This window comes from Triticum urartu, chromosome 5 (genome assembly GCF_003073215.2).
Source record: "Triticum urartu cultivar G1812 chromosome 5, Tu2.1, whole genome shotgun sequence".
In the NCBI taxonomy this organism is placed as follows: Eukaryota; Viridiplantae; Streptophyta; class Magnoliopsida; order Poales; family Poaceae; genus Triticum; species Triticum urartu.
The window spans coordinates 437,138,435-437,210,523 of record NC_053026.1 but is presented as its reverse complement, the minus strand read 5'-3'; the positions used below and the strand labels follow the sequence as shown (position 1 = coordinate 437,210,523).

The 72,089-nt window shown below is 46.9% G+C and overlaps 1 protein-coding gene across 1 annotated transcript; it reads left to right on the top strand.

Annotated features, from left to right (window-relative positions):
- The first annotated feature begins 27,517 nt into the window (after positions 1–27,517).
- Positions 27,518–39,317, top strand: LOC125509604 (isoamylase 3, chloroplastic). The gene is made up of 24 exons (XM_048674610.1): positions 27,518–27,954; positions 28,071–28,128; positions 28,227–28,301; positions 28,572–28,729; positions 29,106–29,199; positions 30,262–30,498; positions 30,581–30,685; positions 30,893–30,997; positions 31,095–31,229; positions 31,323–31,409; positions 31,754–31,811; positions 32,406–32,469; positions 33,720–33,819; positions 34,351–34,451; positions 34,852–34,903; positions 35,462–35,524; positions 36,109–36,198; positions 36,297–36,369; positions 37,368–37,447; positions 37,537–37,641; positions 37,735–37,833; positions 38,084–38,145; positions 38,275–38,386; positions 38,702–39,317. Exons 1-24 carry the CDS (start codon positions 27,854–27,856, stop codon positions 38,813–38,815), a joined length of 2,328 nt encoding a protein of 775 aa, XP_048530567.1. The 5' UTR covers positions 27,518–27,853; the 3' UTR covers positions 38,816–39,317.
- The last annotated feature ends 32,772 nt before the right edge of the window (positions 39,318–72,089 follow it).

Below are 72,089 nucleotides of genomic sequence, written 5' to 3'. Positions count from 1 at the left end.
TCAGTCATGTCAAATTTAGGAAATTGTTTTCTAAATCAATGCAAATTAATACAATCCACATGGTAAAAAATTGCCAACTCTGGATAAGATAATTAAGTATGGCTAACACACATGTAAATTTCCCACTAATCAAAACAATGGCCAGGAGCTATCATTTTCACCACTACTGAAACTGGAGTTGAAAATGGTCCAATATCTATATTTGCCAAAAAAGTTAAATGTTGAGTTGAAGTGACATTCAAAATAAGAAAACCTAATAAGACCTGGCACCTACGATGATGTATTAAACATAATTTGTTGGGTGAATAAACCATCTTTTTAGAAGGAAGGAATCAAAATTTATGATTATCTTTGATCGGGTTTCAGATGTAGAAGTAGCTTATTTCCCCGGATATCCTAGGCTTGTCGAGCCCACGGGAAGTGATGCTTAGTAAGAAGATTTACACAAGAACTTGTTATCTCAAAGAGTTCCAGTTTTTTGAACCAAATTGTATAGGCAACTAAAAGACAATAATAAAATAAATAGGCTAGGGCTAAAGGCTTTACCTGTAACTGTACTTGTGCTCAGACCTTATCTGAATAAACAACATGACACTAGTCAAGTTGTAACATATAGCTTGTCAATGAATTATTGTGAGAAATGCCTTCAAATAAGCCAATGACCGACCAGCGCCGGATCAAGGTTATATTTTCCAACCAAGGCCCTTTTGACTGACGGGATTACCTCAGTTATATTAAGGAATAAATTGGACCAATACGTTGGGCATTTAATGATTGCACATTATCTATCCCAAAGACTCGTTTCCATCTACTATATTAATCTTTCTGTCACCGATGTTCCTCATAGAAGTCACTCTTCTCTGTCCTTAATATCTCCCTGTCCAATCTTCCATATGTTGCATACATGCAAGTCTTATGATCAAGGAAATGAGGCAAAAGTTGTGTAACACATAGGAAATCTGTTACCATATCAAAGTAAACCAATGATCCCTTGATGCACATACATGAGATGCCTCAACCCTTAGACCAAGGGGACTAGTCACACATCGCGAATAATTCATAAGCAATAGACATTGTAAAGATTGATACTTAAACATGAATGATTATAAGTCTTACATTGGTCATGATGCACTATCGACTATAAGTATTATGGCTAATGGAGATGGTGACATTTGTTGTAGGTGGGAATGGTGATGATGACAGCCTGGCTGTTCTTGGCTTGATGAATGACTTCCTCTTGGCGAAAGGGTTTCCTCTACTTTATATAGTGCAAACGGGCGCAATAGGGTTTTGGGGCACCTCCGATGCAAATCAACACAGACCCCCTTCATGGGAAGTTGTCAAGCATGGCGTCAGGGAGTCGCTACCTCTCATACACGAGTTTTGGCTCCGGCAATAGCACCTGTGTCTTGCTAGCGTACGCGGGTGGCTCTATCATTGCTACCTCTTGAGCATGCGTTGGTTTTCCCTTGAAGAGGAAAGGGTGATGCAGCAAAGCAGCGTAAGTATTTCCGTCAGGTTTTGAGAACCAAGGCATCAATCCAGTAGGAGACCACGCACGAGTCACCTCGTACCTACACAAACAAATAAAAACCTCGCAACCAACGCGATAAAGGGGTTGTCAATCCCTTCACGGCCACTTGCAAGAGTGAGATCTGATAGAGATAATAATAATAATAATAATAATAATAATAAGATAAATACTTTTGGTATTTTTATGATATAAATTGAAAGTAAAGATTGCAAAATAAAATAGATTGGAAACTTGTATGATGCAAAATATACCCGGGGGCCATAGGTTTTACTAGTGGCTTCTCTCAAGATAGCATAAGTATTGCGGTGGGTGAACAAATTACTGTCGAGCAATTGATAGAATTGAGCATAGTTATGAAAATATCTAGGTATGATCATGTATATAGGCATCACATCCGTGACAAGTAGACCGACTCCTGCCTGGATATACTACTATTACTCCACACATCGACCGCTATCCAGCATGCATCTAGAGTATTAAGTTCATAAGAACGGAGTAACGCTTTAAGCAAGATGACATGATGTAGAGGGATAAACTCATGTAATATGATATAAACCTCATCTTTTTATCCTCGATGGCAACAATACAATACGTGTCGTTTCCCTTACTATCACTGGGATCGAGCACCGCAAGATTGAACCCAAAGCTAAGCACTTCTCCCATTGCAAGAAAGATCAATCTAGTAGGCCAAACCAAACTGAAAATTTGAAGAGACTTGCAAAGATAACCAATCATACATACAAGAATTCAGATAAGATTCAAATATTGTTCATAGATAATCTCGATCATAAACCCACAATTCATCGGATCTCGACAAACACACCGCAAAAGAAGATTACATCGAATAGATCTTCAAGAGAATCAAGGAGAACTTTGTATTGAGATCCAAAGAGAGAGAAGAAGCCATCTAGCTAATAACTATGGACCCGAAGGTCTGAGGTAAACTAATCACACATCATCGGAGAGGCTATGGTGTTGATGTAGAAGCCCTCCGTGATCAATGCCCCCTCCAGCGGAGCGCCGGAAAAGGCCCCAAGATGGGATCTCATGGGTACAGAAGGTTGCGGCGGTGGAATTAGGTTTTCGTGGTCCCCGATGTTTTCAGGGTACATAGGTATATATAGGAGGAAGAAGTAGGTCGGTGGAGCCACGAGGGGCCCACGAGGGTGGAGGGTGCGCCCAGGGGGTAGGCACGCCCCCTGCCTCATGGCTTCCTCGTTGGTTGCTTGACGTCCACTCCAAGTCCTCTGGATCACGTTTGTTCCAAAAATCACACTCCCGAAGGTTTCATTCCGTTTGGACTCCGTTTGATAATATTTTTCTGCGAAACACTGAAATACGCAAAAAACAGCAATTTGGGTTGGGCCTCCGGTTAATAGGTTAGTCCCAAAAATAATATAAAAGTGTATAAATAAGCCCATTAAACATCCAAAACAGAATATATAATAGCACGGAACAATCAGAAATTATAGATACGTTGGAGACGTATCAAGCATCCCCAAGCTTAATTCCTGCTCGTCCTCGAGTAGGTAAATGATAAAAACAGAATTTTTGATGTGGAATGCTTCCTAAAATATTTCTCAATGTAATTTTCTTTATTGTGGCATGAATGTTCAGACCCGAAAGATTCAAGATAAAAGTTTAATATTGACATAAAAATAATAATACTTCAAGCATACTAACTAAGCAATCATGTCTTCTCAAAATAACATGTCCAAAGAAAGTTCATCCCTACAAAACCATATAGTTTGGTCATACTCCATTTTCGTCACACAAGAATGCTCTCATCATGCACAACCCTGATGACAAGCCAAGCAATTGTTTCATACTTTAGTAATCTCAAAAGTTTTTCAACTTTCACGCAATACATTAGCGTGAGCCATGGATATAGCACTATGGGTGGAATAGAATATAATGAAGGGTGTTATGTGGAGAAGACAAAAAGGAGAAAGTCTCACATTGACGCGGCTAATCAATGGGCTAGGGATATGCCCATCAATTTATGTCAATGCAAGGAGTAGGGATTGCCATGCAACGGATGCACTAGAGATATAAATGTATGAAAGCTCAACAAAATAAACTAAGTGGGTGTGCATCCAACTTGCTTGCTCACGAAGACCTAGGGCACTTGAGGAGGCCCATTGTTGGAATATACAAGCCAAGTTCTATAATGAAAAATTCCCACTAGTATATGAAAATGACAAAACAAGAGACTCTCTATCATAAAGATCGTGGTGCTACTTTGAAGCACAAGTGTGGAAAAAAAGATAGTAGCATTGCCCCTTTTTTGGGGGCCTTCCTTTTTTTATTTGGCCTTTCTCCCCCTTTTTTTGGGACAATACTCTATTAATGATGATCATCACACTTCTATTTATTTACAACTCAATGATTACAACTCGATTCTAGAACAAGATATGACTCTATATGAATGCCTTTGGCGGTGTACCGGGATGTGCAATGACTCATGAGTGACATGTATGAAAGAATTATGAACGGTGGCTTTGCCACAAATACGATGTCAACCACATGATCATGCAAAGCAATATGACAATGATGATGCGTGTCATAATAAACGGAACGGTGGAAAGTTGCATGGCAATATATCTCGGAATGGCTATGGAAATGCTATAATAGGTAGGTATGGTGGCTGTTCTGAGGAAGATATAAGGAGGTTTATGTGTGATAGAGCGTATCGTATCACGGGGTTTGGATGCACCGGCGAAGTTTGCACCAACTCTCAAGGTGAGAAAGGGCAATGCACGATACCGAAGAGGCTAGCAATGATGGAAGGGTGAGAGTGCGTATAATCCATGGACACAACATTAGTCATAAAGAACTCACAGACTTATTGCAAAAATCTACAAGTCATCAAAAACCAAGTATTATGCGCATGCTCCTAGGGGGATAGATTGGTAGGAAAAGACCATCGCTCGTCCCCGACCGCCACTCATAAGGAAGACAATCAAATAACAGCTCATGTTTCAAATTTGTTACACAAAGTTTAGCATACGTGCATGCTACGGGACATGCAAACTTCAACACAAGTATTTCTCAAATTCACAACTACTCAACTAGCACAACTTTAATATCACTATCTCCATATCTCAAAACAATCATCAAGTATCAAACTTCTCTTAGTATTCAATGCACTTATATGAAAGTTTTTTTATAATATCAAAAGCAAATTACCATGCCGTTCTAAAGGACTCTCAAAATAATATAAATGAAGCATGAGAGATCAATTATTTCTATAAAATGAAACCACCACCGTGCTCTAAAAGATATGAGTGAAGCACTAGAGCAAAAACTATATAGCTCAAAAGATATAAATGAAGCACATAGAGTATTCTAATAAATTCTGATTCATGTGTGTCTCTCTCAAAAGGTGTGTACAACAAGTATGATTGTGTTAAACTAAATAGAAAAGACTCAAATCATACAAGACGCTCCAAGCAAAACACATATCATGTGGTGAATAAAAATATAGCCCCAAGTAAAGTTACCGATGAACGAAGACAGAAGAGGGGATGCCTTCCGGGGCATCCCCAAGCTTAGGCTTTTTGGTGTCCTTGGGTTTTACCTTGGGGTGCCTTGGGCATCCCCAAGCTTAGGCTCTTGCCACTCCTTGTTCCATAATCCATCAAATCTTTACCCAAAACTTGAAAACTTCACAACACAAAACTTAACAGAAAATCTCATGAGCTCCGTTAGCGAAAGAAAACAAAACACCACTTCAAGGTATTGTAATGAACTCATTCTTTATTTATATTGGTGTTAAACCTACTGTATTCCAACTTCTCTATGGTTTATAAACTCCATTATTAGCCATAGATTCATCAAAATAAGCAAACAACACATGAAAAACAGAATCGGTCAAAAACATAACAGTCTGTAGTAATCTGTAACTAACGCAAACTTCTGGAATCCCAAAAATTCTAAAATAAATTGATGGACGTGAGGAATTTATCTATTAATCATCTTCAAAAAGAATTAACTAAATATCACTCTCCAATAAAAAAATGGCAGCAATTCTCGCGAGCGCTAAAGTTTCTGTTTTTAACAGCAAGATCAAAAAGACTTTCCCCAAGTCTTCCCAACGGTTCTACTTGGCACAAACACTAATTAAACACAAAAAACACAACCAAAACAGAGGCTAGATAAATTATTTATTGAATAACAGCAAGGAAAAATATTGGGTTGCCTCCCAACAAGCGCTTTTCTTTAAAGCCTTATAGCTAGGCATAAGATTTCAACGATGCTCACATGAAAGACAAGAATTGAAGCACAAAGAGAGCATCATAAGATACGTGACAAACACATCTAAGTCTAACATACTCCCTACGCATAGGCATCATATAGGCAAACAAATTATCAAGGCAAGCATAAACTAGCATATGCAAGGAAGCGGAAAGAAACAATAGCAATCTCAACATAACGATAGGTAATTTAGTAACATGAAAATTTCTACCACCATATTTTCCTCTCTCATAATAATTGCATGTGGAATCATAAGCAAATTCAACAAAATAGCTATCACATAAAATATTTCCAACACGATCCACATGCATGCAAAGTTGACACTCTTCCAAAATAGTGGGATTAACATTAACTAAAGTCATGACCTCTCCAAACCCACTTTTATCAAAAATTTCATAAGATTGAACATTCTCCAAATATGTGGGATCTAAAGTTGACAATCTTCCAAACCCACTTTCAATAATATTGCAAACACTATTATCAATCTCATATTCATCATGGGGCTTAAATAAATTTTCAAGATCAAAAGAAGAATATCATGATCATTGCAACAAGTAGTAGACATAACAAAACTAGCATCCCCAAGCTTAGGGTTTTGCATATTATAAGCACAATTGACATTAATAGAATTTATACTATCATCATTGCAATCATGCTTTCTATTCAAACATCCATCGTGAATCACTCCATAAAGTACTTCATCACAATTTTCAGATTCACGAATTTCAAGCAAAACTTCATAAAGATAATCTAGTGCACAAAACTCACTGGCAATTGGTTCATCATAATTGGATCTCTTAAAAAGATTAGAAAGAGGATGAGGATCCGTAGATCTTAGGTTCTCTGTTTAGCAATAAATAAACAACTATTCCAACCAAACGAGCAAACAAGCCAAGTAAGACATCAAAGCAAATGGAAAGACGAACAGAAGAAGGGCGAATAAAACGGCAAGGGTGAAGTGGGGAGAGAAAAACGAGAGGCAAATGACAAATAATGTAATGCGAAGGATAAGAGTTGTGATGGGTACTTGGTATGTCTTGACTTGACGTAGATCTCCCCGGCAACGGTGCCAGAAATCCTTCTTGCTACCTCTTGAGCATGCGTTGGTTTTCCCTTGAAGAGGAAAGGGTGGTGCAGCAAAGCAGCGTAAGTATTTCCCTCAGTTTTTGAGAACCAAGGTATCAATCCAGTAGGAGACCACGCGCGAGTCACCTCGTACCTACACAAACAAATAAAAACCTCGCAACCAACGCGATAAAGGGGTTGTCAATCCCTTCACGGCCACTTGCAAGAGTGAGATCTGATAGAGATAATAATAATAATAAGATAAATATTTTTGGTATTTTTATGATATAAATTGGAAGTAAAGATTGCAAAATAAAATAGATTGGAAACTTGTATGATGGAAAATAGACCCAGGGGCCATAGGTTTCACTAGTGGCTTCTCTCAAGATAGCATAAGTATTACGGTGGGTGGACAAATTATTGTCGAGCAATTGATAGAATTGAGCATAGATATGAGAATATCTAGGTATGATCATGTATATAGGCATCACGTCTGTGACAAGTAGACCGACTCCTGCCTGCATCTACTACTATTACTCCACACATCGACCGCTATCCAGCATGCATCTAGAGTACTAAATTTATAAGAGCGGAGTAACGCTTTAAGCAAGATGACATGATGTAGAGGGATAAACTCATGCAATATGATATAAACCCCATCATTCTCGATGGCAACAATACAATACGTGTCGTTTCCCTTACTGTCACTGGGATCGAGCACCGCAAGATTGAACCCAAAGGTAAGCACTTCTCCCATTGCAAGAAAGATCAATCTAGTAGGCCAAACCAAACTGAAAAATTCGAAGAGACTTGCAAAGATAACCAATCATACATAAAAGAATTCAGAGAAGATTCAAATATTGTTCATAGATAATCTCGATCATAAACCCACAATTCATCGGATCTCGACAAACACACCACAAAAGAAGATTACATCGAATAGATCTCCAAGAGAATCGAGGAGAACTTTGTATTGAGATCCAAAGAGAGAGAAGAAGCCATCTAGATAATAACTATGGACCCGAAGGTCTGAGGTAAACTACTCACACATCATCGGAGAGGCTATGGTGTTGATGTAGAAGCCCTCCGTGATCAATGCCCCCTCCGGCGGAGTGCCGGAAAAGGCCCCAAGATGGGATCTCACGGGTACATAAGGTTGCGGCGGTGGAATTAGGTTTTCGTGGTTGAGGAAGTCCTGGATTAGGGGGTGTTCGGATAGCCGGACTATACCTTCAGCCGGACTCCTGGACTATGAAGATACAAGATTGAAGACTTCGTCCCGTGTCCGGAAGGGACTTTCCTTGGCGCGGAAGGCAAGCTTGGCGATACGGATATACAGATCTCCTACCATTGTAACCGACTTTGTGTAACCCTAACCCTCTCCTTGTCTATATAAATTGGAGGGTTTTAGTCCGTAGGACAACATACACAACAACAATCATACCATAGGCTAGCTTCTAGGGTTTAGCCTCTCTGATCTCGTGGTAGATCTACTCTTGTACTACCCATATCATCAATATTAATCAAGAAGGACGTAGGGTTTTACCTCCATCGAGAGGGCCTGAACCTGGGTAAAACTTCGTGTCCCTTGCCTCCTGTTACCATCCGGCTTAGACGCACGGTTCGGGACCCCCTACCCGAGATCCGCCGGTTTTGACATCGACATTGGTGCTTTCATTGAGAGTTCCTCTATGTCGTCGCCGTCGGGCTCAATGGCTCCTATGATCATCAATAGCGATGCAGTCCAGGGTGAGACCTTCCTCCCCGGACAGACCTTCGTCTTCGGCGGCTTCGCACTACGGGCCAAGTCACTTGGCCATCTGGAGCAGATCGAAAGCTATGCCCCTGGCCGTCAGGTCAGATTTGGAAGTTTAAACTACACGGCTGACATCCGCGAGGACTTGATCTTCGACGGATTCGAGCCACTGCCGAGCGCGCCGCACCGTCACGACGAGCATGATCTAGCTCTATCGCCGAACAGTGCCCTGGAGGCCGCACCCGCATCGGCTTCGACCCTTAATTCGGAGCCTGATGCGCCGGTCGAGGATGGGTGGTTGGACACCGCCTCGGGGGCTGCGATCCCAACGGCGATCGAGCCGAACACCAGCCCCGCACTCTTTGAGACTCATGACTCCGAGGAGCCGGACTCCTCTCCGGACTCCGAACCCTCCGCGCCCCTGCCGATCGAATCCGATCAGGCGCCAATCATGGAGTTTACTGTCGCGGACATCTTTCAGCACTCGCCTTTCGGCGATATTCTGAAGACACTAAAGTCTCTCTCTTTATCAGGAGAGCCCTGGCCAGACTATGGTCAGCAAGGTTGGGATACGGACGATGAAGAAATTCAAAGCCCGCCCACCACCCACTTTGTAGCCACTGTCGACGATCTAACCGACATGCTCGACTTCGACTTCGAAGACATCGACGGTATGGACGCCGATGCAGCAGACGATGAAGAACCAGCGCCTATCGGGCCCTGGAAAGCCACCTCATCATACGACATATACATGGTGGACACCCCAAAAGAAGGAGATGGCGATGGAACAGCGGAGGATGACCCCTCCAAGAAACAGCCTAAGTGCTGGCGTCAGCGGCGCCGCTCAAAATCCCGCCAAAACAAATACGGTGACTCCAGCATGGGAGATAATAATACTCCGGAGAGTGCCGAAGATGGAGGATGGAGAAGCACAGGAGGATGGAGAAGTCAGCCCTCATGAGAGAGCGGCAGACAGAGAGGTCGAGGACGATAATTATATGCCTCCCTCCGAAGACGAGGCAAGCCTCGACGACGACAAATTTGTCGTGCCATAGGATCCCGTCGAGCAAGAGCGTTTTCAACGCAGGCTTATGGCCACGGCAAGAAGCCTTAAGAAAAAATAGCAACAGCTTAGAGCTGATCAAGATTTGCTAGTCGACAGATGGACTGAAGTCCTTGCGGCCGAAGAGCATAAACTCAAACGCCCCTCCAAGAGCTACCCAAAGCGCAGGTTGCTACCCCGATTAGAGGAGGAAGCACTTGATGCGGCCGACCGGCCACCTCGTGGCCGTGACAGAGAGGCCTCTCGGCCCTCCACTCAAGCCGCACCCTGTACCAAGGCACGGGAATATGCGCTAGACTTATGAGATATGTTGGAGGACAAGGCAAGGCAAACAAGATCGATCTACGGATCGCGTGGGTGCCCCACGGCTCGAGAGGATAACCGTCACGCCGGCCACAAATTCGGCAGGGCCGAACACAGTAGACAAAGCTCATTGGAGCTACATCGTGATATAGCCCAGTACAAAGGCGCCGCACACCCACTATGCTTCACAGACGAAATAATGGATCATCAAATCCTGAGGGTTTCAAACCCGTAAACATCGAATCATATGATGGCACAACAGATCCTGCGGTATGGATCGAGGATTATCTCCTTCATATCCACATGGCCCGCGGTGATGATTTCCACGCCATCAAATACCTCCCACTCAAGCTTAAAGGACCAGCTCGACATTGGCTTAACAGCTTGCCAACAGGATCAATTAGTTGTTGGGAGGACCTGGAAGCTGCATTCCTCGACAATTTCCAGGGCACTTATGTGCGACCCCCAGACGCCGATGACCTAAGTCACGTAATTCAGCAGCCATAGGAATCGGCCAGGCAATTCTGGACACGGTTCTTCACAAAGAAAAATCAAATAGTCGAATGTCCGGACGCTGAGGCCCTAGCAGCCTTCAAGCACAATATCCGTGACGAGTGGCTTGCCCGGCACCTTGGACAGGAAAAGCCGAAATCTATGGCAGCACTCACGACACTCATGACCCGCTTTTGCGTGGGAGAAGACAGCTGGCTCGCTCGTAGCAACAATATGACCAAGAACCCTGGTAATTCAGATACCAGGGACAGCAGTGGCAGGTCGCGTCGCAACAAGCAGAAGCGCCGCATTAACGGCGACAACGCTGAGGATACGGCAGTTAATGCCGGATTCAGAGGCTATAAATCCGGTCAGCGGAAAAAGCCATTTAAAAGAAATCCTAAGGGCCCATCCAATTTGGACCGAATACTCGATCGCTTGTGCCAGATATATGGCACCCCCGAAAAGCCAGCCAATCACACCAACAGGGATTGTTGGGTGTTCAAGCAGGCAGGCAAGTTAAATGCCGAAAATACAGACAAGGGGCTACATAGCGATGACGACGAAGAGCCCCGGCCGCCGAACAACAGTGGACAGAAGAGTTTTCCCCCACAAGTGCGGACGGTGAACATGATATATGCAACCCACATCCCCAAGAGGGAGCGGAAGCGCGCGTTAAGGGACGCATACGCGATAGAGCCAGTCGCCCCAAAGTTCAACCCATGGTCCTCCTGCCCGATCACCTTTGATCGAAGGGACCATCCCACTAGCACCCGTCATGGCGGATTCGCCGCATTGGTTCTAGACCTAATTATTGACGGATTTCATCTCACTAGAGTCCTTATGGACGGCGGCAGCAGCCTGAACCTGCTTTACCAGGATACAGTGCGGACAATGGGCATCGATCCCTCGAGGATTAAGCCCACCAAAACGACCTTTAAAGGCGTAATACCAGGTGTAGAGGCCAACTGTATAGGCTCAGTCACACTTGAAGTGGTCTTCGGATCTCCACATAATTTCTGAAGCGAGGAGTTAATCTTCGACATAGTCCCATTCCGCAGTGGCTATCATGCACTGCTCGGACGAACCGCATTCGCCAAGTTCAACGCGGTACCGCACTACGCATACCTTAAGCTCAAGATGCCAGGCCCTCGAGGAGTAATTACGGTCAACAGAAACACCGAACGCTCCCTCTGAACGGAGGAGCACACGGCAGCCCTTGCAGCAGAAGTACAAAGCAGCCTCTCCAGGTAGTTCTCCAGTCCGGCCATTAAACGACCGGACACCGTCAAGCACGCCCGGAGTAACCCACAAAAAGACCGCCTGGCACGATCCGAGCAGGCGTAGCAATGCGGCCCCAACCCCAGCCCTCGCAAAAAGGCGACGCCAGTGCTTTGCGTACATAACTACGCTCTAGAAATACCATGGGTACAGGGGAGGGGCACCATCACGGCACGCCCGAAACACGGCTTAAACCGCACCAGGGGCTGCCGATTTTTTAATTTTCTCTTACTTTCAGGACTCCATTCTTCGAAAGGCCTGTTCGGCAGTTCAATTGCCGCACAAACGATGCAAGAACCAGGGAAGCAGACAAGCCACGCCGCATTACGGAACCCCAGGTGGTCTCTATCACGAGCAATATACCTGTTTCGCATACCTTTCCGCAGCCTGCCCCTGGAACGGACATGTTAAATAGTCCAACCTTTTGCTTACCACATTATTTGTATCGTTCTGCTTTGATTGCAGCCCTTTTTAATAAACAATGCATAGCTTTTGTCTATTTTTGCATTACTCTTTTTCTATAAATATATGTTCCTTAACGACATGTTGCACACGTACACTTTGGTACCGCCAAAATACGCCAGGGGCTTTATTACCCCTCAATATGGTGTGAGAACTCCGAACACTTTAAAAGTGCGGCACCCCAAACTTATAGCATTATATGCATCGGCTTCGAATCATGTCTTGGGTCAATAGTTGGGTTTGCCCGGCTCCTATGTTTTGGTGCCTTACGTTCCGCTATATCGGCTAAGGTAGCACTAGGAGAACCACTGCGATTGTGCCCCAGTTGAGCTGGGTCGAGCACCTCAGTGGAGAAAGCTAAAACTGACTGTCATGATGAAGCGAGAGCTGGTCGCTGTTCGAGAGGTTTTTTGAGTCCCTAAAGACTTATGCCGCTTAGAGCGAGGAGTCGGCTCTGTCCGGCCAAGGCGTGAATAGCGCTCCGAACTCGGTCTTCCGAATACTAGGGGCTTCACCGAAATTTAAAATTATAGAATTCTATGGCTAAGTGAGAGTGTTCACGCATTATAGTCCAATTGCCTTGTTCGTTGGGCTGAGCGCCTCCCTCGAAGGACCCAAACATGGGAAAAAGAGCGCCCAGGTTTATCCCCGAACACCCCAGCACTAGCGGCATGGGGGCAGAAGCGACGACTCGCCATCTCTCAGTATTGATAAATAGCCGCACAGAAGGTAATATTTTAAATTCCAACAGCATTGCTTAGCGCATATGAACAAGTTTTCAGCGCATAGGACAAAACGAGCAAGTTTCACTCAAAAATTACATCCCTAGAACATTCATCCGCCACAAGGCAGGCACCCTTCAGAACATCCTTATAATAATTCTCGGGCTTGCGATGCTCTTTCCCCGACGGCGGCCCGTCCTTTACAAGCTTCTCAACGTCCAGCTTGCCCCAGTGCACTTTAGCACGGGCAAGGGCCCTATGGGCACCTTCAATACAGACGGAGCGCTTGATGACTTCGAGCCTTGGACAGGCCTCCACCAGCCGCCGCACCAACCCGAAATAGCTCCCAGGCAGAGCCTCTCCAGGCCACAGCCGAACTATGAGGCCCTTCATGGCCTATTCGGCCGCCTTGTGGAGCTCGACCAGTTGCTTCATCTGGTCGCTCAGGGGCATGGGGTGTCCGGCCTCAGCATACTGAGACCAGAACACCTTCTCTGTCGAGCTTCCCTCCTCAGCTCGATAGAATGCGGCGGCATCGGACACACTCCAGGGAAGATCTGCAAATGCTCCTGGAGAGCTCCGGATTCGGGTAAGTAACAAGTAACTCGCGTTTATATGCTTGCTTTGCATATAGAATGCCTTACCCGCCGCTATCTTCTTCACCTCATCCAACTCCTGCAGGGTCTTCTGGGATTCGGCCTTGGCAGACTCGGCATTTTTAATAGCCGCCGCGAGCTCGGATGCTTTCTTTGAGTCACGCTCCAAACTCTCATGTTTTTTCATGAGAACCTGGAGCTCTTGATGTACCTTGCCAGTCTGGGCCTCGTACTTCTCCCGCTCGGAGCGCTCCGTGGTCGCCCTCTTCTCGGCCTCGACCAGCGCTTGCTTAAGGGTCGCCACCTCAGACGTGGCCCCTACAATAGCCACGATAATCCTGTCATTTTTTGCAATTGCACCTTTATATATATATTTACAAAGGTATTTCTTACCTTCATTGTCCTCGAGCTGCTTCTTGGCACGCCCGAGCTCTTGCTCGGATTGCTCGAGGCTCTGCTTTAGCGTGTCCACTTCCGCAGTCAGTGCGGCGGACGCAAGCAGAGAAGCCTACATACGCATATTGACTCCTTTTTGTTAGACTCCTGCGAATTTTATTTGATCCTCTATTCGGCTTTTCTTCCCGAACGCCAAACAGAGCATCAAGGGCTACTGTCTATGCGGTAATATTATTTACACATTCTTTACTTACCTCAAAGCCTGTTAAAAAGCTAGTACAAGCTTCAGTCAGTCCGCTCTTGGCGGACTGAACCTTCTGGATCACCGCACTCATAATGGTGCGGTGCCCCTCGTCGATGGAGGCGCCTTGGAGCGCCTCCAATAGATTGTCCGGCGCCTCCGGTTGGACGGGGGTCACAGGTACAGTGGGCTTGCTCCTCTTAGAAGGAGGTCGCCCGCCGGACTCGGGAACCTTTGAAGGTTCCGGAGCAGTGTCCGGCCTTGAGCCAGACTTGGAGCCCTGGGGGGTTTTATTCCCTTTACTCCTGGAGTCCGGGAGGTCGCCTTGCGACGCCTCCAGGACCACCTCCTCCCGGCTTGGAACCTGTTGAGACAACACTTCGGCGTCGTCCGCAGGGCGGGGGGAAGACGTCGGAAGCGAATTCACATCCGACGAGTCCAGTGAACCGCTCGACGATGCGTCGAGCCGGTCTTTGGGTGGGCTGCATAATCATATTCGACATAAGGGAAAGCTATGCAATAAAGGAATACTATGAATTACTCTGGTATCCGGATACTTACGATTTCGCCAGGGGCTTGGCCCTGAGCAGCCACTCCTCTCCGCTGTCATCGGCATCGATGGAGTAGTCCGGAGGAAGGGTTTTTCCCTTCTTGGACCCTCCGGCCTCCCCAGAGAGGGCGGCCTTCCTTTTATCTCCTACTGCTGGAGGGGGAGAGGTCTCTTCTTCTTCCTCCTCGTCTTCACAGGAGGAATGCACCTCGGAGCCGTCGGGTGATGAATCCGACACCTCCGGGCGCTGGGCACTCTTTCGAGTCCCCGTGGCCTTCTTCTCCGGCACCACATAGGGTGCCGGAACCAGCAGCTTCGCCAAGCGGGCATCGGCTGGGTCTTCGGGCAGAGGAGCCGGACAGTTGATCTGTCCGGACTGCACCTGCCAAGCCTGTCAAAGGTAAGGGAGCTTAGATCCCGCATAGAGTCAAACTATGAAAAACTAATACCCTGTAAGAGGAACAAACAACTTACCGCGCTAGCATGACGCTGCATGCTGAATCCACGATCCTCGGTAGCGGATGCGGGAGCCTCGGCGCCCTTGAAGAGCACCTTCCAGGCATCTTCGTACATCGTGTCGAAGAGCCTGTTCAGAGTTTGGTGCTGCGCCGGATTGAACTCCCACAGATTGAAGGCCCGTTGTTGACACGGGAGGATCAGGCGGATGAGCATAACCTGGACTACGTTGACAAGCTTGAGCTACTTGTCCACCAGGGATTGGAGGCATGTTTGCAGTCCAGTCACCTCTCCTTTTCTGCCCCACGACAGGCCCGTCTCTTTCCAGGACGTGAGCCGCGTTGGGGGTCCAGACCGAAACTCGGGGGCTGCGACCCACTCAGGGTCGCGTGGCTCAGTGATGTAAAACCACCTCGATTGCCACCCCTTCAGGGTCTCCACAAAGGAGCCCTCGAGCCATAAGACGTTGGGCATCTTGCCCACCATGGCGCCTCCGCACTCCGCCTGGTTGCCGCGCACCACCTTCGGCTTGACGTTGAAAGTCTTGAGCCATAGGCCGAAATGGGGGCGGATGCAGAGGAAAGCCTCGCACACGACGATAAACGCCAAGATGTTGAGGACAAAGTTCGAGGCCAGATCGTGCAAATCCAGGCCATAGTAGAACATGAGCCCCCGGACAAATGGATGAAGAGGGAAGCCCAGTCCGCGGAGGAAATGGGGGAGGAACACCACCGTCTCATGGGGCCCCGGGGTGGGGATGAGCTGCCCCTTTTCGGGAAGCCGGTACGCGATGTCGTTAGACAAGTATCCGGCCTTCCTCATTCTTTTTATGTGTCCCTCCGTAACGGAGGAGACCATCCACTTGCCTCCCGCTCCGGACATGGCTGGAGAAGGTTGAGGTGGGGAGTGCGGACTTGGGCACTGGAGCTCGAGTGCGCAAGAATGGATAGGCAAAGGAGGAAGAAGGCGTAGGTGAAAAGGTGGATCCTTATCCTCTTATATGGGTGGACACAACTACGTGTCCCCACCAGCCTGGTAAAACTCGCTTATCTCCAAGCGTCGTAATCAATGGTGCGGTTGGGTTACCCACGCCCGTATTGATGAGAATCCCGGAACAAGGGGACACGATCTCTGCTTTGACAAGACGTGCCAAGGAAACCGCCTCGCATGACGCGCTGAGGTGGGATAATAAAATGACTTGGATAAAGGCTTGGTCGTGGTGTGTCGCACTACGGAATACGTCAGCAGATTAGATTTGTGTAAATATTATTCTCTCTATGGCAATATGTGGAAACTTATTTTGCAGAGCTGGACACTATCTTTGTGTTCAAAATCTTCTATGAAGTACTTGGAGGAGGAACCCGCCTTGCAATGCCGAAGACAATCTGCGCATCGGACTCGTCGTCATTGAAGCCTGGTTCAGGGGCTACTGAGAGAGTCCTGGATTAGGGGGTGTTCGGATAGCCGGACTATACCTTCAGACGTTGTCCTGGACTATGAAGATACAAGATTGAAGACTTCGTCTTGTGTCCAGAAGGGACTTTCCTTGGCGCGGAAGGCAAGCTTGGCGATACAGATATACAGATCTCCTACCATTGTAACCGACTTTGTGTAACCCTAACCCTCTCCGGTGTCTATATAAACCGGAGGGTTTTAGTCCGTAGGACAACATACACAACAACAATCATACCATAGGCTAGCTTCTAGGGTTTAGCCTCTCTGATCTCGTGGTAGATCTACTCTTGTACTGCCCATATCATCAATATTAATCAAGCAGGACGTAGGGTTTTACCTCCATCGAGAGGGCCCGAACCTGGGTAAAACTTCGTGTCCCTTGCCTCCTGTTACCATCCGGCCTAGACGCATAGTTCGGGACCCCCTACCCGAGATCCGCCGGTTTTGACACCGACAGTGGTGCTCCCCGATGTTTTTAGGGTATGTAGGTATATATATAGGAGGAAGAAGTAGGTCGATGGAGCCACGAGGGGCCCACGAGGGTGGAGGGTGCACCCAAGGGGTAGGCGCGCCCCCCTGCCTCGTGGCTTACTCGTTGGTTGCTTGACGTCCACTCCAAGTCCTCTGGATCACGTTTGTTCCAATAATCACGCCCCCGAAGGTTTCATTCCATTTGGACTCCGTTTGATATTCTTTTTCTGCGAAACACTGAAATAGGCAAAAAAACAACAATTTAGGCTGGGCCTTCGGTTAATAGGTTAGTCCCAAAAATAATATAATAGTGTATAAATAAGCCCATTAAACATCCAAAACAGAATATATAATAGCATGGAATAATCAAAATTTATAGATACGTTGGAGACGTATAAATCATTTGGCCGTATGTGAGCTCTTCATGTGCCTCCCATGGCGCACACGCCTCCGCCTGACAGGGCCAGGGCACGCGCGTTGCCGGCTAGCCTCTCGGTGCATCCTTCCGATCTCTTTGACACTGACATCACGACTCACGGCGTGTCTCCTCCCGGGAGCATTCGGCCCTCGATCCTTGGGGGACATGCGCCGCCGGCACCGGACAGGGCCGGGCCACATGTGTGTTGCCGGGTGAGTGCACTGCCGCCTTGGGCGCATCCTCTCCTTTGCGTACCATGTTCTTCCCCCCCCCTCGTGTGTTGCTTTGGGTTCCTCAACGACGGGCTCCTCGCTCGTCCTGAAGGCGGTGTTTCGCTTGCATTGGCGGGTGGCTTCCATGCTCTTGGGAATTTTCTCTCTTTTGGATGGAGGTTTCATATGAGAATTGATTAGGCGCTAATTAATGGATATAGGTTAACTGGTGGCAGTTCGGATTGCGTGCGTCGCGTGATTGTAGGAGTTGCCGATGCGGGGTGTGAGATTACCCATAGTGGGGAGTAACTTAGACTAGTAACAGCATATGTTACTAGTCTATGTTACTACCCCTATAGTGGGGAATAACATATGTGTGATGTCATGTAACTTTCGGATTTCGGGTTCCGGCAGACCCTTAAGGTTCGAACTTTGGGGTGCGCACGGAGATCTTTCCCCTACCGACTCGTGCTTCTATGCTCGCAAGAAATCTAGGCTGGAAAGAAGAACACACAAAGGACACGAGGTTTATATTGGTTCGGGTCACCGATGTGGTGTAATACCCTACTCCAGTGTGTGGTGTGGTGGATTGCCTCAGAGGCTGATGATGAACAATACAGGGGGAAGAACGGCCTCGCAAGAGGTGTTCTTGAGCTGGTGTGGTGTGTTCTACTCGGTCTTAATTCCCCCACCTCTTATGGTGGCTAGTCCTACTTATAGAGGCCCTGGTCCTCTTCCCAAAATGTGAGCGGGAAGGGCGCCAACAATTATCCATTTTAAAGGGGAACATCTAGTACAAGTTATCCTGACCAAAGGTGGTCTTCGGCTGCCGAAAGCGCTGGTGATGACGCCGTCTTGGTCTCCACGATGACCTCCGTCCTGCCGCTCTGCTGGTCTTGGTCTCGTTGCACCGGAATGGTAACCTTTGCCCGATGCCTTTGACTGTGCTTGTTCCCTTTGCACCGAAGGAGAAACAAGGACACTGCACAGGCTAGTGCCCGCCTAGAGCCCGCCTGATCTCGATCGTCATGGCTTGCGTCATGGGCTCCTCGCGAGGTGCCCCTGCCTTGATCTCTCCGCCTCCTCGCGAGCCTGCCTGATGAGGCTGCTCCTAAGGAAGCTTCCTGTCATCCGCCCCGCAGGCTTGGCCCCTCGCGAGGGTCTTGAGTTTGAGCTGATGAAGCTGGGCCGCACTAGGCCCCCACTCGAGCCACGCTGCAGACCGCAAGCAGGCAAGTCTGGGGACCCCCGTTCCCAGAACGCCGACAGTAGCCCCCGGGCCCGAGGCACGCCCGGGCTAGGCCTAGCAGAGAAGCGAAGGGGCAAGCATGAAGCGCCGCGGGCCCCAATAGCCTGCGGCCTTGGGTGCCGCGTGGCGACAGATTGGACGTGGGCGCATGCGGTTTCCCATGACGCCTCGGCAACCGCACGACTTGACAAGTCCCTGCATGCAGAGAAATGGGTCATGATTACCTGCGATCATGGTGGTCGGCGGTTGGCCTTCTCCAGCTATAAGTACGGGACTGTGCGAGCCTCGTTAGTGTATCCCTTCCTGCTACTCCTTTTCTTCTTCTTGGCTACTCGCCATTCCTATGGCTCCGCCGAAGAGATTCTCGGCCGCGGAGAAAGGAAAAGCTCGTCCGGCAGGGCCAGGCTCCCCACCGACCAAGCGCGGCCGGGGCCGCCCTCGCAAGCACCACGCGGTCCCCGTAGTGGCTTCCCGTGGCCATGGGGGTCGTGCCCTGTGCGGTGGTGAGCGCCCGGTTGCCGATGGGAGGCACGCCGTGGCCGCGAGGCCCCCCAGGCCGCGCTTTCGCTCGGCAGAGGTGCTGCCGGAGTTCGTTGTGTGGTCGGCGGACCTGACCAGCACCTGGCTCCAGCTTCCCCGTTTCTTCGTAGGTGAACTGCCGGCCGGCGCTCGGGGCGGCCTCTGGCTTCAGGCAGATGGTTGCTGCAGTAGGGCCTCCTGGGCTTCGCTGGAGGTCTCCGCTTCTGGGAATGCGGTCCTGACCCGCGGCTGGCAAACGTTTGCCCATGCGCACGGCCTGAGCCGGCGGTGCACCCTGCACTTTAAATTTGATGGCGACGCCACCCTCTACATGAGGGTGTTCGGGGAAGACGGTCGCCACGCTGGGTGTTGCCCCGAAGACGATGACCGCGGCCGCCTGCCTAGCCCCGGTGCTGACCAGGATGAAGACGGTGGCAGGCGTGTAGGCGGCGACGCTCGTGGCTCGCCAAGCTTCGGCGACTCTTTCTCAGGCAGCAGCTCCTCCAGCGGTGGCCGCGACCAGCCTCCGCGCCGTCGCGCCCGCCTGGGTGAAGATAGCGGGTCAGCCCGCCGTCGCGCCCTGGTGAAGCGAGAGGAGGGATCCGCCTGAGCCCCCAGAGGCAGCTCGAGCTTTCACCGCAAGTTGGTGTCGAGCAAGTCATACCCATTTTGTTTTTCTTCTTTCCCTGCGCAGAAAAAGAAGGTAGTATAGGGCCCTACGGGGGCGTGTTAGAACTGTTGCTGTTAATCATCGTGCTGCTTCCTCTATTTCTGCGCTATGTTTCCGCACCGCGTGCCCATGTGCGGGAATTATTTAGCTCAGTGGGGCTTGACGCGGTCCTCGCCTCCCGAGGCTGAGGCCTCGCCGCGCGCTTCATGTCCTGCAAGGATTGGCAGGAGGAGTAGCCTTCGATCTGGTTGTGGGGGCAATCGGCCCAGGTCCTGCGCTCGTGTCGCGATGCCCGTGGGGCACGGACTGGGAGGGGTGCTCCCGCAACGGACCCGGACAGGAAAGCTTCAAACAATCGGGCAGAAAACACTCGCGAGGGCGCCCGCAAACCTCCCTCACGAGATTTGCAAGAGAAAACGAGGCAAGTGAGTGAAAAAGATAAAGAGTCACAAGCCTGGGATGGCAACAGCTCCAGTAAAACTTCAAACAGGAACGAACAAGCCAACTGCATAAAGCAAATGAAAAAGCCGCGTCCGGCACCTATTCTAGTCTTCAACGTCTTCTCACCAGCGGGGAGCTAAGTGCTGCCACTGGGCGTGGGCGGGAGCCCCCGAGGCCCGAGGGCGGCACTCCGAAGACTCCGGGGCGTGTACAGCCCCATTCATTATTACGTGAGAGTGTCACGGGCGGCGAGCTTCATAGACATTGGCCTTCTTCACAGGCACCGGGCCTTTCCCGAAATGCGGCGGCTTCACAGGCATTGGCCTTCTTCACAGGCACCGGGCCTTTCCCAAAATGCGGCGGCTTCACAGGCATTGGCCTTCTTCACAGGCACCAGGCCTTTCCCAAAATGCGGCGGCTTCACATGCATTGGCCTTCTTCACAGGCATCGGGCCTTTCCCAAAATGCGGCAGCTTCACAGGCATTGGCCTTCTTCACAGGCACCGGGCCTTTCCATAGGCGCTAGGCCTCGCTCGGGGATAGAACCTCCAGAGATGTTGAATGTTCCACGCATTCTGGACGGGTACCCCCTCTGGGGTCTCCAAGCGCGCGGAGCCAGGCCTAGAAACATGAACAACCTTGAATGGGCCCTCCCACATGGGAGAGAGCTTGTGCAGCCCCTCCCCGGAGAGAACCCGTCTGAGCACGAGGTCCCCTACCTCAAGAGTTCTGGGGCGGATCTTGCAGCAGTGGTATCGCCGCAACGCCTGTTGATACCTTTCCGCTTGTAGCGCGGCTTCTCGACGGCGTTCCTCCCCCAACACGAGATTCGTCCCCCGCATGGCGTCCTGCTGCGTCTCGTCGAACGCCAGGACCCGCGCGGAGCGACGCCTGACCTCGTGAGGGAGGACAGCCTCTACTCCATAGACGAGGAAGAACGGGGTCTCGCCAGCCGGCCTGGCTGCGGTTGTGCGGATAGACCACAGCACGGACTGGAGCTCGTCGTACCAGCCCCCGTCGCAAGCCTCCAGCTTCTTCTTGAAGGTCCTGACTTTCAGGCCCCTCAAGACCTCCGCGTTGGCTCGCTCGGCCTGGTCGTTGCTCCGGGGGTGTGCCACCGGGGCGTAGCATATCTGCGTTCCAAGGTTAGCACAGTATGTTTTGAAGAGATTACTGGTGAATTGCGAACCATTGTCGGTGATGATGTGGTTAGGCACCCCAAACCGGCTCACGAGACCCTTGATGAACTTGACTACGGAGCCTACTGGGATGGTGCGGACGGCTTCAACCTCAGCCCACTTGGTGAACTTGTCCACAACGACGTAGAGGTAGCGATAGCCTCTTGGCGCCCGAGGGAACGGGCCTAGAATGTCTAGCCCCAAAACTGCGAATAGCCACGAGAGGGGTATAGTCTGTAGACCCCCCGCCGACTAATGGATCTGCCTGGCGTGGAACTGGCAGGCCTCGCAAGCCATCACCAGCTCAACGGTGTCGCTGAGTGCTGTGGGCCAGTAGAATCCACTGCGGAACGCCTTGCCGACGAGGGTTCGCGACGATGAGTGGTGCCCACAGTCTCCGTCATGTATGTCCGCCAGCAGCTCCTTCCCTTGCTCTCTGGAGATGCAACGTAGGGACACGTCATTCGGTCGCTTCCGGTAGAGCTCCCCATCCTTGATGCAGTAAGCTGTGGCCTGCCACGCTACATGCTCTGCCTCCTCCTCGCTCTCCGGCAGGGTCCCTTGCATCAAGTAGTTCTTGAGCTCTACGATCCAACACCCTTCCTGAGGCTCTAACACCAGGAGCAGGCGTGCCCCTGAAGCCGGGCCGCAGGCCGGAGCTCCCGAGGTAGGCGGCTGAGGGAGCTCCTCCCTTGGTTGCGCCGTGCTCGATAGTGACAGTGTCGCCGAGGGTTTGAAGAACCGCTCCTCGAAGACGCCAGGCTCCTGAGGCAGCCGCCTGGATGCCCTCTTGGCAATGTCATCAACCTCTTGATTGGTGCCACGAGGCACATGCTGCAACTCCAGCCCCCAGAACTGCTTCTCCATCTTGCGAACCTCAGCGAGGTAGGCTTCCATGTGCTCATCCTTCGGTTCGTATATCTTGTTGGAGAAGTTGACGAGGAGCTGCGAATCGCCCTTGATGATGAGGCGCTTTACCCCTAAGGCGATTGCGGCTTTCAAGCCTGCTATCAGGCCTTCGTACTCTGCTATGTTGTTGGAGATCTTTTCCCCGCGCTGGAAACAGAGTTGCATGGCGTAGTAGAGTTTGTCCTGGGTAGGGGATACGAGCACTACGCCATCTCCCGCACCATGTCGGGAGAATGCCCCATCAAAGTACATGACCCAGCCATCTGGTGCCTCACTTCCCGGGGAAAGTGATCGGTCCTCGCCTGCCTCGAGACCCGGTGCTTCTTCCCATTCTGCCACGAAATCCGCAAGTGCGGCTCCCTTGATGACTCTGGTCGTACTGAATTCTAGCTGAAATGCCTGTAGTTTGATGTTCCATTCAGCGACTCTTCCAGCTGAGTTGGGGCTCCTGAGTACCCTTTCCAAGGGGTATGCTGAGACGACTTTGATGGGATGGCCTTGGAAATAGTGCCGCAGCTTGCGTGAGGCCACTAATAGCGTGAGGAGAAGTTTTTGAGGCATGGGGTACCGCGCCCTTGCATCCCGTAGCACCGTGCTGACGAAGTACACGGGATGCTCAACGAGGTTAAGGGTGCTGGCGCAGCTTGCATCCTCCAGAGGTCAAGGCATCTCCTGAGATGGTGGAGCCCCCAGTGCTTGGTCGCTTGGAGAGGCCTCTCCTGCCCCGGGTGCGTTCTCCTGCTACGAGTGTTCCCCTCTGGCTGTGGTCGTGGTCCTCGCGAGGCCCTCTTGGCTTTGCTTTGCTTCAGCCCGGACGGTTGCTACGGCCTTGGTCCGGCGCTCCTCCCTGACCGCCACCAGGGCTGCGCTAGCGGAGTAGGGGGTGGCCGCAAGGTAGAGCACCAGGGGCTCCCATGAACGCGGAGCTACCATCACTGGTGGGCTGGTAAGGTACCTTTTGAGATCTTGGAATACCTTGTCGGCCTCTTCAGTCCATTCGAAGGGGCCCTTCTTCATCATCAGCTTGAATAAGGGCAGTGCTCATTCCCCCAGCTTGGAGATGAAGCGCCCTAGCGCGGTTACACGCCCGGTGAGCTTCTGCATCTCTCTGAGGGTCCTTGGCGGGCTCATGTCTTCGACTGCTTTGACCTTCTCCGGGTTGGCCTTGATGCCCCTGTGGGACACGAGAAAACCTAGGAGCTTGCCCGAGGGGACCCCAAACATGCACTTCTCCGGGTTGGGCCATAGGTCCACTTCGTTGAGGCTCGCAAAGGTTTCTTCCAGGTCTTGTATCAGGGTTTTTGCCTCCCGGGACTTCACCACAATGTCGTCGACGTAAGCTTCAGCGTTCCTCCCGAGCTGCCGGCCTAAGGCGATGTGCATCAGCCGCTGAAAGGTTGCGCCTGCGCTGCGCAACCCAGATGGCATGCACGTGTAGCAGTACACTCCACATGGGGTCAGGAAAGCCGTTTTTTCCATGTCTTCTACCGCCATCTTGATCTGGTGATAGCCCGAGAAGGCATCTAGGAAGCACAAATAGGTCACACTCTGCGGTAGAGTCGACTATCTGGTCAATGCGGGGGAGTGGAAATGGATCCTGTGGGCAGGCTTTGTTGAGGTTGGTGAAGTCGACACACATGCGTTCCTTTCCTCCCTTTTTCGGCACAACGACCGGATTAACCAGCCAATTAGGGTAGCGGACCTCGCGGATAACTCCTGCCGCTTCTAGCTTCCGGGTCTCTTGAACGATGAAAGCTTATTTCTCAATGGACTGTCACCTCGCCTTCTGCTTCACGGGGCGCACATTGGGGCACACGTTAAGGTGATGCTCAATCACACCCCTCGGGACCCCTGCTAACTGATCAGGTTCCCATGCGAACACCTTCTTGTTCGCACGCAGGAACCTCACCAGGGCCTTCTCCTGCTCAGGCTCGAGGTTGGCTCCTATGGTGAAGGTATCGTCAGTGGACCTGTCCTCGTTGACCGGTACCTGCTTGGTTTCCGCCTTGTCTTGGGTGAACAACTGCTTCTTTTTAGCCGGCGCAGCCCCCTTGGGCTCAAGGGCGTCGGTGCTGGTGGGCTGCGCCACCGCGGCCGCCCTGAAAGCAAGCTTGAGCGCCTGCAGCGCATCCCTTGTGTCTCCTGACACGGTAAGGACACCGCTGCTTCCGGGCATCTTCATGAGGTTGTACGTCGGGTGAGTTGTTGCCATGAACCGGGCCAAGGCCGGATAGCCGAGGATGGCATTGTAGGGAAGGCCGATGGGGGCGATGTCGAAGTCGATCAGCTCTGTGTGGAAGTTGTCGTGGGTGCCGAAGGTCACTGGGAGGCGGATCTGTCCCAAGGAGGCGGTGGAACCAACTCCGACACCCGAGAAAGGCCTGCTAGGCAGAAGCTGGTCTAGCGGCACGTGGAGGAGGCTGAAGGCCTCCACCGAGAGCACGTTGAGGCCGGCACCGCCGTCGATGAGGGTCCTGGTGACGGCCACCTGGCAGATGGTGGGGGTGCACAGCATCGGGAGCACGCCCGAACCGATGGGGTTGAAGGGGCGATCATCCGAGTCGAAGGTTAGATCAGCCTCGGGCGCCACCTAGCCCGGGGGGGCTTCTCGACGCTTGGAGGCGGTGCTGATCCGGCGGGTGAACGGCTTGACGTGGGGTGGTGCCTGTGAACCACCCAGGAGAGCTGCGACGACGGGCGGCACTGGTGCGGCATAACGGGCGAGGAAGAGGTCGCACAGCTCCTCCCAGGAGGTCCCAGAAGCCGTCGGCAGGTGGAGGAGCCACGCGTGCGGGTCACCAGCGAGGGCCATGGGAAACCAGTTGGCCATCACCCGGTCGTCGCCCCCGGCTTTGAGGACGGCCTCCTCATACGCCAGCAGGAAAACCAGCGGATCCGTCGCGCCGTTGTAGCGCGGCGGCATCTCAGGCTTGAACTTGTGCGGCCACAACACCTGTCGCAAGGTGGGGGCCAAGGCTCGGAGCCCCCCGGCCCCAGTGCCGACATCGGTTGCCGGAGCGGGCGGCACGTTGTCTGCCATGAGGGCGAAACGCGATGTTGGTGGAGAGCGGGTCGTCGAGAGGGAGAACTCCGGCGCACCCCTACCTGGCGCGCAAAATGTCAGATTTCGGGTTCCGGCAGACCCTTAAGGTTCAAACTCTGGGTGCGCACGGAGATCTTTCCCCTACCGACTTGCGCTTCTATGCTCGCAAGAAATCTAGGCTGGAAAGAAGAACACACAAAGGACACGAGGTTTATACTGGTTCAGGTCACCGATGTGGTGTAATACCCTACTCCAGTGTGTGGTGTGGTGGATTGCCTCAGGGGCTGATGATGAACAATACAGGGGAAGAGCGGCCTTGCGAGAGGTGTTCTTGAGCTGGTGCGGTGTGTTCTACTCGGTCTCAATTCCCCCCACCTCTTATGGTGGCTAGTCCTACTTATAGAGGCCCTGGTCCTCTTCCCAAAATGTGAGCGGGAAGGGCGCCAACAATTGGCCATTTTGAAGAGGAACATCTAGTACAAGTTATCCTGACCAAAGGTGGTCTTCGGCTGCCGAAAGCGCTGGTGATGACGCCGTCTTGGGCTCCACAATGATCTCCGTCCTGCCGCTCTGCTGGTCTTGGTCTCGTTGCACCGGAATGGTAACCTTTGCCTGATGCCTTGGACTGTGCTTGTTCCCTTTGCATCGAAGGAGAAACAAGGACACTGCACAGTCCGGTGCCCGCCTGGCGCCCGCCTGATCTCGATCGTCATGACTTGCGTCACGGGCTCCTCGCGAGGTGCCCCTGCCTTGATCTCTCCGCCTCCTCGCGAGCCTGCCTGATGAGGCTGCTCCTGAGAAAGCTTCCTGTCGTCCGCCCCGCAGGGCTTGGCCCCTCGCGAGGGTCTTGAGTTTGAGCTGATGAAGCTGGGCCGCACTGGGCCCCCACTCGAGCCACGCCGCAGGCCGCAAGCAGGCAAGTCTAGGGACTCCCGTTCCCAGAACACCGACAGTAACACCTCATTTATTAGGTTGCAGACTCATCTTGTCTTGATACTACCCCTCTGTCCTGGTTTATTGGTCCTCATTGTAATCTGTGCCAAATTTTGACCATAAATTTAAGTAACAAGATGTTTATGCATGTCAATAAAAATTATATCATTATAAACTATGTTCAAATACGAATCCAACGATATAATTTTTGTTAACATGTACTAGCATTTTATCAATTAAATCTTTGGTCAAAATTTAGCACAAATTACAAAGGGGACCAATAAATCAGGACGGAGATAGTATGTTACCATATGCCTTTCTTTTCTCATTAATTACTTGTCACATCATTTATTTTGCCTAGATATGTGTGATGTTACCACTCGTATTACTTCCATTGTGAGTAGTCTGACGTGTGTTTTCCTATGTGATGGAGTACACCAGTCAATTAAAATTGCTAAACGTACGTACAAAAGGAAAAAGGAATTAAATTAAGGCTAGCCGTTAGATTGATTTAGTGGGTCTAATCATGCGGTTGTAATTGATCCGTGTACATTTTATGGGTGTGTTTAGAGAAGCTTTTGTTTGCTTTTCTATAATAAGTACTCCCTCCGTCTGAAAATACTTGTCATCAAAATGGATTAAAAGGAATGTATCTAGAACTAATATACATCTAGATACATCACCTTTTATTCATTTTGATGACAAGTATTTCCGGACGGAGGGAGTAGTGTATATGTGGATAATTATTTTCAGATTTTTCGGTAAAGCACTCTTCTGTCCGTGAGTTCGACCGTTTCTCGTCTACTAGACCACCGGTAACTGTTGTATGGAAAGCACATGACGAGACGACACCACACGTCGGGGCCGGAAGGGAGGGAAGGTCCTCCGTCCACTCCACTTCCCTATCCGCCGCCCCCGCCCCGCGCATGCGACACCACGTGTCCACCACCCATCTCCGTCGCCCCCGCGCCCCCATTCCTCCGCGCGCCCTCCCCGAGGTGAGATCACCGCATCCTTCTCCTCCTGCTCCGACTTGCGCTCCCCATCGCCGCTCCACTCCCTCGACCTCGAGAGCCGCGAGCCGCGAGCTGCCCCATGACCGTGTCCACGAGCCCCTATAACTAAGCCCCGGCCCCGAGCCAAATCCCTCCCGCTACCCGGCCCACCACCCCCGCATTTGGATGGATTCGGCGGCCTCTACAAATCGCTCCCCGCTGCGCCCCGCCGCCGCCGCCACCGCGCGCCGAAGCAGCAGCTCCGTCCCCCCCGCGCTTCCGAACCGGTGGGTTTTTTCCCTCTCTCTTCGCGAGACCTCGTTTCGCCGCGCTGCATTTTGTTGCTTTCCTGCCGTGCGGCCGCGCTGAACGATGCATGTGTTTGGTCGTGGTTCCCGTGCAGTGTGGCAGCGAGCAGGCTTGGGGTCGCGCCCGGGTGCGGAGGAGGGCAATTCGGAAAGGCAGGTGTCTCGATTTCGTACTTTTGTTTTTCGCGGCGTGCATCCATTCCTCTGCTCTAATTGGTGGATTGATCAGAGCGGATTTTGTCGTGGTGCAGGCACAGCGATTTAGGTCCGTGCGGAGTACCTCGGTGGGAGCTCAGACTGGTAATGCTGGGAGAATTGTGACCGAGGTATCGCCCCACACTCAAGTGTTCATGCCCCGTATGGTTGTATAGTACACTGTATTTGTTCGTCGATCCATTTAGCTACCAGTGTACTGAACTGTTTGTTTGATATACATTCATGGTCATTTGGCATGTCGTGAGCTATCATCCTGGTAAAACTTCACGCTAAGCGAATATGTTTGTATTCATTAACTGTATGATGCTGCGTATTCTTATTCCTCATTCTGTACCATGTTATTTTTGCTAAAGTGTATGTTCATTCTGCAACACCGCCAGGAAAGGGAAAGCGCAATGGCGGGTACCGAAGTGCCCTTGAAATATTCTTCCGGCAAAGCATCCCCTCTAGGAGTGTCGCAGGTTGAAAGTGGTCTCAACTTCGCGATTTTCTCTCAAAATGCTTCTTCTGTCACCCTCTGCATCAAGCTTCCTGAGAGGTACAGACAACCTTTCCTAAATTGTGTGGTTTTGTTGCTTTCAGTGTCACTTAAGTTAAACTGTTTTTGCCTTTTAGGCCAGGACTCGTGAATCCTGGTTTTCCGCAAAACAAGTTGTTCATAAAGCCAAAACACATCCTTACGTTGCACTTTGATCAACTGTTTGTGTATGTTGCAGATCGTGCACAAAACGATGTTTATTTGTTTCCCAGGTTGCCATTTTGCATTTTGTTAGTTGATCTGGGGTGTTGGCCTGGTTGAAATAACCTTTTGCTGATCAGCATTGTGCTTTAGCTTGTTCATCTCGCATTCTCTTTCCAATGAAATATGATTCGTCTCATCGTCTCATCGTCTGACATACTGGATTGCCCTGCAGAGGAACCAAGGATGAAGAAAGTGAAAAAGTTGTGGAGTTTGCTTTAGATTGCCAGAAGAACAAAACTGGAGATATATGGCATGTGTCGGTGGAGGTATTGTTATGAAGCTTTGATGTTATCTGTACCTTCGAAGATAAGGCATTATTCTTTTCAGTATTGACAACTTGGTGTGGCTGACATTTATGGAACAAGAATCCCATCATTCGTCTCATGTGTATCTGTATTGCATATTCTTCAAAACAAGATTTAATTTTATGAGAATCATATATTTTGAAAGCACTGGTCTTATCACGTAACTCATTCATAAAGGGAAACAAAATGCACTACTGAGTAGTGTAGCCTCATAACTTTGGCTATCTCACTGTGTCACTTCTAGCATGACTGCAAGGATTTTTGTGGTTTCTGGATGAAATCGGGGAGAAAAACCCTTCAATAAAAAATCTTCAATTCCAACACCGGGACACCATGAGCTAGCAAGATAGCGCCTTCAAGAAGGGGAATGATGTCGTGACGTCGTCGCCATCCGATCCGGAGAACCGGACCTAGGGTTTCCCCTCATACTCGAAGGGGTGCACGGACAAAGGCCATGGCAGCGCCTCCAAGAAGGGAAACGACCTGCATCGGCAAACCGAGCATGGATTTCGCCTGGCCTAGTCCAAGCAATCTCAAAGCCGCCAAATCAGGATCCAAAGATGTCGGAGACAACCTGCATGTCGACCACTACCTCTGATGGGGGTGGGGCTGCACATGTTGCCGACGAAAAACGCGAGCTTTGGAACCGACATGGCGTGTAGGCGGACGGGGTCGGAGAGGCAGCGGGGTAGAGAGCCTATGCAGATGGAAGGATGGCCGCCGGCCGCCGGCAATCCGGAGCCGGAAGGGAACGCAGATTCGTACCGCCGGAGGCGGAGCCACCAGAACGCCGGCGAACATCTATATTTTTTGGTCTTGGCTGAAAAACATATCCTTATGTTCTTTACAATATTTATTGTTGGGAGGAGAAATCCTTATGTTCTCTTTTGGTCTTGGCTGAAAACACATCCTTATGTTCTTTACAATATTTATTGTTAGGAGGAGAAATCTGTGCCTATTTTGCTCCTATGTATTTTCCCATGCATATATGCTGAATGAAGCCTTCTATAACTGTACTTTCAGGGGTTGCCCACTTCTGGAGTTCTTTACGGATATCGTGTTAATGGTCCTCAAGGATGGGAACAAGGCCATAGGTTTGATAGCAACATTATTCTTCTTGACCCTTACGCGAAACTAGTTTCTGGTCGAAATTACTTTGGGGTTGATAACGGGAAGCCCAGCCAGCCTTTTGGAACATATGATTTTGATAGCTCTCCTTTTGACTGGGGTGCTGATTACCAGCTTCCAAATTTGCCTGAGGTACTAGAATCATTTCATAGAATAAATGCAGAAAGCATCCCAAACATGAAGTTCACTGCTTTTCTTATGTTCTTTAATCTAGACAGATCTAGTTATATATGAAATGAACGTTCGCGCTTTCACTGCGGATGAGTCAAGTGGGCTTGATGCAGCTGTTCGCGGAAGCTACCTAGGATTCATCGACAAAGTAAGTTTTAATTTCTTCTTATTGTGTGGCTTGTGACAACAATTATTTGTTTGGTCCTTACTGGAAGTTATTAGCGAAATAAATATATTCCGACTATTATTTTAGTGATCTAGTTTTGGGAACCTGATATGCATATTAGCTTTCAGTGTTCAAGGCTTCAAGCCTATTGTTTAATGACTTATGCATGCAATAGTTGCGGTTTTGTAGATCCCGCATTTGCTTGAACTCGGAGTTAATGCAGTGGAGTTGCTACCTGTTTTTGAGTTTGATGAGCTGGAGTTGAAGAGGTACCCTAACCCAAGGGACCACATGGTAAAAATTCCGATATGCCACTTTGTGCATGATGTCATCATTATGGTTCATCAGTGGAATCAATTGTGGAATGACTTTTCATCTTCTCAATTGGAAGGTCAATACATGGGGTTATTCTACAATCAATTTTTTTGCTCCCATGACCCGCTATGCAAGTGCTGGTGGTGGACCATTGGCTGCTTCCAGAGAGCTCAAGCAGATGGTCAAGGCATTGCATAAAGCTGGTATAGAGGTATTGACATCCAGTAGATATGGCAACCTATTGTAGCATTCTTATTCATCCCACATGATAACATGTGTTTAGTGGTATCATCATTTTGTGTAGGTTATTCTGGATGTCGTTTACAACCATACAAATGAAGCAGATGACGCTAATCCTTATGTTACTTCTTTTCGTGGCATCGACAACAAGGTGATTTATCTATTTGAGTTATAGCCGACGAAGGCACCTATCTGCTTGTCACTCTATCTTTTCTTAGTTCTAATGTGTAGGTTGTGTTTTGTTCCGGGTTGAAGAGGACTAGGTTAGAATCGGAATAGGGCTGCTTAACTCAGAATTTGTGTATGGGTTTGCTCACTCCACCCTTTTGACCTGTTATTTTATAATGGGTCAGACAGTCACTGGTCTTAGAAGGCTAAGTAAAATTTGTGACCAGGTTAAGTTAATCTGTTCTAAATCCCAATGTGTTTAGAAGTGTACACCTGCTTCAGGTTTTACATGGATTTATACCAAAAACACTACTTTCATTCATGCAGGTTTATTACATGTTAGATCCGAAGAACAACTCTCAACTGCTGAACTTCTCGGGATGCGGTAAAACCATGATTCCTGAACTTCTGTTACTTGATTGTTTGTGACGTGCTTGTGATAGGTGAGCATGTTCTAGGGTGCTACCTGATGCTTTGTATGTTCTTTGTTGCTCCGGCTTTTAAGGATGTTAATGTATCTTGTTTTGCTGATCCGCTTACTAACCATGTACCTTGCTAATTTATCTTGCGATTGTGTGCTTCTAGGCAAATAAACTGCATATCTGGCCGCTACTTTGTTGTGATGTATTTCAAATGATAAACGTTGATTCAATCTATTTTTATTATCTTCGTCATGCCATCAGACTGAACCTTGCAGGCACGTTAGGTGCTATATTGACTGGTAGAAGGGTTAAGAGTGCTCACTTGGTCATTATTTGGCTGCAGCCACTATATTTCTCAACCCATGCATTGATGTGAGACTGCCACATTGCTACCTATAAGGAAACCTTGTTAAAAAAATATTGAAAGCCTGCTTAATTATCTGGTTGATATAACATTTAGATGGCTAGGTACTTAATGTTCTGGTACGTTTAAAATTTCAAGTAAGTGGAACTTGTGTCTACTCCTAAGTGTTAACAGTATACTTGGTTTAATCCAGGGAATACACTAAACTGCAACCATCCTGTGGTCATGGAACTCGTACTCGACAGCTTGAGACATTGGTATGCACGACTTGCATGTTGTTCTATACGTCAAGCAACTGCATTTTAGTTTATGCATATTTCTTTCTTCATGTTGATCCTCTCTTTAGTCTTCATTAATCAGTATAGTCAATGCTTCGATAGCACCTGTTTATACATGTGTTCCACTCTCACAATCAAGTGCTAACAAGTAAATACTCCTTCTGTCCCAAAATTCTTGTCTTAGATTTGTCTAGATACGGATATATCTAATACTAAAACTTGACTTGATACATCCGTATTTAGACAAATCTAAGACAAGAATTTTGGGACGGAGGGAGTAAATATGCATGTGGAATTGAACTGTCGGATCTATATGATCAAATCAAGATGATACTTATAGACTGAAATTACTGAAAACTACCTCTATGTTGCAGTACACACTGCACACATTAATTCATAGCCATCAAATCATCTGGGTTGTGACACGTTATAGTTGATGAGGTCACTTGACTTCTTCAGTTAATATACGGGGAGGCCTGGCCTTCAGGCAATGGGAATGGATGACTCGAGTTGCTTGAGCAATTGATGCCAGCAACAAGTGCCAATGTCATAGCCTTTGAGCAAGAACTCACCCAACAAACGGTTCTTGCACACGAAACAAAAACATTGGCGGGGAAACTCCGGAACTCCCAATCCTAGGGTGACATGGAAGCTGTAACCATAGGAGGGGAGCGAAGCTCATGACTTCCATTTGTTCTTAAAAGAGGTGGGTTTCTGCTTCTATACCCACTCACACCAGCGAAGTGAATAGGAGCCAGTTCGATCGGAACAGGCTAGACCAAAAAAATGTGTGACCTGTCTAACCCACACTGAGTTTCTGGTTGGACCGGTTGCTTGCTGTGCCTCCAGACTGAGCCTTGCTTGCCAATCATTCTTGTTCCCTCACTCCTTAGTACACATGGTGTAGAAGCATCAGGTAGCAACCAATTCTCATGGGAGTCTAGGTGGGTGACTCTTGTGCTTTGTGAGTGGACCGACTAAGTATTTTCAACCTTGAACGAGTGATGTCGCTAGGGATCTCCTTATCAAAGTATTGTATGCACTGACAAATCCTATATTAAATGTATTAGTGCAAGGCAGCCAAAGGATCAAGAAAAATGCACTGTTGTAGTTCATTCATATCTTGATACAAAATTCAGACCAAGTATTTTCTTATGATCTCTTTTTTCAAAGAATTCATCATATTTTAAGTATGTTTTCTTATTTGCATGGCTATTTGATGCTTCAAGGGTTACGGAGTATCACATAGATGGGTTTCGGTTTGACCTTGCAAGTGTCCTTTGCCGTGGACCAGATGGCAGTCCTCTTGATGCTCCTCCACTCATCAGGGTAATTTTATAGTTGCAGAACTGTAGTGTTTAACTTCAAATCAGAGATACAATTTTCCTCTTTTTAGTCAAATGAAGTTCATTGATATCATAAAAACACAAGACATAAGTTCTTAGATTAACTATTGTCCATATCTTACTATGGTTGATCAGATACAAATTGTGACCTAATGAATTCACATGAACCAATGTCACCTTGAAATTTATGGACTTCACAACATTGTATGCTGTATTTGCTTTGTCTTTCTCAGTTGTTGAACTATTTGTCGGGCAGATATTTAGTTCAATCATGCAAAATTTCATCATCAGATATTCAGCTCTTCATTAATGAAGTAGATTTAGAGGAACCTGAGGGTCCTATGAATGTGTGACCTTTTGAATGTCCCCTTACATTTATGAAATTGCAAATGATATATCACACCTTCTCAAGACTGCAATGTTCATCTGATAGCCTGCATTAGTGTTTTTGTAGAATTATCAGCCTATGATGTTTGTTGTTATTTTGTTTCATTGTTTATTTTTCTGGTCACAGGAAATTGCCAAAGATTCTGTGTTATCTCGATGCAAGATAATTGCTGAACCTTGGGATTGTGGAGGTCTTTATCTAGTAGGGCGTTTCCCTAATTGGGACAGGTAATTTTGCACTATGTGTATTGAAATTACTGGATATGTATATTTTTCTTACTTCTGTTTCCTCTTTAGCACTAAACTATTTTCACACTGCGATGATAGTGTAGCACAAAGAGTTGTTGTTTTTCTAACATAGCTGATGTAATGCTCTGATGATCATTTATAAATTACCCCCTCCGTCCCATAATATAAGAGCATTTTTAACATTAGTGCAGTGTCAAAAAAGCTCTTATATTATGGGACGGAGGGAGTACTTAACAACTGTACTCCTTTTCATATGGTGGTCCCTTTTGTTGCCTAAAGTTGTTGCCGGTAATTTCAAATATATGAAGACCTGAATATGTTTCAATGTTGTTGGTGAATATTGCCAATATTTCTAAGATATAATCAAATGCTCTTGTAGGTGGGCTGAATGGAATGGAAAGTACAGAGACGATCTTCGAAGGTTCATCAAGGTACTGTTTGCTAAATCCCGATCCTGATCTTTACCATTCTCCAAAATCCCGATTGTTTCCGTATATTCTTAAGACAGATCATTAGATGGCTTTGTTCATGACCTTTTTGTCGTGGCGAAAATAAGTATCCTCTTACATTTATATTGACAAAAACCAAGTTATAGATATAAAACTCAGAAAGATAAAAAAAGGCCAGAAGCCCAGAACAGAGAGAAAGATTACCACAGAAGAATATAGAATTTTCAAGAATGTATGAGGCTCCTTGGCCTGTTCAAATTTACTGACCCAATTTTCCATGGACTGCTGTTGCTTCCACTCGCTCATGCTTTCCATAGCATAATGTCTTTGAATCAATCATAACTAAATCATCAAAGACCTACAAAACCAAGATATTTCCTTTTTAGCATCAGTGGATTTTGATAACGTTTGATCTGAATTTAGAGTGCACTTCTGCAAAAGAGTTTGTCCTGATTAATTTCTTTGTTATATTTCCAATTTTATTTCTGCAAGCACTCATGAATGATTGAATGCCGCTAATCATTTCGAGGGTTTTTGCAGGGTGACCCTGGTATGAAGGGGGTGTTGGCAACTCGTGTGTCTGGATCTGCTGATCTCTACCAGGTATTTTGTTCAGATGCGCTCTTTCCCTGCCTGCCTTTTTATCCATCAGTTGAAGATTTTCCTTGCTTGGTTATATCATCACTATACATAATTTCTTTTGGAGCCCTGTTTCTTGATGTTTTGTAGTAATTTTTAAAGTATTTGTAAATCCCTAAGCTAAATACAGGAAACACACATTTATGTGTGTGTTTGCGAAAAAGAAATTCCTGAGCTTAAGCCTTCATTGTTGTTGAAAGTTGAAACTATACACTTGCTATTTCCATAGTGTCATCAGGGTGCAGCTTATGCTATTAACATATGCAACCTCCAAATTTATTTTGTATGCAATTCTAATTGCACTGTTTTCAATGCTCATTCTGATTAATTCCTCCAAGATCCACTCAAATGCTAAACGGTATTGCCTGTACTCTGAATATTGTTGGAGATGTCATTTCGAAATTTAAACCAGTTCTCTATGTATGGAGGTGCTAGGAGCCTCTTGTGAATAAGCTTTGAGACTTCTTTTTATGTGGAAGATTTAGGATTACATAGTTCAAAACAGGATGACGTGTAAAATCAAGTTTTGATGTGATATTGATTGGCAGGTGAACCAGCGGAAGCCTCATCATGGTGTGAACTTTATAATAGCACATGATGGGTTCACCTTATGTGACCTTGTTTCATACAACTTAAAGGTAACTTGAGTATACCAAAACACTATAAAGTTAAGGTCCTTCTATACAAGTACTGGTATCTATGTTAATATGGTTTCTGTTCGACCAAAATTATATAGCACAACGACGCTAATGGAGAAGGTGGACGTGATGGATGCAATGATAATTTTAGCTGGAACTGTGGTGTTGAAGGTACCATCATTACTCATTATCATGCGTTGCTCTTCACATTGAAATTAGCAGCTGAAAAGAGAGTTTTTTTCTTTTCTTCGAGCAAGCAAGGAGCTCTGCCTTTTCATATATAAGAAGAGAATTGGCTAGTTAGGAAGGAAAAGTGGCTGAAAACCGATACAACGAGCCATACAAACACACCGGCCCTGAGGCTGCGCCCCCAACTGGCCGACTACTCTGCCACCCAAGTGACCCTAGTCGACACCCTACCACACGACCCGGAGTCGCCCTCTCCGGCTTACAAACATCAGCACCACAGCACACGGGCCCCGAGGCCGCGCACCCAATGGGTCGACGACTCAACCACCCAAGCAGCTAGAGGAGACACCCAACCACACAGAGGCGATCTCCAGAGCCGCCGTTCTTAAGATATTTGACTGAAGTATAGTATTGCACAACAAGGAGAACACAAAATGCTCTTTTAGTTTAAAATTAATTTTGTAGTATGCTTGACACTTGACAGAACTCATGCATAGTCTTAGTACTGGAGCTTTTGTATCACGATTAGACCAAATACAACTATGTCGCCTCCAAAGCGGAGTAGCCCAATTCTGCCCTTCTTTGCGGAGTTGGATTCTCTCTTCTTGTGATGGGCATCGTGTTCTGTCCGTTTGTGTGGATGGCATCTAGGCCAGGGTTGGTTTGGTGATGTTTGTTGTAATGCCTGTCTTGCGACCGTTGGTTGTGGTCTTGTCTTGAGTGGTAGGTTGCTTCAGCGTAGTCTTAGGCTTCTACGGTTACTACTCTTTTTATATCAATGCATCGAAATGCAAGCTTTCTGTTTTCTTGGAAAAAATACAACCATGGATGGTTATCATATTTTGGAGGGAACATTAGTTGAGTTTGTTTCACTTAACGCCATCATGTTATGTAAATATTGATATATTCGATGCTTGTTTTTGAAAGATTTGACATATTAACTGTTGGTAACAACCTATTTTGGTCTTGTTGCCAAACAGGAGAAACAAATGATTCAAATGTATTAGCTCTGCGTTCGAGACAAATGAAGAACTTCCATGTGGCATTAATGATTTCTCAAGTAATTATTGTTGATCACTCCACAGTTGGTCTTTTACGTGGTATTGCATAATGTAAAAATTGCTAATTGTGTACATTTTTTTGTAACAGGGCACCCCGATGATGTTGATGGGAGATGAATATGGTCATACACGTTATGGAAACAATAATAGCTATGGACATGATACCTGCATAAATAATTTCCAGTGGGGACAGGTTACATATTATTTTGGTTTTCCATTCAAAATGTGTTATGGATGTGCCACATCTATATGCTAACTTGTTTCCCCCCGTGTCCGTGTGATACAGTTGGCGGAAAGAAGATATGGCCATTTCAGGTTTTTCTCAGAGATGATTAAGTTTCGTCAGAACCACCCAATACTGAAACGGGACAGGTTTCTCAGTAAAGTATGTTCAAATTCTTAGTGTTCTTCTTGCAGTTGACTGGCGTATTGAAAATAAACATTTCTTCCTTTACTGAAATATGGTTATTAGTTTCTGTCGAGTATTTGCTAAGTATGTGATCTCCCTGGTCTCTTATTGTGCATTGCATGTTAGAAACGACAATTCCTAGCTTTTGTAGGATGCAAGTATGCAACTCTTGGTTTGATTTTTCTTCCAAAGATTTTCATTGCATTCTGATCTTTCTTGATTGTAGAATGATGTCACTTGGCACGAGGATTGTTGGGATAACCTGGAAAGCAAATTCTTGGCATTCACGTAAGGAAGTTTGGCTTTCAGTTTTGATCGTGTAATTCATTCTGACCATATGATAGTATTGTTGTAATTTGGTTGCAATGGCCAATGGGTTCTTGTCTTCTCAACTGTTTTGTTTGGCAATTAATGTAGGATACACGACCATAATTCTGGTGGAGATATCTATTTGGCATTCAATGCCCATGACTATTCTGTGGATGCTGTGATTCCCCCAGCCCCTCAACATAAACACTGGAACCGTGTGGTATGCATACTTTCTGGTCTTGCTAACTTTTGTAACTCGGTGGTCTTACTGTCTAGTTCCTCCCGTGCTACTACATCTATTGCCTGGATAAATCTACTGATTTTTTCCACAATGTTTTCCGAGAAAGATGCAATTTTCTGGAAGCAAGTGGCTTAGTTCTGAACTTGCTACTCCCTTCGATCCATATTAATTGACGCTGCTATAGTATAATGTTGTACTAACTTTGTACTAGAGCAGCGTCAATTAATATGGATCGGAGGGAGTACAAGTTTAATGGATAATTAGCCTGAAACTGCTATTGTGTCCTTATTGCAGGTGGATACCAACCTGGAATCACCAAACGATATTGCACCGGAAGGGGTGCCACTTACTGGATCAGGGTATAGAATTGCTCCATTCTCTTCCATCTTGCTCAAGGCAAGCCCATAGATTGGAGTAGACAAGCCAGAGTCTGAAGGAAGCATGAGAATAATGTCAGTTTCGACTCATTTTGGTGACTTGTCGGTTGGTTAAAACAGTATGCTGATCTTACCCTCCGAGCCCTAGACAACGCCTGCTGCAAAGCGTGACAAACTCTTGAGCTGGGAGTCGGGCGCATCTCTGTGAAATCGATCGACGGAAGCTACAGTTGCAACTGGTATATAGAACTTTGTCTAATAATGGCACACTTTGTTTCCACTGTTCCACATGTAAGTAGACTGAAGTTGCTAGTCATTTAGCTGAGGATAAGAAGTCTCGAGGGAATCTAGTCCATAGCTATTGTTCTTTCATTCTTCAAATGCCCAGCGAATGGCTACCAAGCTCTTTGTTCCTATAATAATGTGGCACGGAATGCCCTCGTTTGCAACTTAATTTGTGCCTTTGTGACAATATAACATTCTAGAATAAAGATACGAGGGGTGCATTTGCCTTGAAAGGCCCCATTGCAATATCTTGAGCATGGAGCCATGAGGCATGATGCTAGAAGTTGATGGTAAGTTCTGGTATTTTCATTTCATCAATTCTCTGAACTAACATACTGCCCCAAGTTCTTGCCTGTAGCCACCTGTAGCGATTGCGACCACGCCGTGCTGGTGCCATGCTCATCGCGCACTGGACCGACGGCGATGGCGGTTGGCATGCAGGAGATTTCTACATGTGCGGCATGAGAAATGCTACAGCTTCCCCAACAGGGATCGCCGGGCAGGGCTGGGGCCGCTGCTTGAACCGGGGCATGTGATGGAGTTCCCGTGTCCATCTCACCTGAAGGCCACCAATGTGGCCAGCCAGCTCCTCCCATCACAGCCAGGTAATCCTCAATCATTGGCGACCACCTAACTAACCTCCCATCAGGCTCCAGACACGAGGAAATACAACGAAATGAAGCTAGGTGAGTGACCTTTAGACGAGCGAATCACCGGCGAACTTAGCTGTCCTGTTATTAGGGGGGGGGGGGGGGGGGGGGTCCTGATCCTGAGGCTGTGGGGGCATGCTTTGCAAGCAGCGGCTGTCTTTCTGATTTGGCTCGTGCTATTGTTTTTTCTGATGGCGGACCCACCACCTCTTGATTAACCCAACGGGTGGTGGAATTTTGAAATTGTCTGGGAAAAATTCCCAATCATTTTGTCGACGACCCATTCAGTCTATGATTATGTCAAGCTGGTTTAGGCACCCCCTTTCTTCCGAACAATGAAGGCCTTCTTCCAACCGACTGCTGAACGGAATCTCCCGAACACAGCGCAGGAATTGGTAAGAAAACTATGCCCACTTTTACCTTTTGGTTTTAGGCAATGCCCACTTTTACCTGATGTAGCATGAGATTTGCTATCCATTTGTCAGAGCCAATGCCTTCGTAAACACTTTGATGAGCGGCCAAGCAAAATGCCTAGCTGCGCACTGATCTTTTATGACATCTACCATAAGCTCCGTGGCCCACGCGGCATCTCCGGTTTTTATACAACTGTGCAGCACTACATGCTTCGTGGGCATGCAACAAGGCCATGGGAGACGACACCTCGACGACTTTTTATCACAGTGCCCAGCAGAGTTCGCGGCCGTCACGTAGCGGCCTTGGCACCCACGTAGTCGTCGATTTCATTTCACTCGGAAGACGGTGGTTGTCTTCGCTTGGTTGGTACGTCGGCGTCACGTAGCTCTGTACCACACCGCGGCTGGCTGCGGCTGGCCGACCGGCCGGAATCTTCCACCCTGGCCACAGCCCGTTTTCCATGGACCTGACGAGGCTTTGATCGAACCAACGGACTTGTTTTTGGCAAGTTTGCTCTTGTTAAATGGGATCGGATCAGATGTCATTCGGTGGATAATATTCCGGGCAGGATCGGGATGTTTGTTGGCAACTCACGGCCTAGAACAATGGAAATATGGGTTTGTTTATCATCGTTCAGAAGGTCAATAATATTCGTTGGTCGTGTACATTTTTAGATACAGAGATTGGTTGGCACATTTCTCTATCTTTTTTATTACATAAAAAATGGAGTTAAGGAAGTTAGCGTCTCTACCATACCTTCCTCCAACCTCCTCCTCCTCCGCCGGGGGATGCCATGAGCAAAGATCTTGCGACGGATGGCGGTGGTAGGGCTCTTGTTGATCTCCCTTCATGGTGGTTGCCCGTTAGAGGATGTCTCACGGTGGATTATGGCATGGAAGCCAGGGCGGTGGCACCAATGGGTAGTCGCAGGGGCATCGAGGGCGGAGTGGCGACCCCTTCATAGCGTGTCATCGGATGATGCCAAATCTAGATGCACATTGACGCAATCGTCGGGAATAAGTCTGCCTTCATTGGTTGGATCAAGTGATGTTAGATTTTGTGCGCCAAGCCAAAAGACTCGATATGGTCTTTATCGGCTAGACTTGGTAACGACATTGCTCTTACGTCATCTCCTTGATGGCGTTATCTTCGGTTTTTGGAGGTGATCTCTAGATGAAAACTCGTGTTCTTGCCTTTACTGGCTTGTTCTGACATCGTTGTCATATACGCGTTGCATTTTCCTTGTCTAGGAAAAAGTCAGCTTTACTTAGGCTAAGTTTGGTATTGTGGTGGTTTATGATAACCTTGTGTTGCCTAATCTGTTTTTGCCTATTCGAGCGTGTGTTTGAACCACTTTTGTCTACTTTTGTGACTAATTTTACATAGTAATTATGAAATTGTCCTAAAAACACAGTTCGGCAATCACAAATTATGCCTTAAAAAGGAGGCACAATGATTCAAGTATTCAACAGATTTGTTGCATGTTTGAAATGAGTTTCTTATAATTAGATAGTGACTCCAGTTTAGTAAGGAATGAAACATGAGTTTCGAAAAAGTTACTATGAAAATCATAAATTAACTTGGTCTTGAAAGTAAGTTTTTAGGGACCATCCATCATTGCGACCAGTCCATATTTCCATTGAACTCTTGCTTTCAGGCAGGGGCTTCTTTTTGTCGGTTTGATTCAGAGCTGCATGTCTACCCATATAATCACACTCTTCCACATGGTTGTTAGGAACGAGACAAGTGCAATCGTGTGTATCTTCTGTCCAAAGAATATGAACGTTGGAGGAGTGGAGCGTTGGGTTTTGGAAGGGCTCGGTTTAGGTTGGAAATCTTTGGATTTATCTTATGGAACAAGGTGGACATTTTGAGAAGGAAAGGAACGGCACATTAGGTTTTGGAAAGATTTGGCACGTTAGGTATACCCTATGGACCAAATGGAGCAATGTGAACGTGTGGAGCTTTAGGTTTTGAGAAAGGTTTGGGTTATGCTGTACACCATTGTCCTCCCAAGTAAACCTATTTTTCGTAGGGGACCAAGAACTTTATCTCCTTCTAGCTAACATAACAGGCAGGAGACCAAAACTTGCAAGCCAAACAATGTGCATGAAGAACACATGGAAGAGATAGCTTGATAGTAGCAATTTCTCTTGTTTTTCCAACCGTCTGTGTTAGTGTGATTTCTTTCTCGTTTCGTTCTGTCGTAAACCCAAAATTTTGATGGAGAAACACTGATAGCAACCCAATCATCTACCAACGGCCCTATATAGAATTGGTGAGGACAACGTGCGCTCCATTGATCAGCACCAAACCAATCATTTCATTCCGAAGGTATTAATTATGTAGGCAACTAATCTTAGCTGGTTGATGCTATCATCAAATGATCAAAACAAGGAGCTCTATTTTATGTCTATTTTTCTAGAAAGATGTTCTTCTTATAAGTGCCCCACGATGCGCGCGTGCACACATACACAATGTACAACCTCTTGTTAGTTTTGTAAGTTTTATTTACTAAGCAGAAAAAAAAGATGTATATCAGGCAACGACGTACATCACGAAATGACGAGACAGTGTGGGCTATCGATCTTTCGGTGAGAAAGATGACGATGTTTGATGATTTGACACTAGCACATTCGGTCCGATCGTACAGGAAGAACCACGCACGTAAATCAGTAAACCATCTTGGAATGAGTGGTCACATTCGCTCGATGGTTATTTTCCCCCCCCTTACCTCAACTTTTTTTTTTGAGGATACCCTTACCTCAACTAAACATTGCAAAGTCACAGGTGTTTACTTTCACAGGTTGATGGGCTGAACCTGTTGGAATTTTGCTAGTAGGCCTTTGGCCCAAAGCCCAACTAAAATTCTGAAATTCTCTTGGCCCATTCATGCACACATGTGAATGGAGTGAGTGAGGTTAAAGTTTAGTCCCATCCCAGAAGTTGAGAGAGAGTTGCACCTTTTTATAAGGTGAGCTCTTCTACCACTTGTATGAGCATGAGGAGAGGAGACCTACACGCGCGCTCCACCTCCTCGCTCGCCTCGCCACGCCTCGTCACGACGCGACGTGGGTTGCGGGATTGAGCCGAGCCGAGGACAGAGCTATGCACGTTGTCTATATTTTTGCTGCATGGGAAAATTAATGAGTTATTAATTGATAATTAACGGACGCGTTAATTACTGAACCGTTTCCGATTCTTTTGGATCGTGACGACTCGGACGTGGGGTTTACTCCCACGACCTACCCGACCCGCACTATATAGTCAGGCAGACGTCTACCCTAGCCGCCGCCGCTTCGTATGGTTTCTCACCACCGTTCCAGATCATTGCGCCGCCAAGCAAGTCTTCTCCATCCCTCCTTCCGGCATGCACCGCGAGAAGGGACAGCAGGCCTCCGGAACCCCGCCTCTCGTGATCCTGTACGGGAGAGGGGCGATCAGGTTTTTGGGGAGCGCACTCGCGCGACTGCTGGCAGCGACGACTTCGCGAACGACGACTTCTTCCCCGACCTCGTCAACCTCGTCCTCGACGACATGGGCGACAACGTCAACGCCGGCGGTGCTGCACCCGCTGCACCGTATGTGATTCTATCCTTCCTGTTCGAGATCGTGGTAGAATTCATGCTTCTAGTATGTGCCCTAGATGTGATATGTTCATCTGCTATGCTAGTTCACATGATTAGTTTAATCTCTGCTCCTGTGGTCATGATTTATCTTCTGTTTATTTGGATTAAATCTCGTAGTAATTTGCTCATATTTCCAACAATCCAAAAACCTGATTATAGGCAATTTACTCCGAGTGGTTTTGCTGCGCATCTGAAACCGCCTGCCTTTAAGGGGCCGCAATATAAGAGGTGGCGCACGAGAGCAGTCTACTGGTTTCAGACCATGGGCTGCTATGATGCCACCAAGGGCAAGCCTGAGGGCGATCTTAATCCAGCACAGCTGGAAGCTTTTGAGAAGATTGATACCCTCTTTAAAGGCGCTCTTTTGAGTGTTCTTGATGACTCCATTGTGGATTCGTATATGTCGTTTGACAACGGCAAGGACATGTGGGCTGCGCTCGAGGCCAAGTTTGGTTCCTCGGACACCGGCAGCGAGTTGTACGTCATGGAGCAATTCTATGACTACAAGATGACTGATGAGCGCCTTGTTGTACAGCAGGCTCATGAGATACAGTCGCTCGCAAAAGAACTTGAGTACTTCAAGTGTGTGTTGCCGGACAAATTTGTTGCCGGAGGCATCATTGCCAAGCTTCCACCTTCGTGGAACAATTTTGCTACTTCCCTGAAACACAAGAGATAGGAGTTTTCCGTTGCGGATCTCATTGGTACTCTTGATGTTGAAGAGAAGGTGAGAGCAAAGGACACACGTGCTCGAGTTGCTGAGGGAGGTTCTAGTGCCCACATGGTACAGAAGAACTCCCAGCCCAACAAGTTCAAAAACAATAAGAACAAAACTCAGGGCAAAGACAAGTTTGATACAAAGAACAAGCCATCATATTCTACCAACTTCAAGAAGAATACTCATAAGAAGGGGAAGGGACTTTGCCATGTCTGCGGTGATCCTAATCACTGGGCTCCGAAGTGTCCTAACCGCTTTGAGGAGCGCGAACATGAGAAGAGCGGCAAGTCCGCTAATGTTGTCATCGGTGATACTGATATGAAGGAATCAGGGTACGGTATTTTTCCTACCATCCTTTCAGTATTTCAATCCCTTGATTGGTTAATTGACACCGGTGCCAATGTACATGTTTGTGCTGACGCCTCCATGTTTTCTTCTTACCAGGCAACAGGGACTTCACCCGTGCTGATGGGGAACGGGTCACATGCCATCGTTCGAGGTGTTGGTACGGTCGATCTGAAGTTTACTTCGGGGAAGACTGTGCGTCTGAAGAACGTTCATCATGTGCCGTCCATCAATAAAAATCTCGTTAGCGGTTCCCGTTTATGTCGAGATGGTTTTAAGTTGGTTTTCGAATCCAATAAAGTTGTAATTTCTAAGTGTGGACAATTTGTTGGAAAAGGCTATGAGTGCGGAGGCTTGTTCCGCCTATCTTTGTCAGATATTTGCACTAAAGTTATTAATAATGTTTGCCACAATAATGAGTCTGATATTTGGCATTCACGACTCTGTCATATTAACTTTGGTTGCATGACACGGTTAGCCAATATGAATTTAATTCCGAAAATCTCTACTGTCAAAGGCTCCAAGTGCCAAGTATGTGTGCAAGCTAAGCAACCTTGCAAGTCCCATAAGACTGCAGAGGCAAGAGACTTGGCGCCACTAGAGCTTATACATTCTGATCTTTGTGAGATGAATGGCGTGTTGACAAAAGGTGGAAAGAGATACTTCATGACGTTGATTGATGACTCCACTAGATATTGTTATGTGTATCTTCTGAAATCAAAATATGAGGCTTTGAATTTCTTTAAAAACTATAAAGCTGAGGTAGAGAACCAACTTGATCGAAAAATTAAACGGCTTAGGTCCGATCGTGGTGGAGAGTATTTTTCCAATGAATATGATCTGTTTTGTGCGGAACATGGTATAATCCATGAGAGGACGCCTCCCTACTCACCCCAGTCAAATGGGGTAGCCGAAAAAAGAACCGAACTCTAACTGATATGGTTAACACCATGTTAGACACTTCGGGTCTATCCAAGGAATGATGGGGGGAGGCGCTAATGACTGCGTGTCATGTCCTAAACCGAGTTCCCACAAAGCATAAGACCATGACTCCATTTGAGGAATGGGAAAGGAAAAGGTTGAAACTCTCTTACCTACGTATTTGGGGTTGTTTGGCGAAAGTTAATATACCAATTCCCAAGAAGCGCAAGCTTGGACCAAGAACCGTGGATTGTGTTCTTCTGGGCTATGCTTTTCATAGCATCGGCTATAGATTTTTGATAATAAAATCTGAGGTATCCGACATGCATGTTGGTACGATTATGGAATCAAATGATGCAACTTTCTTTGAGGACATATTTCCTATGAAGGATATGTTGAGTTCATCAAATCAGGAGATACCTACTCCATCTAGTGAGGAATTCACTGTAATTCCTGAACCCACCATTGCGATGGAACACGTTGAGAATCCTGTTGAGGGTAACAATGGAACTCCTATGAGGAGTAAGAGACAGAGCACTGCAAAGTCTTTTGGTGATGATTTCATTGTGTACCTCGTGGATGACACACCCAGGACTATTTCAGAAGCCTATGCATCTCCTGATGCTGACTACTGGAAGGAAGTTGTACGTAGCGAGATGGATTCCATCTTAGCTAACGGTACCTGGGAGATCACTGACCGTCCTTATGGGTGCAAACCTGTAGGATGTAAATGGGTGTTCAAGAAGAAGCTTACACCTGATGGTATGATTGAAAAGTACAACGCACGGCTTGTGGCCAAGGGTTATACCCAGAAAGAAGGTGAAGACTTCTTTGATACTTACTCACTCGTGGCTAGACTGACCACAATTCGGGTGCTACTATCACTGGCTGCCTCACATGGTCTTCTCGTTCATCAAATGGACGTTAAGACGGCTTTCCTCAATGGAGAGTTGAAGGAGAAAATTTACATGGATCAGCCAGATGGTTTTGTAGTACCTGGTCAAGAAGGAAAGGTGTGCAAGTTATTAAAGTCTTTATATGGCCTTAAACAAGCTCCTAAGGAGTGGCATGAGAAGTTCAAAAGAACATTAACTGCTGCCGGCTTTGTAGTAAACGATGGTGACAAGTGCGTGTACTATCGCTATGGTGGGGTGATACGTCTCCAACGTATCTATAATTTTTGATTGCTCCATGCTACTTTATCTACTGTTTTGGACTATATTGGGCTTTATTTTCCACTTATATATTATTTTTGGGACTAACCTATTAACCGGAGGCCCAGCCCAGAATTGCTGTTTTTTGCCTATTTCAGTATTTCGAGGAAACAGAATATCAAACAGAATGAAACCTTCGAGAACGTGATCTTCTCACCGAACGTGATCCAGGAGACTTGGACCCTACTCCAAGAAGTTTCCGGGGAGGTCACGAGGGTGGAGGGCGCCCCCCTGGGCGCGTCCCCCTGCCTCGTGGGCCCCTCGGAGCTCCACCGACGTGCTCCTTCCTCCTATATATACCTACGTACCCCCACTAGACCAGGGAGGGAGCCAAAAACCTAATTCCACCGCCGCAACTTCCTGTATCCACGAGATCCCATCTTGGGGCCTGTTCCGGAGCTCCGCCGGAGAGGGCATCCATCATGGAGGGCTTCTACATCAACACCATAGCCCTTCCGATGAAGTGTGAGTAGTTTACTTCAGACCTTCGGGTCCATAGCTAGTAGCTAGATGGCTTCTTCTCTCTTTTTGGATCTCAATACAATGTTCTCCCCCTCTCTCGTGGAGATCTATTCGATGTAATCTTCTTTTTGCGGTGTGTTTGTTGAGACCGATGAATTGTGGGTTTATGATCCAACTTATCTATGAATAATATTTGAATCTTCTCTGAATTCTTTTATGTATGATTGAGTTATCTTTGCAAGTCTCTTCGAATTATCCATTTGGTTTGGCCAACTAGATTGGTAGTTCTTGCAATGGGAGAATGTAAGTGCATCTAGTGCCACCCCTAGTTGGTTTTGGAGTATTGACGACAAACCTAGCTGAGGGACTAATGTGTTTGTGAGAATTGCAGGAAAACACAGGTAGAAGTCCCTCATTGATTCGGTTTTACTACCAGAGATGACCCCTAAAAATGTATGAAGACATTGAAGACAAAGGTGGTATATGAAGATATTCACATTGAAGACTATGACAAAAGAAGACACGTTATGAAGCTTATGGAGCTCGAAGACTTAGATCTTTCGTAGTTCTTTTTCTTTTGTGTTGAGTCATAGGAACCACCGTACTGTTAAGTGGGGTCCAGGAGAACCAGTCAGAATGACTGAAGTGATGCCTAAATCAAAAACCTATGTCTTCGAGTGAAGACAATGACAGCGAGTCTTGTCCAGAGCCGGACAAGTCAACTTTGCTTGTAGCCCAAGTAAAGTTGCCATGAGAGTTTGAAATCTGCCCGTTGAGACACGTGTCAGTTCCTTAGTGACCCAGGGTCATTTCGGACAAATCAGGTCGGGTTGCCAAGTGACTATAAATAGCCTACCCCCACAACCATAAACGGTTGGCTGCTCAGATTTCAGTGCACGGCTTTTGTCGTTTGAGAGCAACCCACCTCGAAGCCTTTGAGAGAAAATTCCTAGCGAGGAGAAAAGCCCTAACCACCCAGAGCCAGAGTAAATTGGGCATCACTTAAGTCTTCTTGTCTGTGTGATCTGAAGACTTATTACACTTGAGGACTGTGAATCCTCCAGACGGTTAGGCGTCGCGTTCAGAGCATCCAAGAGACATTGTGGATTGCCAGTGAACGAAGTTTGTGAAGGTTTGGGAGTCTACCTTGAAGACTTACCAGAGTGATTAGGCGAGGACTATGTGACCTTAGCTCAAGGAGAATACGGTGAGGACTTGGTGTCCTGAGCTGCGTGTTCAGGACTGGGTGTCCGGGACTGTGTGTCCTAAGGTTTAAATACGTAGCCGCTCCAACCAGACGTACAGTTGTCACAGCAACTGGAACTGGTCCAACATATCATTGTCTTCAACGAGTCACTGGTTTCATCTTCACTTCCTTTTCTTACTGTTACTCATTGTGAAGCCACTGCATGCTTGCTTTACTTTTGTCTTCACAACATGAATGTATGATCTGTTTGGCTTCATAACTTCCTCCTACCTGATCCTTATTACACTGAAGATGTTTGTCATTGTGCTTTCACTCTATTGAATACATGACCATGGCTGGCCTAGTGTAATCTAACTTCCGCTGCATAGTAATAGGCATAATCTTCGCTGTTTGTCTTCATAACTCTCACGTTTTGAAGACTTTCATAAAAATCGCCCATTCACCCCCCCTCTAGTCGATATAACGCACTTTCAGAGAAGTGCTTAGCTTTGGGTTCAATCTTGCGGTGTCCTTACTCAGTGACAGAAAGAGTTGCAAGGCACGTATTGTATTGTTGCCATCGAGGATAACAAGATGGGGTATTTATCATATTGCATGAATTTATTCCTCTACATCATGTCATCTTGCTTAAGGCGTTACTCTGTTTTTAACTTAAAACTCTAGATGCCTAGCGAGCGGTCGAGAGTGGATTCTCCTCTTAACCACGCCTGAGCCTCGAGGTAAAGTAGTGTTAGGGCTTTCTGGCCTTTCCAGCCTTAGGAATTTTCTTCTCAAAAAGGTGGCATACTCTCTAAAGTTGTGTGTCTGGCTCTTACTACCTCATGAGCCAAGTGCATAAGTCTTCGTGTCTGTGTGATCTGAAAGACTTATTACACTTGAGGATTGTGCATCCTCCAGACGGTTAGGCGTCGCGTTCTGAGCATCCAAGAGAAATTGTGGATTGCCAGTGAACGAAGTCTGTGAAGGTTTGGGAGTCTACCTTGAAGACTTACCTGAGTGATTGGGCGAGGTCTGTGTGACCTTAGCTCAAGGAGAAAACGGTGAGGACTGGGTGTCTTGGACTAAGTGTCCTTGACTGGGTGTCCGGGACTGTGTGTCCTTTGGTTTAAATACCTAGCCGCTCCAACCAGACGTACAGTTGTCACAGCAACTGGAACTGGTCCAACAAATCATTGTCTTCAACGTGTCACTGGTTTCATCTTCACTTCCTTTCACTTACAGTTATTCATTGTGAAGCCATTGCATGCTAGCTTTATCTTTTGTCTTCACAACATGAATGCATGATCTGTTCGGCTTCATAACTTCTTCCTACCTGATCCTTATTACACTGAAGCTGTTTGTCATTGCGCTTTCACTCTATTGAATACCCGACCATGGCTGGCCGAGTGTAATCTAACTTCCGCTGCATAGTAATAGGCATAATCTTCACTGTTTGTCTTCATAACTCTCACGTTTTGAAGACTTTCATAAAAATCGCCTATTCACCCCCCCTCTAGTCGATATAACGCACTTTACAGAGAAGTGCTTAGCTTTGGGTTCAATCTTGCGGTGTCCTTACTCAGTGACAGAAAGAGTTGCAAGGCACGTATTGTATTGTTGCCATCGAGGATAACAAGATGGGGTATTTATCATATTGCATGAATTTATTCCTCTACATCATGTCATCTTGCTTAAGGCGTTACTCTGTTTTTAACTTAATACTCTAGATGCATGCTGGATAGCGGTCGATGAGTGGAGTAATAGTAGTAGATGCAGGCAGGAATCGGTCTACTTGTCATGGACGTGATGCCTATATACATGATCATACCTAGATAACCTCATAACTATGCTCAATTCTATCAATTGCTCAACAGTAATTTGTTCACCCACCGTAGAATATCTATGCTCTTGAGAGAAGCCACTAGTGAAACCTATGGCCCCCGGGTCTATTCTCATCATATCAATCTCCATTACTTTATTTTACTTGTTTTGCTTTTACTTTTTACTTTGCATCTTTATACCAAAAATACCAAAAATATTATCTCTATCAGATCTCACTCTCGTAAGTGACCGTGAAGGGATTGACAACCCCTAAGCGTTGGTTGCGAGTTGCTACCGTTTTGTGCAGGTACGAGGGACTTGCGCGTGACCTCCTACTGGATTGATACCTTGGTTCTCAAAAACTGAGGGAAATACTTACGCTACTGTGCTGCATCACCCCCTCCTCTTCGGGGAAAACCAACGCTAGCTCGAGACGGACGTTAGCAAGAAGGGATTTCTGGCGCCGTTGCCGGGGAGCCTACGCAAGTCAAGGTCAAGATTTTACTCTCCCGTCAATGAGCCATTTCTGGCGCCGTTGCCGGGGCTACGCACAAGTCAAGATTTACTCTCGGTACGAGCCATTTTTGGCCGTTGCTGGGGAGCCTACGCAAAAGTCAACATACCAAGTACCCATCACAATCTCTATCTCTCGCATTACATTATTGCCATTTGCCTCTCGTTTTCCTCTCCCCCCACTTCACCCTTGCCGTTTTATTCGCCCTCTCTTTCCTTTGCCTTTGTTTGCTCGTGTGTTTAGTTTGCTTACCTGTCGCTATGTCGAATTCCTTATCTTCTTCGTTATTCTCCCGAGAATGAAAGTGCTAAATTTTTAACAAAGGGAGGGAGATCTAAAAGATGCTTGGTATAGAATTTGCAATGCTCAAAATAGATCTACCAGGAAGCAATCTACTTCAGTCCTTCTTCGCAATTTTTATGTAGGTGCTAATCCTTGGTATAGATATATCCTTGATAGCATTACCGGAGGGAATTTTTTGGGTAGCCATACTTTTGATTCCTATAATGTTTTAATAGATTTATTTGGCTCACCTCCCCTTTTGGTTAATGGAATTGTGTTAACCTTGGAGCATGTTATGCAAAGGCTTGAAATTGTTGAAAACAAAGTTGCTACCATTGAATCCATTGAAAATCTAGATAAAAAGATTCATAATCATATTACTCAATATGGATCTAAGGTAGGAATGACTTTGAAAAATATTAAGGAGAAGGAACCCATGGTTAATGAAAAAATAAATCTAGACTCTACTCAAATCGATAAACTTGAGGGTATCATTTACCAACTTGGGAACTGCTTTTTCTTCAGTAAAAAGTACTCCTAGTCCTCCCACTAAAATTTCCAAGTTTATGTATGTTCCTAAAAATAAGGGTGAATCATCTAGTAAGGAAAATGCGGATCTTAAATCTATAAGTATTCACCCCGATCTTTTTACAATCATTAAGGAACCATTTGCCACGAATGAATTTTTCGATCTTATGCCTAAAAGTTTGATAATCACTATAAAGAAAGAAAATTCTAAAGGAGGTGGATGCCTCATTGAAGAATTGCCTACCAAAGATGGCAATACCTAGATCTATCCTTGCTTTTATGCCTAGCTAGGGCGTTAAACGAATAGCGCTTTGTTGAGGCAACCCAATTTTATTTTTGTGTTTTTTTGTTTTTTGGTTCTGTTTAGGAATAAATAATCCATCTAGATCTGTTTTAGATGTGGTTTTATCTTTTAATTAGTGGTTTGTGCCAAGTTAAAACCTATTAGATCTTCTGGAAGATAGTTATTTGATCTTGCTGTAATTTCCAGAATTCTTTGCGGCTCAGTGCCCGAATTGTCAAAAATCACCAGACGTGATAAAATGTGATTCCAATTGCTGTCTTGATCAATAAACAAATTTCCAGGTCTTCTAATTTTGGTTGAATTTTTGGTTCCAGAAGTTTGCGTTAGTAACAGATTACTACAGACTGTTCTGTTGACAGATTTCTGTTTTGCGTGTGTTGTTGCTTTATTTTGATTGAATCTATGGCTAGTTAAAATAGTTTATAAACCATAGAGAAGTTGGAATACAGTAGGTTTACACCAATACAAATAAAGAACAAGTTCACTACAGTACCCTTTAAAGTAGTAGCTCTTTTGGTTTTCTTTCTCTAACGGAGCTCACGAGGATTTCTATTGAGTTTTGTGTTGTGAAGTTTTCAAGTTTTGGGTGAATTCTTTTGATGGATTATGGGAACAAGGAGTGGCAAGAGCCTAAGCTTGGGATTGCCCATGGCCACCCCCAAGGATTAATCCAAGGACACCAAAAAGTTCCAATTGGGGATGCCCCGAAGCAATCCCCTTCTTCGTCCACTTCCATCGGTAATTTACTTTGGAGCTATTTTTATTCACCACATTGATATGTGTTTTGCTTGGAGCGTCTTGTATTATTTGTGTCTTTGCTTGTTAGTCTACCACAATCATCCTTGCTGGTACACACCTTTTGAGAGAGCCATGTATGAATTGAAATTTGGTTAGAATTATGTGCTTCATATCTTTTGAGCTTGATAGTTTACTCTTATGTGCTTCACTTATATCTTTTTGAGCGTGATAATTTTGCTCTAGTGCTTCACTTTAGATCTTTTTAGAGCACGGTGTGGTTTGTTTTAAAGAAACTTTGCTCTCATGCTTCACTTTAGATTATTTGAGAGTCGTTAATAGCATGGTAATTTTGCTTAATTGTAATATACTTTGGTTATTCAAGATATGTGAACTTTCTTTTTAGTGGGTTGAATACTAAGATAAGTTTGATGGCTTGATAATTGTTTTGAGATATGGAGGTGATAATATCATTAGTCGTGCTAGTTGAGTAGTTGTGAATTTGAGAATACTTGTGTTGAAGTTTAGCAAGTCCGTAGCATGCACGTATGGTTAAAGTTGTGTAACAAATTTGAAGCATGAAGTGTACCTGGCTTGTGCATCCTTATGAGTGGCGGTCGGGGACGAGCGATGGTCTTTTCCTACCAATCTATCTCCCTAGGAGCATGCGCGTAGTACTTGATTTTTGATGACTTCTAAATTTTTGCAATAAGTATATGAGTTCTTTTGACTAATGTTGAGTCCATGGATTATACGCACTTTTACCTTTCCGCCATTTGCTAGCCTCTTCGGTACCGTGCATTGCCCTTTCTCACATTGAGAGTTGGTGCAAACTTCGCCGGTGCATCCAAACCCCGTGATATGATACGCTCTTTCACACATAAACCTCCCTATATCTTCCTCAAAACAGCCACCATACCTACCTATCATGGCATTTCCATAGCCATTCCGAGATATATTGCCATGCAACTTCCATCATCATCATCATCATCATCATCATGACATGCTTTACTTTTGTCATATTGCCATTGTATGATCTTGTAGTTGACATCATATTTGTGGCAAAGCCACCATGCATTATTTTTCATACATATCACTCTTGATTCATTGCACCATCCCGGTACACCGCCGGAGGCATTCATATAGAGTCATATCTTGTTCTAGTATCAAGTTGTAATCATTATGTTGTAATCAATAGAAGTGTGATGATCATCACTATTAGAGCATTGCCCAATCAAAAAAAAGAGAGAAAGGCCAAAAAGAAAGGAAAAAAAAGAAAGGCCCCCCAAAAAAAAGAGAAAATAAAAAGGGCAATGCTACTATCTCTTTTTCCACACTTGTGCTTCAAAGTAGCACCTTGTTCTTCATGTAGTGAGTCTCATATATTGTGCTTCAAAGTAGCACCATGATTTCATATAGTGAGTCTCATAAGTTGTCTTGTTCGTACTAGTGGGAATTTTTCATTATAGAACTTGGCTTGTATATTCCAACTATGGGCTTCCTCAAAATGCCCTAGGTCTTCATGAGCAAGTAAGTTGGATGCACACCCACTAGTTTTCTTTTGTTGAGCATTCTTAGCTCTAGTGCATCCGTTGCATGGAAATCCCTACTCCTTGCATTAACATCAATTGATGGGCATCTCCATAGCTCATTGATTAGCCTCGTTGATGTGAGACTTTCTCCTTTTTTGTCTTCTCCACACAATCCCCATCATCATATTCTATACCACCCGTAGTGCTATGTCCATGGCTCACGCTCATGTATTGCGTGAAGGTTGAAAAAGTTTGAGATTATTTGAGTATGAAACAATTGCTTGTCTTGTCATCGGGGGTATAGAAGTTGGGAACATCTTTGTGTGACGAAAATGAAGCATAGCCTAACTATATGATTTTGTAGGGATGAACTTTCTTTGGCCATGTTATTTTGAGATGAAATAATTGTTTGATTAATATGCTTGAAGTATTATCATTTTTTATGTCAATATGAACTTTTGTCTTGAACCTTTCGGATCTGAATATTCATACCATGATTAAGAAGATTTACATTCAAATTATGCCAAAGTATCACTCCGCATCAAAAATTCTCTTTTTATCATTTACCTACTCGAGGACGAGCAGGAATTAAGCTTGGGGATGCCTGATACGTCTCCAACGTATCTATAATTTTTGATTGCTCCATGCTACTTTATCTACTGTTTTGGACTATATTGGGCTTTATTTTCCACTTTTATATTATTTTTGGGACTAACCTATTAACCGGAGGCCCAGCCCAGAATGCTGTTTTTTGCCTATTTCAGTATTTCGAGGAAACAGAATATCAAACGGAGTCCAAACGGAATGAACCTTCGGGGAACGTATCTTCTCACCGAACGTGATCCCAGGAGACTTGGACCCTACTCCAAGAAGTTTTTCGGGGGAGTTACGAGGGTGGAGGGCGCCCCCCCGGGCGCCCCCCTGCCTCGTGGGCCCCTCGGAGCTCCACCGACGTGCTCCTTACTCCTATATATACCTACGTACCCCCATTAGACCAGAGACGGAGCCAAAAACCTAATTCCACCACCACAACTTCCTGTATCCACGAGATCCCATCTTGGGGCCTGTTCCGGAGCTCCGCCGGAGAGGGCATCCATCACGGAGGGCTTCTACATCAACACCATAGCCCTTCCGATGAAGTGTGAGTAGTTTACTTCAGACCTTCGGGTCCATAGCTAGTAGCTAGATGGCTTCTTCTCTCTTTTTGGATCTCAATACAATGTTCTCCCCCTCTCTCGTGGAGATCTATTCGATGTAATCTTCTTTTTGCGGTGTGTTTGTTGAGACCGATGAATTGTGGGTTTATGATCCAACTTATCTATGAATAATATTTGAATCTTCTCTGAATTCTTTTATGTATGATTGAGTTATCTTTGCAAGTCTCTTCGAATTATCCGTTTGGTTTGGCCAACTAGATTGGTAGTTCTTGCAATGGGAGAAGTGCTTAGCTTTGGGTTCAATCTTGCGGTGTCCTTACTCAGTGACAGAAAGAGTTGCAAGGCACGTATTGTATTGTTGCCATCGAGGATAACAAGATGGGGTATTTACATATTGCATGAATTTATTCCTCTACATCATGTCATCTTGCTTAAGGCGTTACTCTGTTTTTAACTTAATACTCTAGATGCATGCTGGATAGCGGTCGATGAGTGGAGTAATAGTAGTAGATGCAGGCAGGAGTCGGTCTACTTGTCACGGACGTGATGCCTATATACATGATCATACCTAGATAACCTCATAACTATGCTCAATTCTATCAATTGCTCAACAGTAATTTGTTCACCCACCGTAGAATATCTATGCTCTTGAGAGAAGCCACTAGTGAAACCTATGGCCCCCGGGTCTATTCTCATCATATCAATCTCCATTACTTTATTTTACTTGTTTTGCTTTTACTTTTTACTTTGCATCTTTATACCAAAAATACCAAAAATATTATCTCTATCAGATCTCACTCTCGTAAGTGACCGTGAAGGGATTGGCAACCCCTAAGCGTTGGTTGCGAGTTGCTACCGTTTTGTGCAGGTACGAGGGACTTGCGCGTGACCTCCTACTGGATTGATACCTTGGTTCTCAAAAACTAAGGGAAATACTTACGCTACTGTGTTGCATCACCCCCTCCTCTTCGGGGAAAACCAACGCTAGCTCGAGACGTAGCATGGGGGCGAAGGAGTTATTCTTTGTCTGTATGTCGACGACATATTGATCTTTGGAACCAAACTTGATTTAATCAAGGAGGTTAAGGATTTCTTATCTCGCTGTTTTGAGATGAAGGATCTAGGAGTAGCTGATGTTATCTTAAACATCAAGCTGTTGCGAGATGAGAATGGTGGGATCACACTGCTTCAGTCTCATTATGTGGAAAAGGACTTGAGTCGTTTTGGGTATAGCGACTGCACACCTTCTCCAACTCCATATGATGCTAGTGTGTTGCTTCGAAAGAATCGACGGATTGCTAGAGATCAACTGAGGTATTATCAGATTATTGGCTCGCTTATGTATTTGGCGAGTGCCACGAGGCCTGACATCTTTTTTGCTGTGAGCAAGCTGAGTCGGTTTGTGTCAAAACCGGGAGATGATCATTGGCATGCGCTTGAGAGAGTTATGCGCTATTTGAAAGGCACCGCGAGCTATGGGATTCACTACATCGGGTATCCAAGGGTACTGGAGGGTTATAGTGACTCAAACTGGATATCTGATGCTGATGAGATTAAGGCCATAAGTGGTTATGTTTTTACACTTGGTGGTGGTGTTGTTTCCTGGAAGTCTTGCAAGCAGACCATCTTAACGAGGTCAACTATGGAAGCAGAACTCACAGCATTAGACACTGCCACTGTTGAAGCAGAGTGGCTTCGTGAACTCTTGATAGACTTACCTATGGTTGAAAAACCAATACCCCTATCCTGATGAACTGTGATAATCAAACTGTGATCGTCAAGATAAACAGTTCTAAGGACAATATGAAGTCCTCAAGGCATGTGAAGAGGAGACTAAAATCTGTCAGAAAATTGAGGAACTCCGGAGTTATTACGTTGGATTATATCCAAACATCGAAAAACTTGGCAGATCCCTTCACAAAGGGTCTATCACGTAATGTGATAGATAATGCATCGATGGAGATGGGTTTGAGACCCACCGCATGAGTTGTCCATAGTGGTAAACCACTCTATGTGATCGGAGATCCCGTGAAGTAGAAGTGGGAGATAAGCTGTTGGTCAGCTGGGAGGAGAGTATCCCTATATTAATTATCCCACTCCGTGAAGATGCAATACTCTCCTGATCTGCATGGCAGGTTGATACTTATCTTAATGTGTTCCAAGTGGCTTATTCGGGTAAGCAGAGATGTTGTCCTGCAGAACATCTTCTGAGGAACACACCTATATGAATTTGACTGTTAACGTCGCAGTCTGTGAGAATTGGGTGTTCTCTAATAAATTCATGAAAGGCCCTGGAGTATGACGTATATGCTCCACCCGCGGGGAAGCCTTGCGGCAGCCCAGTATCGGTCAAGAATTTGTGTGAAACTAGTTTCACAAAAAACTTGTAGTTCAAGGCATAATCCACTATTCAAGTTGTGATCTAGTGTAGCATAAATTTCTAAGTGGATGTTCGACTTCACAGTCTCCACTAAGCACCGATATATAAAACAATGTTTTGGAACTAAATGATGAGATGTGCCAATGAGACTTTGTGGGGGATTGTTGGAATTTTGCTAGTAGGCCTTTGGCCCAAAACCCAACTAAAATTCTGAAATTCTCTTGGCCCATTCATGCACACATGTGAGTGGAGTGAGTGAGGCTAAAGTTTAGTCCCACCCCGAAAGTTGAGAGAGAGTTGCACCTCTTTATAAAGTGATCTCTTCTACCACTTGTATGAGCATGAGAAGAGGAGACCTACACGCGCGCTCCTCCTCCTCGCTCGCCTCGCCACGCCTCGTCACGACGCGACGCGACGCGACGCGACGCGGGTTGCGGGATTGAGCCGAGCCGAGGACAGAGCTATGCACGTTGTCTATATTTTTGCTGCATGGGAAAATTAATGAGTTATTAATTAATAATTAACGGACGCGTTAATTACTGAACCGTTTCCGATTCTTTTGGATCGTGACGACTCGGACGTGGGGTTTACTCCCACGATCTACCCGGCCCGCACTATATAGTCAGGCAGACGTCTACCCTGGCCGCCGCCGCTTCGTATGGTTTCTCATCACCGTTTCAGATCATTGCGCCGCCAAGCAAGTCTTCTCCATCCCTCCTTCCGGCGTGCACCGCGAGAAGGGACAGCAGGCCTCCGGAACCCCGCCTCTCGTGATCCTGTACGGGAGAGGGGCGATCAGGTTTTTGGAGAGCGCACTCGCGCGACTGCTGGCAGCGACGACTTCGCGAACGACGACTTCTTCCCCGACCTCGGCAACCTCGTCCTCGACGACATGGGCGACAACGTCAACGCCGGCGGTGCTGCACCCGCTGCACCGTATGTGATTCTATCCTTCATGTTCGAGATCGTGGTAGAATTCATGCTTCTAGTATGTGCCCTAGATGTGATATGTTCATCTGCTATGCTAGTTCGTATGATTAGTTTAATCTCTGCTGCTGTGGTCATGATTTATCTTCTATTTATTCGGATTAAATCTCGTAGTAATTTGCTCATATTTCCAACAGAACCTACCCTCAAAAAGAAAAGGAAAAAAATTCTCCAAATTTATAAGGTTCTGAGTGCGTGTGTGCGTGTCTACGTGTGTGTTGTAACTGCATAAAGAAGCACCTTGACCTTGGAGGCAACCTTGCTGTTGAAAATGGACCTCCATTATCCTTGTAAAGAAAACTCGATGCACAAACATCGCAATCGTGTGAGCCAATCGGCTCACTAGCAAATACTTCTTGATATTTCACGTTGGCGCATGCGTGTCTGCGCGTGCGTCGCCCATGTAATTGCGAGAAAAAGCACTTTGACTTTGGAAGTAACTTTGTTTTTGAAATCTGACTTTTTATCATCCTTGTAAAGAAAAACTCGATGCAATAACTCCGCAAACGCGTGAGCCAATCGGCTCATTAGCAAATACCACTTGCTATTTCACACAACCCTAAAAAAAACTTGCCATTTCACATTTACGCGTGACCTTGACTTTCGAAGTAATATTGTTTTGAAGTCTGACATTTTATTGTGGTTGTAAGGGACATTGCGAACGCGTGGGCCAATTGGCTCATTAGCTACTTGCCATTTTGCATTGATCGTCCAGAAGACAAAATTAGGCAAGGCAAAAACAGGAAGAGAAACCCAGCTCACCGTCGACCAGAACCACGCGTGAACCATAACGAGAAACAGAATTAGGCAAGGCGATCGCGGGAGAATTTTCCATGAACCAAAAGAAAGAAATTATGTCCGCCAGCTGTTGGGATTGAACTAGATTTTTTCTGATCGTTTGGAAAAAAACTTGCTTGCTTGCTGTTCAGAAGTCAGAAGTTCGGAGAAGAAAAAAGAGTTGAAGCTTTCCACCCGGACCAGCTGTTGGATGTCGATCGGACGGCTACCCGGCGCGCAAATTAGCAGGAAGGCCCCTGACACATCTTGTAATTCGTCGTCGTGGCCCCGTCCGCGGCCCCTTTATAATCTCCCGGCCCAATACCGTCTCGGACACCATTACAGTACACACCACCACCAGCACCACCTCCAGCAGAAGCAGAAGCCACCCCAAGCTCAAGCTCTCCTCTTCACTCCTGCAATGGCGCGCATCCAGCTCGTGGCTCTGGCCCTGACCATGCTGTTCGCCGCCACCGCGGCCCAGGCCCCGGCGGCCACCCCGATGCCCGCGCCCGTGGCCCCGGTGTCCCCGCCCCCGACGATGCCGCCGCCGACCCCGGCGCCGGTGTCTCCCCCGCCGGCCGTGGCCCCGGCCACCCCTCCCCCGGCGCCGGCGCCCGCGGCACCCGCCCCCGCGCCCGTGGTGCCCGCCCCGACTCCCTCGTCCATCGCCCCCACCCCCGAGATCAGCTCGCCGCCGGAGCCGTCGATGATGGCGCCGACCCCCCCCCCGCCCCTGGGCGCGCCCCCCACCCCCGCCGGCGCCGCCGGCACCGTCCACCCCGCCGCCGCGTGGGCCGCCACCGCCGCCCTGGCCGCCGCCGCCGTCTTCTACTGAGAGATCCGCAGATCGGCCGCGATTTAATTTATCCGAGGGGCCCCGCCCCCTCTCCTTTTGTGGTGGTGTTCTTCGAGCTGTTCATCTTCCTTTCTCTTTCTTTTGTTGCTTTGATGATGATTACATTCGGCATTCGATTCGGTTATTACATGTAGTAGTATGTGTGCGTTGGGCGTGGATGGACAGATCTGATTGTTTGGTCGTTGATGGTGGTGTTTGATCCGTATCCATTATTCCATTGTACAATCCCCCGGTTAATTCATACCCTCTCACCATATGTATCATTATTCTTTTACTTTCACTGTGTCCTTCCTGCATCTTCGTTACTAGTACCATACTCAGCTCGTAGCATGAGTTTTTAGCTCTTGCTCCGGCAGATCGGATCTTGAGGAGCGTACGTGGTATAGTACACGTATTGGTATAGTAGTGGTATACGTAGGTAGGTCGCGGAAGAACGCTCGTGCTGGGTTCGTACGTGCATCACGCGGCCGGAAGCGGAACGGATCTGAGGCGGGGCGGGGCGCCCTGCTCCAGATCTGGCCTGGTCACCTTTAAAAAACCGCTGGCGGTACTGTAGCGGTGCTCCACGCGTATGGTGGTATCTCGAGGAATTCTTTGTTGCTTTCTCATCGCTTTGTGAGCGGAGCGGAGGCGAGTGAGTGAGAGTGGGGTGGAGGCCAGCTCGGGGACAGCCGTGGAGTACGCCGCGGGGTCGGTGGAGGCGAGGTGTCCCTCGGCTCGGCCTCGAGGGGGTAGAGGCCTAGAGGGCTAGGGCTGGGCTGGCAGGCAGCACGTGCCCGCGTGCCGGAGCCAATGCTCTGGGCGCGCGCACTGGGTGGCCCGTCTCGTGCGTGGGCGCGAGCAGACCGCGGTACGGGCCGCGCGACGGCGCGTCGTCCACAGCGGGGGAGCAGGGCGCGTGCGTACGGCGCCCAGGGTGGCCGTGCAGCGCCTTGGCTGGTAGATCGGCTGTCTCGCAAGGAGTTCTCCGTCGCAGGAGAGGTAGATGGATTCGCGGTGCGCGTCGCGTTGCCACTCCGTGATGATTGCGACGGCGACGCCGGCCGGAAAGGCAGATTCGGAGGAACGGACCGCACACGCCGTAGGATGATCGTCGTTCGTAGGGCCCGTGACTTTGGCTCCTCCTCAAAATGCTCTATTTTCGCGATGCCGTTTTAGGCGCTTTTTTTTAGCTCGCTAGCCATTGACAAATCGAGCGATCATGGGCGTCGCGGGGATTGATTCTTCTCCCCTAAGGGAAAAATGCCGTCGTAGCCTCGCAGGTTCTCGCCAGGCACGGCGTATCTCAGTGGGCGTCCGCCTAAACCTGAACGCCACCCGGCCGTCCATCCATCCATGGGCGGGTGGCGTCGCACTTGCAACTTTGGAGCTGGAAAGCAAACGAACCTCTTTTCCTTTCCGTGTGGTGGTGTGGGGGGCGAAGGAAAGCTCGCGGAGTTGGCTTTTCTGCAAAGCTCGCGGGTTCGCCGAAGATAGCTGGGGTTTACGCGGCGTGTAGGCCTCTCTCTCTGGCCCTGCCTGCGCCTGTGCCACACCCACACGCCTGGGTAGGCCTGTCGTTCGGCTGTCGTCCCGATACGTACGTCGTCGTGCTGTGCCATGCCATCCAGACCCTAAAATTGTCACGATTCATTCTGAAGAATCACGCGTTTCAAATGGCCGAGGAATTCAAAGAGTCCCGGTGTATGGGGCAAAACGCACAAATTTGACCTTTCGGCGAAACTATTTTACAAACTAAACTGTTTTTAAAAGTATTTCACCCAATTGACCACTAATATGCAGTGCCTGACAGCAAGGCACTGCACTCTACTATGCAGCGCCTAACACTCAGGCACGGTCCTGTCAGATGCCTGGCATGTGGTCTTTCAGGGCATCGTGAACGTGGTTGTCCATCGCGCCGGCCAACGGGGGAAGGCTTCACCGTGGTCGCCTTCGTCCTTGCTAGCCTACGGCTTCACCGTGTCTTTCGAGGGACCTGCCGGACTGCCAGGCTCCTCGCACTTCAGCAGCTCGACTCATGGATCTTCACATTCGCATCGACGCACCTGGGCCTCGGTTGTTGCCCCTCCGGCTACGGCGAATCCCAGCGAGTCTGTTGTTGCTGATTTGGGATTGCTCGAGCCTCTCCTTGCTACTCAGATGGAAGCGTTGCGCTCTGAGATGCAGGCCTTGACCGTCTCACGTTTGGAGGAGGTGGTCCGACCCCTTCATGACATGATGACTGCTTTGGAGGGGTGGACGACTCTACTCCGGGGATACTTGGAGCGAATGGAGGTTCTTGTTGGCCAGCTGGGCTACTCGCCAGCCTCGCCATAGTCGTGTGAGATGCATGCTGCAGGTTCTGTTGGGAATGTTGCTGGTGCTGAGGATTTCATCGAGAGTGATGTGGCTAGTTGCTCGTCTGAGGTCCTAGCTTCTGTTGCGCACCTTAGGGATGTGACTCCTGTTCTAGTCTCGTCTCTGCCCATAGAGGAGCAAGCTGAGGCCGGTGGGACTGTGGTATGCGTGGATGCTACTCTTTGTAGGCTCCCGGCTGTGCCTCTTATGTCCCCGTTGCTCGAGCTCCAGGTTGGTTCTGCGGATGGGAAGGAAACGTGCCTGTATGTATGTTTCTCCCCTCGTGCTGCTCTCTATACGTCGCCACTACCTGTCATGCCAAGTGACTCTGAGAGTGAGGTCGTCGTCGAGGGCGTGACTCCGGTGCTACAATGTATGCCTGAGTTGCAGGTGTTAAGTGTGGAATCATCTTCGCCCATATCGATGGTGCTCTCGAAGGTGGGCTCGCTTGGGGCGATGACGGTTGCCTCGACGCCCTCTCCGCCTCCGTTGGAGCCTAGTCAACCGGAGTATGCATATGTGGAGGGTGATGGTTCAGTCACTACTAACACTGATACAAACATGGGTGATGCTAGTGATGTCGGGAAATTAATAAGGCGGCATACTTACGCTCCTAATTATTGTCAGTTGAGTGAAGATAATGGAGTGGACAAAGTTTTGGTCAGTATTTGTACGCAAGAAGCTGCATGTATGTTTGATCAAGGTGTGCAGGAATTTGGTTGTTTCTTCTGGTTGTCACGTACAAAACATGGTCCAGCTATAGATGCACAAGAGATATTTTTTATTGGGACTAATCAAAGAATCCTAACCTACTACTATTTCTCACAGTCAAGACCGCCGGAGCAACAAGCGTACGTCAACAGATTTAAATGGTGGCAGTTGCTTTCCTTGAGAGATATAGGTTGGGGGCCACCAAATAAATTGTGTTTAGTTAGTTTAGGTATTTATTTTGTAATGATTACCTGCTAAAATAAAGCACGTGATCAGTTTTACTTTCCTTGGTTATTTTGATCGAGAGTTAGAGATAGAAAGAAGTTTGTTCGGTCAACTTCTTAGGTAAGTTTGAGTTCGCAGGTATACTAGTATATATAGTCATAGTACGATCAATGTAAAAGGGGCAGGTTATTTTTTATGAAATAGACACGATGTGTTTTTCAGGGTAGACACCCGTATCAAGTTTTGGAGGGACCTTTAGAAAACCTCTGTGTTGCGATTTCTCTTCGTGGAAATTGTTTTGCGCGTGAGTACCTTTGTCAAGATTGGTTTTCTCGTGCTAGGCCGCAAGGTTCAAACCCTCTACTTTGTGTACATCGCGTGCGCGGGCGAGAGGTTGCCACTGCTGGTGGTGGAATGTCCTGAAAGGTCGGGCCGCAACAACAGATCAGATCTCGTCATCGAGGTTCGGTTTACATCAAGTGGTATTCAGAGCAAAGGTTATTCACGATACAATATTTTTCTTTGAGTTATTATTGAACTTGTTCATCATGAGGAAAGATTGTAGCTCGCAAATGATGATGTCGGTGGAGAAGGATTCATTGCGTTCCTTGCCGTGGTACCAATGCTTTACGCGTGTGCGTGTAGGGCCGACGAGCTGTGCAACTTTAATGAATTGCTATTCTGGGATGAATTTAGTGAGTCGGACTATGGTTGATGCTTTGAACCTGTCGTTGATTGAACATCCAGAACCGTATGAGCTTTGGTGGAAGGATAAGTTTGTCAAGATTATGCATCGCGTCGAGGTGCGGTTTACTTTATGCGGATATGGTGATCTGGTTATGTGTGATGTGCTTCCTATGCACATGCATACATGTTCGATACTGTTAGGAAAACCATGGACAGATAAAAGACAGTTAACATATCATTCAGTTGGAGAATTTTCTTTTGTTCATGGAGGACAATACGTACCAGTTGACACGTACACTTTTGATCAGTATAAGGTGGACCGTCAGAAGCGGGATATTGCTCATGCTGCATCAGAAGTAAAGAAGAAGAAAGTTGAGGCTCCTGAAAAAAATTCGGTCATTGCTCAGTCTGCTATTGTTGAAGAGATTGACTTGAAACCGAGGACCGTTTCGTTTCAAGGAGGAGAGGATGATACAAACATGGGTGATGCTAGTGATGTCGGGAAATTAATAAGGCGGCATACTTACGCTCCTAATTATTGTCAGTTAAGTGAAGATAATGGAGTGGACAAAGTTTTGGTCAGTATTTATACGCAAGAAGCTGCATGTATGTTTGATCAAGGTGTGCAGGAATTTGGTTGTTTCTTCTGGTTGTCACGTACAAAACATGGTCCAGCTATAGATGCACAAGAGATATTTTTTATTGGGACTAATCAAAGAATCCTAGCCTACTACTATTTCTCACAGTCAAGACCGCCGGAGCAACAAGCGTACGTCAACAGATTTAAATGGTGGCAGTTGCTTTCCTTGAGAGATGTAGGTTGGGGGCCACCAAATAAATTGTGTTTAGTTATTTTAGGTATTTATTTTGTAATGATTACCTGCTAAAATAAAGCACGTGATCAGTTTTACTTTCCTTAGTTATTTTGATCGAGAGTTAGAGATAGAAAGAAAGTTTGTTCAGTCAACTTCTTAGGCAAGTTTAAGTTCGCAGGTATACTAGTATATATAGTCATAGTAGGATCAATGTAAAAGGGGCAGGTTTTTTTTTATGAAGTAGACACGATGTGTTTTTCAGGGTAGACACCCGTATCAAGTTTTGGAAGGACCTTTAGAAAACCTCTGTGTTGCGATTTCTCTTCGTGGAAATTGTTTTGTGCATGAGTACCTTCGTCAAGATTGGTTTTCTCGTGCTAGGCCGCAAGGTTCAAACCCTCTACTTCGTGTACATCGCGTGCGCGGGCGAGAGGTTGCTACTGCTAGTGGTGGAGTGTCGTGAAAGGTCGGGCCGCAACAACAGATCAGATCTCGTCATGAGGTTCGGTCTACATCAAACACGCGATCACTTGAACCCTTTAGAGGTGTGGTCCCTATGGCTGATAATATTGTTGTGGCCGGACTGTTGGTGCCTAATCCTGGTGTCCTTTTAGCCACCAAGATTTGTGAATTCCTCGCCAATTTCGACTCTGAAAATTCTGGAAAGACGATTGGATGCCTCTTAGAGGAAAAAGCTTTGAGGGAGAAGCACACAAAGGGTGGCGCTAACTCTAGATCTGGCATCCTCAAAGAGAAATCTTGCAGGAGCAGAAGCAAGAAGGATAGCGCTAGAGGGGAGGCGCGAATGGTTCCATGATGGATGGCTCTCGGCTTTCTGAGTTGCATATGTGTGCCCGGTCATGGGTGTGGTTTTCGTTGATGTGTTTTCATCGAGTTGCATTGTGTCCATTGGTTTTCTTTTGTAGTACAGAGACCCATATGTTGCGGGTTGCAGTAGTAGTGTGTTCGGTGCTTCGGTCCTATGACTCCATGATTTGGGAGTAGTCCACATGTGGATGGGGTCATGCTTTTGAGCATGGTTGTGATGGTTTTCGTCCGGTTTTTCATAAATTAACTGGGCAACTCTCTTCTTTTTAATTAATGGATGAGGTAAAACTTTTGCCTTCGTTTCAAAAAAAAAACGTGTGCATCGTCCGATAGCTAAGCGCTGCACTACACTATGCAGCGCCTAGCTGTAAGGAGTTGCACCGTAAAGTGCAGCGCCTTGCTGTCAGGCGCTGCACAAAAGAATCAACGAGTGATATATTTTTAAAAACAGTTTAGTTTGTGAAATACTTTTACTCTGAGGTCAAATTTAGGGCTCATTAGCTAGCATGGCTCGCCATTCAAGACAGGATCTGGACGAATGTCCGCTTAGCTAGGCGAGGCTGACCGAACAACGGCCCATGCACGCTTTGTAGGAGGGACCCCGAGACTGTTGAGCACCTTTTCTTCCAGTGCAGATATACGTTGTGAGTCTGGGCTCTCTTGAAGGATTGGCTCCAACTTGTTCATGTTGATACCTTGGCCTGGTCGGCGTTCGGAAGCATCAGAGAATGGTGGGTCGGCTTGGCATCCATCCAGAACAGCCATAGAGGAGTGATGCCTTTCATCATCATGCTTGTCAGTAAATCCATTTGGGATGAGCGGAACACACATGTCTTTCTGGGACGCTCCTCTCTGACGTTTACCCTCCTCTACTTGATCAAGAACGAGGCTAGGCTTTGGGCCCTAGCGGGTGCGGAAAAACTGGGCAACCTCATGATGGGAGAGTAACGGCTTGTAATTTGTCCGGCCTTGGGCCGACGACCTAAAACTTTGTTCTATCTCTTTAATTAATGAATGAGGCAAATCTTTTGTTTCCGTTTCAAAAAAAGGTTTCTTTGATTCAAAGGAATTTTATAGGATTTTCTGAAAAATTGAAATCCTTAATATTTTTCTCTATGTTGGTCCTTTGATTCATAGAATTAGACTAGCACATATGCTCGTGCGTTGCAACGGAGAAAATTGATGTTTTGCATAAGCATAATGTCCCACAACATCAGATTCACTATGAAAAACATGTTGCAACGCAGCATCGCCCTTCTACAAAATGAACATACAAAATACGTTGCAATTTAGTCGTGTTCATATTTTCTTTGTGGGGCATACTCCTCCCACTAATTCCATTTAAATACAATCCTTTTTAATGGCATTTAAGTATAATCCTTTCATTAATTACCATGAAGTTCTCATCCGTTTTAGTCGGGAATCAAATCCTTCCTTTTTCTAATTTAGTAGCCCCAACACACTAAAGCCTATAAATCCTTCTTTTTAATTATCCTATATTTTTACCTCAAATCCTTCATTTAGAATTTATTAAGACCACCATCTTTGTAATAGTTATTCCACCGATTTACGCATACTCTTTCTTTAATTAGCCACGTTTGTTTAAATATTATATTTAAGCCCACAATCCTTCCTTTATTAGCTCATTCGCTTAATTAGCTCTCCTTAAATATGAGCTTTGGACCTCACCCTTTCCCATCTAAAAGAACGAAGGGGGATTTGTGCAAACCCCGGGCTCTCCACCTCGCCGTTGCCGAATCGGCGGCTCCCTCGCCCTTCGCCGGACGCTCCAGCGACGGGAGGACAGGGGAAGCCCGATTTGCAACGTGTACATAGTGTAGGTGTGCCTAGGGAGTCAGCCGGTGGCGTCGTGGAGGCGGCGGCGCGACTGGATCAGCTTTTTGCAGGTGTTGGTCTCCCCTTCGACGGTGAAGTTCCGATGGAGCTCCGCGGTAGAACAACTCCTTTCTTCGTGCTCGCTGCTCGGTGGAGCGGCCATGCACGGTTCCCCCGTGCCGGATATCGAGGGATGGCGATTCCGACGGTTGAAGATCTGGAGAAGGAAGGCGATGTTGAGCGGTGCGACGACGACGGCGGCCATGGGTGTAAGTCCTCAGGGACAGTTGGTCGGAGACTTCCCGTTTCGTGGGCTGCTTCGATCCAAGGCGTCAGCGAGCAGCGGCGAATGGCACGTCACCGGCTCGTCCACGACGCCGGCGTAGTCGGGTTGCAGAGGGGCTTGGTTATAATTTCCTTTTATGTATGGACCTTTCTGTAATTTGGCCGTTTTAATATCAACTCCTTCTCTCGCAAAAAAATAAACATGATGACTGCCATCCGTATATTTAGAGTGAGTTGGGATTAGTAAATAGGAAAGGTGCATAAGTCTTTGGTTGTTACATCTAAGAGATAGACAGGATGTCTTGTGTTTAACTCCCACAATGTTGATTTATTTTGACCCAATTATTCTTCGCGGTCTCTCTATGAAAGCCCATAAAAGGCCCATCAACATACAAGTACCTGGCCCAGATCGCTTAATGTGTGTAAACCAAACGAAAAGGACTAAACCAAACCAAGAATACCTATTCCCTTTAATAGTTCCGGTGGAGCTCCGCGGTGGAACAACTCCTTTCTTCGTGCTCGCTGCTCAGTGGAGCGGCCATGCACGGTTCCCCCGTGCCGGATATCGAGGGATGGCGATTCCGACGGTTGAAGATCTGGAGAAGGAAGGCGATGTTGAGCGGTGCGACGACGACGGCGGCCATGGGTGTGAGTCCTCAGGGACCGTTGATCGGAGACTTCCCGTTTCGTCCGGGGGCTGCTTCGATCCAAGGCGTCAGCGAGCAGCGGCGAACGGCACGTCATCGGCTCGTCCACGACGCCGGCGTAGTCGGGTTGCAGAGGGGCTTGGTTATAATTTCCTTTTATGTATGGACCTTTCTGTAATTTGGCCGTTTTAATATCAACTCCTTTTCTCGCAAAAAAATAAACATGATGACTGCCACCCGTATATTTAGAGTGAGTTGGGATTAGTAAATATGAAAGGTGCATAAGTTTTTGGTTGTTACATCTAAGAGATAGACAGTATGTCTTGTGTTCAACTCCCACAATGTTGATTTATTTTGACCCAATTATTCTTCGCGGTCTCTCTATGAAAGCCCATAAAAGGCCCATCAACATACAAGTACCTGGCCCAGATCGCTTAATGTGTGTAAACCAAACGAAAAGGACTAAACCAAACCAAAAATACCTATTCCCTTTAATAGTTCCGGTGGAGCTCCGGGGTGAAACAACTCCTTTCTTCGTGCTCGTTGCTCGGTGGAGCGGCCATGCACGGTTCCCCCGTGCCGGAGATCGAGGGATGGCGATTCCGACGGTTGAAGATCTAGAGAAGGAAGGCGATGTTGAGCGGTGCGACGACGACGACGGCCATGGGTGTGGGTCCTCAGGGACCGTTGATTGGAGACTTTTCGTTTCACCCGGGGGCTGCTTCGATCCAAGGCGTCAGCGAGCAGCGGCGAACGGCACGTCACCGGCTCGTCCACGACGCCGGCGTAGTCGGGTTGCAAAGGGGCTTGGTTGTAATTTTCTTTTATGTATGAACCTTTCTGTAATTTGGCCGTTTTAATATCAACTCCTTTTCTCGCAAAAAAATAAACATGATGACTGCCACCCGTATATTTAGAGTGAGTTGGGATTAGTAAATATGAAAGGTGCATAAGTCTTTGGTTGTTACATCTAAGAGATAGACAGTATGTCTTGTGTTCAACTCCCACAATGTTGATTTATTTTGACCCAATTATTTTTCGCGGTCTCTCTATGAAAGCCCATAAAAAGCCCATCAACATACAAGTACCTGGCCTAGATCGCTTAGTGTGTGTAAATCAAACGAAAAGGACTAAACCAAACCAAGAATACCTATTCCCTGTAATAGTAGGTATAAATATAGATTTCATAGAATTTTTTTCCATGAAATCTTTTGTACTACATTTTATAGTAAATCTAACATCCACTCCGACCTCTTTTTATATATTTTTTTGTTTTTTATGGCATCAAACACTCATTGCTAATCTCATATTTTTTTTTCTATTTCTATGATTTCAAATGGGCATGCCACTCCAACTTTATATTTTTTTCTATTTCTACGATTTTAAAATTCTACGAATCCAAGAGGCCCTTATCAATTTGGCCGTGTATGCCGTGTTGCTCGGGCCCGCTTTGCTGGTCGGCGGAAGTCTCTCCTCTCTGGCTGGTCCTCCTGCCCGTCACGTGCGCTCCATATGGTGCGATGTGATGAAGGGCGCAAGGGGCCATTAAATCAAAGGTCCGTGGTACTACGTTCTTAAAACGCTTTGATTAGCTTGACTGATTGTGCTTTCCCACGGTGCTCAGCTGAAGCGTTAGGGTACATGGTGAGTGAGAGAGTTCACTGTTTCATTTGTCAGGCGGAGAGATGCCAATCTTTCAGGCTCAATTATTGTCACTGTTGTTGAGAAGAGACGAAGCTACACGCTGTTTATTGCACATGAGTGGGGATTATTGAGCCATCTCATATGCGCCGTTTTTTATCCTTTGCTTTTGGCGATTTTTGGGAGGTTTCGTCTTTTCAGTTTTAGCCTTTTGGCGGTGGCGCGTCTTCTTCTGAATCCGGTGTTCGGCTGTGCGGTTTTGAGTGAGTCATATAGCACTAATGCTGTGCGCTAATCCTAGGGCGGCCGAGTGCGTGATGATCTATGCCTCAAGTTGTCATCGATTACCTTAGGCTTAAAGACGTCTTATAATTTGAGACGGAGGTGGTAGCTTGTAGCCGCACGGTGTCAAACGCAAGTCGCATCTTTGTGTACTTGGGTGTACCACGCGTATGTTCTACATGTGGCACACTTTTTTTTGCACACATGTAGCACGCATATGTGGATTTTCTGGTGCTACCCTTTTGAGATGCAGAAGTGTGATTCACATTTTTTTTAAATGCAAGTGTGTGCGTGGCTCTGCCATAAAAAAAGTAAGTACGGAGTATTTTCCTTTTTCTAGGCAAGGTCAGTCCTACCGATGTCTAAGCTGGTGGGCTTGAAGCCGGCTTGCGATATTCAAGCCCTCCTCTCAGATAATTGGGGCTTTGAAAATATATTAAGCCCATTTGCTTCTTGACTAGCAAATATTTCAAATATTCTGTTCTCAGTTTTTAAATATTCAAGCCATTGAGAAAAGACAGGCATACTGCTCATTTCCCTAAAAAAAGGCACCCTACTCATACTTTCACGTCATTTGACTGTTTTCCCTTCTTGTTCTGCATCATTTCAAACCTGAAGAAGAGTAGGCTACACTAGAGATGGAGTAATTTCATAGAAATGTTGAAGGAGGCTCCTGATCCTTACAAACCCCGACGAAGATTGTCGCGTGATAAAGAAAGCTTTGTGCGACAACAATAAAAGGACCGCGACAAAGGTTTTGACACTAAAAACTGATCCTAAATTCAAGTCCACGAGAACTCGAATTTAGTGGTAAGACTGTGCATCGGCTCATCATGCACTCAAGAGAGTTGTGCTCATTTTTTTTGGAATGAAGACGCTAGACGCGTCCGGCTTTAAATTAATAAATCCACCAGGTATTCTGTTCTGCTCATTCTTAAGAGAGCTTCCTATTTGCGGATTGATGTTTAGGACAAGTAATTCTTTTTTTTTTGCAGGGGTAGGGCAAGTAATTCTATAGCTGCCTGCTCTGTCTTTGTGCGGTATAATTCGATGTCAACGTTTTCTTAGCTTTTGCTGATTGCCAGATTTGTATAACCATCAATATGAAAGCAGGACAGTAGCTTTTCAACAACCAACAGATGCATGATCCGGCCGACCATTTTTATTTACCATGTTCCTGCCCCTCGGCCTTCTTGCTCCTATGAAAGCAAGTGGACGGCTCACATTGCTCTCACCTTGACAAAACGCATCCTCTTAGCCGATTTTATTACTCATCGTGACACATCACCCAACACTCTGGAAGGATGAAGA

Excerpts from the sequence above, each read along its gene's own strand:
- LOC125509604 (XM_048674610.1), top strand. The coding sequence starts at position 27,854 with ATGGATTCGGCGGCCTCTACAAATCGCTCCCCGCTGCGCCCCGCCGCC. Across the intron at positions 28,302-28,571 it reads CTGGGAGAATTGTGACCGAG|GAAAGGGAAAGCGCAATGGC; the intron begins GTATCGCCCCAC and ends CAACACCGCCAG. Across the intron at positions 37,834-38,083 it reads GGGACAGGTTTCTCAGTAAA|AATGATGTCACTTGGCACGA; the intron begins GTATGTTCAAAT and ends TCTTGATTGTAG.